The sequence below is a fragment of the Oryza glaberrima genome, chromosome 12, assembly GCF_000147395.1.
Source record: "Oryza glaberrima chromosome 12, OglaRS2, whole genome shotgun sequence".
NCBI classification, from domain to species: Eukaryota; Viridiplantae; Streptophyta; class Magnoliopsida; order Poales; family Poaceae; genus Oryza; species Oryza glaberrima.
This window is the reverse complement of record NC_068337.1, coordinates 13,255,200-13,327,288: the sequence shown is the minus strand read 5'-3', so window position 1 is coordinate 13,327,288 and position 72,089 is coordinate 13,255,200. Positions and strand designations below refer to the sequence as shown.

Sequence of the window (72,089 nt, the reverse complement as noted above, 5' to 3'; positions counted from 1 at the left end):
TTTTGAGCCTAATTAGTCCATGATTAGCCATAATTGCTACATTAACCCACATGTGCTAATGACGGATTAATTAGGATCAAAAGATTCGTCTCGCGGTTTCCAGGCGAGTTATAAAATTAGTTTTTTCATTCGTGTCCAAAACCCCTTCCGACATCCGGTCAAACATTCGATGTGACACCTAAATATTTTCTTTTCGCGAAATAAACATGCCCTCGTAGAGCTTTGATTGTATTAACAGCTACAGTAGCTAGCTTTAGCGTTTACTACTCTGACATGCACATGCATGCATGACTTCTTGGCACTAGCAGCTAGAATTGAACAAAGGCAGTGAAACAACAATATTATGTCTGCACCGGTGCAGCGCAACCAATCCGCGGGATCGCGTCGGTCCTCTTGATTGTCATGCGGCAACACCCCTTGGTGCGTCACCCCGCGCGGGACCGTTGCGGTCGTGCGTCTTCGCGTCGCGCCCCCCCCCCCCCCCCCCTACCACATTCCTAATCCGCGGGAAGTATATTAATATAACCTCAAATAATGATATCTCGTAATCTAGAAACCACGTCTAAACTACCAGATACTACTCTAATATCATCGTCATGACATAGAGTAATTGCATAAGCAAACACTATACCAGCACCCAAGCATCTCCCAGATAATCTAGTCGTATATTCAGTATAACAAGAACATAATGTAAAGTTGGTACTCATATACTTGTAAAGTATTTCAATACCATAAATGTATATCGAAGAGTATTCTAATAAAAGTACAAAGCTTATAAAAGAGGAAAGGAAAGCTATTAGAGCCATACCCGAACTCTTCCGACGGCTTCCGGACTCCTGGTTCCTATTCTATTTCGATTCCACCAGCTAGATACTACTAAACTAAACTTGAGAGGAATGAGAGAGAACTTGCTTGAGGTGTGTGTGTGAAGTGAGAAGAGGAGCTCCTTTTATAGGCAGGTAATGACAGTTGTGACAGTTGGAATGGTCGGTAATACCCTCCAACCGCCATTGGGGGTCAATCCTAGCCGTCCATCCAAACCCTGCACCCATCGGTGCCACGGGAGGTTCGACCCAACCTCCTGGTTCGGCCGAACCAGGGGCCGGCCCAACCTGGCCCATATTCGGCAGGTGGCCTCCTCTGTTGTTCTTCTCCGTAGACTTTGAATTTTGGCCCATTGTGTTGTGTCAATTCTGAGTTCTTGGCCCATTCATACATAAGTCTATCTCTCGACATCGTCCGATTGATTTATCGTTGAAGTTGATGTCGATTCTCCTTCATTTTATTGTCATTGTCTGCAAAAGGTTAGTATACCTAATACTAGTGGAATATTATTGCACTAACATATTTATGCATTACAAGCATCACTAGTTCTCCTCTATTTTGGTAATATTAACGGTCGAAACTGATCGATAATGACTGTCAACATATACGTACATTTTTTTAAGTACGTACGTACTATCACCCCTTCTTCCCTCAATTTCTTCTTATTTTTGCACACATTTATTCTCCTATTATCATACTTTATTAGATTAAAAAACATTTGTGCTGAACAATTCAGCAACTATAACATCTAAATCATACCACAAATTTTTAATCCACCATTGACAATAAAGTTTAACTGGCCTACTTACCGATAAAATTATGGTCCACGCTCATCTTAAGAGCACGACTATATCATGGGACCCATGAATAAGGCATTAGAGAAAACTCTTTAGCGGCAATAGTCGGCTTCACCCGATCGTCAGAGGAGCATTCATATATATAAGTTCAATTGTTTCACCGTATTAATTGGTAGAAGCGGTATTTTTAAATATTTATATATAAATTTAAACATCTATGAGATATGGGCATTTGGGTATGATGTGGAGATTAACTTTTTGTGGTATTAATGATTTATTTGGTTTAGTTTTGGATAGAGCTGCAATTCCATCTATAAAAAAGACAATGAAAATAAGTTGTGGCGAATGCTGAATTTATATATAACCGGGATAAAAGTGATTCTTATTTGGTATGGTAGCCATTTTGATCATTTAGTACATGTCAATGGTCTATTTCTTATAGTGAATATGGTGAGATAATACTTCTTTTAGTATTGTTTTTATAGACAACAAATAAATTGCACGCGCATCTGCGCGGGCTTCCGTCCTAGTTATTATATACTAAAAGTCCATTAAACATCCTACAAACTCTCCTAAGCTGCCACGTGGCATCCTACAAACGCGCTCTAAGTCGCCACATAGCACTATAATTTAGAGAATTCTCTAGCCATTGGTTTCGTTAAATTAGTGGACCCATTATTTACTACCATTAGATTTATCAAAGAAAATTTCCTAACCCCAAACCGGGTCCACCGACATGTACGTATTACTGTATGTATACGTACATTTTTTTAAGAATAGTAGGTACGTACGTACTTCCACCCCCTTCTTCCCTTATTTTCTTCTTATTGTTACACACATTTATTCTCCTATTATCATATTTTATTAGAAAAAAAACTTTTGTGCTGAACAATTCAACAACTATAACATCTAAATCATACCACAAATTATTTTTATGCACCATTTACAATAAAGTTTAACTAGCCTATTTACCAATAAAATTATGGTCAACGCTCATCTTGAGAAGCACGACTATATCACGGGACCCATGAATAAGGCATTAGAGAAAACTCCTTAGCTTCACCCGATTGTCAGAGGAGCATTCATTCATATATAAGTTTAATTGTTTCAGCCTATTAGTTGGTAGAAGCGGTATTTTTAAATATTTATATATAAATTTAGACATCTGTGAGTTATGGGCAATTGGATATGATGTGGAGATTAACTTTTTGTGCTATTAATGATGTATTTGGTTTAGTTTTGGATAGAGCTGCAATTCCATCTATGAAAAAGACAATGAAAATAAGTTATGGCGAATGCTGAATTTATATATAACCGGGATAAAGTGATTCTTGATTTAGAATGATAGCCATTTTAATCATTTAGTATTTATCAATGGGCTATTTCTTATAGTGAATATGGTGAGATAATGCTTCTTTTAGTATTGTTTTTATATACAATAAATAAATTGTCCACGCAGATGCGCGGGCTTCTGTCCTAGTTTAGAAGAAAGGGCGCAATATGTAATAAGACAGCTCCGGGTGCATCCCATGCCTACCATAGCAGTAACACTCTCCATCGACTCTTGTTGATCTCTCTTCCTCAAGCTTGTGCTTCATGGTCTTATCTTATATATGAGACCAAACAGGAGATGATCATATCATGATATCTGAAAATTGAGTGCTCTGTTCAGTACAGCTGACTTCAATGCTTAACAAAATTGTAGTACGAGTAATCTGCATTGGCTGAACCACAGAGATCTGGACAAGATTGTGAAAGATGACCTACTACGAACAGATCACCAATTTCATAGAGCTAAGAACCAGCAGCTAAATAAACTGCATCACGCGTCTCAGCAAAAACAGTAGTAATATGCCCAAGTGACTAGTAATATGCCCGTACTAACGCTACGGTTATATTCTGTAATGAAAATCAAGATATACTAAGGCAATATGAAAAAGAATTATTATACTGTTGCTAATTTGATACCAACGAGAAAACTCAAATTGCAACTTTTTTTTCATGTTTGAAAACAATCTAATTCCTTATGCGCTTAGGAATACAAACTAAACATATTGCGTAGAAGTAATACAAACCAAACTTCATATTACAAGCAAAAGCATTTTTATTATTTTATAAACTATATTAATCATAGAAGACAAATTTGAGCTGGATAGAAAGTTACAATTATACAGAGTTTATTTTCTAAAGACTTACAAGTCATTGTCTAACCCTGTCTGGACCAGCCTTCATGTCTTCATAAAGCATGTTAGAGAGTACAAGAGCAATTTTCCCCACTCTGGATCATAAAAATTGAAATTTGTCCTTTATAGTTTGGACTTGTTAGTCTGTTTGACCATATGAATTAGTTTATAGAACATGCTGTAAATTTAAACTTCAGATGTATGGGCTATACAGATATTCCAACAAATACCATATATCCTGAATTTTTTCAAGTGCAATCCTATAAACCAAATATTCAGAGAATTGTTTGTCTATCAAAAATTTGCTACTCTATTTATCTAAAAATTCTGTGTCAAAAACCAGCACCACCAGATCACCATCGCCCATAAAAAACACCACGTTCATCATCAGTCTCTCAGCTACGCCCCCGGTCTCGAGGACCCACACCAACCCGTACGTGCGCTCATCTGCACATACAAGTACGAATATCCAAATGCGAATCTAGCTCATACAAGTACCTCCCAGATTTAGTACCAAGAAGCTCAAATAGTTCTATGGCATCCTCAATGCATACTTTAATACAGGTCAAAGAAGATAATGAGATAGTCAGACCTTCTTCCCATGGTCATTAGTTTTGCACCTTCCACTTATCTCCACCAATGCTATTGGCAAGGGAAAATCCTAAAAGGCCGGAGCATAACATTATTAAATTTAACATTCATAGGGGAAAAGGACAAGAGATTTTACAAGCATAACTGTTTGCAAACACCTTAACAAAGATTGGTTAATTACTGAAACCATTTGCAATGAAAGAGCATGTCAGAAAGAAAAACCACGGGTTAAAAAAAGAATTAGCATAACTTAAGATTGACGCACCACACACATTACTGTCCACCACCCACCCATAGATGAACTCCATGAAACTGCTACTGTGCTACAAATTCCTAAGAAACCAACAAACCAATCCATCTTACCGACAGCGAACAGGATCATAACCATCTCACCCAACAGCGAATAAGATCATCTCACCAAAAAAAATAGCTAGATTTTCAATCGATCAATCAAGCTAGGGCCCATAGTTTTCGATCCAACCCATTCAGTTGCATTTCATCTACACTATCCTCGCTCACACAAGAAAAAATAAACCCGAGTCAATCTCGGGCATTGCATCCTTGTATGCTGATGCTCCTCAAGCTAGCTAGGCGAGGTGGGACTAAACTTGCAACTGCTGCTGCTGCTCGGCACTGCTCAGTCGCCATGGGCTAGGCCCAAGGACAGCGGAGCTGCTGCTGCATGCACGGTAGCTAGCTTGCTTAGTTGGCTCAAGGAACAAAGTGGCCCATCTTCTGTTATGTCATCTCTTTTTTTTTATTATTTTTCTGAGTGAAATATAAAATATATTTCTTCAAATTGGAGGAGGATGCGTACCCTTGAGCTTGACTTTTGGGGGAGATTGTCTGAGAAGAAGGCATATCACGGGCTGTCAGTGAGAAACAAGAGACTTGAAACAGGAAATTCAGTCCACAGGAATTAAGAGCTTGAAATGACACACATTTTCCTCTGTATATACGTGAGACAATTATGCAAATATAGTCCTAGATCAATGCAACAAACTCTAATCACTTTGTCAACTACAGTACAACACTAACTACCTCGTCCTGATGAAGGCATGAAGTAGATCAGAAGAGAATATGAATTTATTCAGATATTAAACATCTGATTTTTTTTTCATAAGTTCGCTAATTAACTGAAAAAGTGTTAGTTTAGGCAATACATCGATAAGTGCTTGCACATTACTAATGCACGATATGTACATATTCAGGTGTCATGAATAAAAATGTAAACCACATTTGACATTTTAAAGGAAAAAAATAACACTGCACAAATCTAACATTTTTTGAAGGAAGTTATCACTGCACAATTCCAGCATTGAGGTAAATTCTCATTCTGTATATAACCTTCGGTACACATCATAGAATAATGTATACAACTAAAAGTAAAAGAAGCTCTGAATATTGGCATCATGATTCAGATAATTAAATGTCTTCTTTTAACTTGGATGTCAATTCGGATAGTGTTCTCTTAAAAGAGCACACAACATGTCTATCAATTTAATTGGTTTCCTGGGCTATGTTGCTGACCACACAATGAAGTCAAAAAAAAAAGCATTTTATGAGTTCGATCAGAATTCATTTGTTGCAGCATTCCAACGCTGCTAATTTAAGCGCTTTCTCTGAATTTTCAGATATAAACATCCGAATCATGAGAGAAGTAAACAATTTCACAATGCATATCATAATCAAGTTAAACCATTTGCATTATATAAAAAGATGCAGATGCTAATGAAGTTGATTAAACCATGAAATCGTCATTGATAGTTTAGTAGTGGGATATGCATACACACATAAGAAACATGAAAGTTGCATTATTAATCACATCCACTGATATAACGATTTTGCATTTCTACAGTAAAATGCAAAATCGCGATGGTTACCTAATTACCTTGTTAGCCGGTGGGCTCGATGACCTGCGATGGCGTGGAGTCCTAGGGGTGGCGCGACTGAGAGTGGACGACAAGGATCGATGACTACCTGACTTGCGACGCGGTGGGGTGGAATCCGGTGGCGGCGCGCGAGGGATCGACGAACTGATGGCGGCACGGTGGAGAGGGCGCCGGTGGCAGCGCGCAAGGGATCGAAGCCGACATGACTGGCGGTGCTGTGGAGAGGGCGCCGGTTGCGGCGCAAGAGGGTTTCGGTGGTGAGCGGATTGGAGGAGGCGAGGCGAAGGCGATGACCCCAGTGGCGAGTTGAGATGATGGCTGTGCTCCGGGAGAGAGGGAGCGCCAGATTGTGCGTGAGGAAACAGATGGGAAGCAGCGATTTGGATCGAGGGGCGCGATTTGGGGGCGTGAATGACGCGAGACTAGGGTGAGGTGACGAAGCGGTGTGACCGTGTGAGGAGATGGTGGGAGCGATTTGGGATGTTGGATTTGAGCGAGAGAATCCTGACCGTTCAATGAGGAATGAGGATGTAAACATCAGTTGGTGAATTATAGGGTAGAAGATCAGATCCACTCGAGAAAGCAAAATGTAGAAACTGGTTGCTAGCATCAAACGATCATGTGTTGCGCCTATGTCAAACATGTCCACTGCGGTATGAAACATGCTAAGCATGTTAAATATGTGATCAGAATTTTGGGCCCACAATATATTCGGATTAGTTTCCTAGTAGGAATCCTATTAGGTGTCTTTCTATTATCCCCTATATATACTCTTGTAAGCCGTACGGGAAGGGGTCATGTTCCCATTGTGATTCCCCTACGTTTGTAATCATCTCCTCTATAGTGATCATTGCCGGTTGGCGCCCGTGGTTTTTCCCGCAAGGGTTTTCCACGTAAAATTCGTGTCTCTGTTGTGCATCTATTTTCGTAACAAGTGGTATCAGAGCATTGGAGATCGATCTACTGTAGTCCCGGCTACCGGCGATTTTTCCCGATCGAAGAAATCGATCTAATCGGCGGTACGCGTCGTCGTGTTCGTCGTTCCGTCGAAATTCTGTTCGGCGAAATCCAATCCAAAGCGGAGTCGACGTCGTCCTTCCTGCCGCGCGCGCGTCAGAGGAGCAGCGCAGCAGAAGCCATTGGCAGCAAGCAGCCGAGCGGCACAGGAAAATCCATCCATCACAAAGCGCACGCATACCGAGGGAAATTAGGGCAGCAGCCGCCTGTTGGCCCTGTTCACATGAAGTCCAAACTCACGTTGAATTTCTACGCGCACACAGCCAATCTACCAGGAGATTTATAGTACTTCGCTTGGTGCACACAGGAGGTGTACCATAGTTCGTGTTTTTTGCTAGTTTACCCTAATTTCTTACTAGCAAATTTCAGGATTAATTCCCATGGCGAGTTTGAAGTATGATCTACCGCTCCTGGACCGAGACACAAGATTCTCACTTTGGCAAGTGAAGATGCGAGCCGTTCTTGCACAACAAGACCTCGATGATGCGCTTTCTGGATTTGATAAGAGGACACAGGATTGGTTTGTTGATGAGAAGAAAAGGGATCGTAAGGCTATGTCATATATTCATCTTCATCTATCTAACAATATTTTGCAGGAGGTGCTTAAGGAGGAGACAGCCGCTGGGCTGTGGTTGAAGCTGGAACAGATATGCATGACTAAGGATCTGGCCAGTAAGATGCACCTAAAGCAAAAGTTATTTTTCACAAGTTGCAAGATGATGAGTCCGTGATGGACCATCTCTCCGCTTTCAAGGAAATTGTTGCTGACCTTGAGTCTATGGAGCTAAAGTATGATGAAGAGGATTTAGGCCTTATTCTATTGTGTTCATTGCCTAGCTCATATGCAAACTTCAGGGATACTATTCTTTATAGTCGTGATACTCTAACTTTGAAAGAAGTTTATGATGCTTTGCATGCCAAAGAATAGATGAAGAAGATGGTACCCTCTGAAGGTTCAAATTCACAAGCAGAAGGCTTGGTTGTTCAGGGTAGGCAACAGGAGAAGAACACAGACAACAAATCAAGAGATAAAAGCTCAAGTAGCTACCGTGGGAGATCAAAGTCCAGAGGCAGGTATAAGTCATGCACATACTGCAAGAGAGATAGACATAATATATCTGAGTGTTGGAAGCTACAGGACAAAGACAAGAGAACCGGAAAATATGTACCAAAAGGTAAGAAAGAAGAGGGAGGTAAAGCCGCAGTTGTTACTGATGAGAAGTCTGATGCAGAATTGCTTGTTGCTTATGTTGGTTGTGCACAAACTAGTGACCAGTGGATTCTTGATACTGCATGCACCTATCACATGTGCCCGAATAGGGATTGGTTTGCCACTTATGAAGTTGTTCAAGGTGGTACTGTTTTGATGGGTGATGATACACCATGCGAGGTTGCAGGTATTGGAACAGTTCAGATCAAGATGTTTGATGGCTGTATCAGAGCATTGTCAGATGTGCGGCATATTCTAAATTTGAAGAGAAGTCTCATCTCTTTATGTACTCTTGATCGCAAAGGGTACAAATATTCCGGTGGAGACGGAATTTTGAAGGTAACTAAAGGCTCTCTTGTTGTGATGAAAGCTGATATTAAATCTGCCAACCTGTACCATCTGCGAGGTACAACTATATTAGGTAATGTTGCAGCAGTTTTTGATTCATTATCTAATTCCGATGCTACTAATCTTTGGCATATGCGTCTTGGGCATATGAGTGAAATTGGTTTGGCAGAATTGAGCAAGCGAGGATTGCTAGATGGACAAAGCATCGGGAAGCTCAAATTTTGTGAGCATTGCATCTTTGGCAAGCATAAGAGGGTGAAGTTCAACACATCTACACATACTATTTAAGGTATTCTTGATTATGTGCATTCTGATTTATGGGGGCCTCCTCGTAAGACATCTTTTGGAGGTGCTTGTTACATGATGACTATTGTTGATGATTATTCGTGAAAAGTTTGGCCTTATTTCTTGAAGCACAAATATTAAGCTTTTAATGTGTTTAAAGAGTGGAAAACTATGGTTGAAAGACAAACTGAAAGGAAGGTGAAAATCCTTCGTACTGACAATGGGATGGAGTTCTGTTCTAAGATATTTAAATCATATTGCAAGTCTGAAGGCATTGTGCGTCACTACACCGTTCCTCACACACCTCAACAAAACGGTGTAGCTGAGCGTATGAACAGGACAATTATATCAAAGGCCCGTTGTATGTTGTCTAATGCAGGTTTGCCTAAACAGTTTTGGGCGGAAGCTGTTTCCGCTGCTTGTTATCTTATCAATCGATCACCTAGTTATGCCATTGATAAGAAGACTCCAATTGAGGTATGGTCTGGTTCCCCAGCAAATTATTCAGACTTAAGAGTATTTGGTTGTACTGCTTATACTCATGTTGATAATGGTAAATTGGAGCCTAGAGCTATTAAGTGCATTTTTCTTGGTTATCCGTCTGGTGTGAAAGGCTATAAGTTATGGTGTCCTGAAACCAAAAAGGTTGTGATTAGTAGAAATGTTGTCTTCCATGAATCAGTTATATTACATGACAAACCTTTTACTAATGTTCCTGTTGAGAGTCAGGAGAAAGCAAATGTGCAGGTAGAGCACTTGATCAGTTCAGGGCATGCACCAGAAAAAGAAGATGTTGCTATTAACCAAGATGCACCTGTTATTGAAGATTCAGATTCTTCTATTGTTCATCAGTCTCCAAAACGTTCTATTGCAAAAGATAAGCCCAAAAGAAATATTAAACCTCCTCGAAGATATATTGAAGAAGCGAACATAGTTGCTTATGCTTTGAGTGTGGCAGAAGAAATTGAAGGTAATGCAGAACCTTCTACATATTCTGAGGCTATTGTTTCTGATGATTGCAATAGATGGATAACTGCTATGCATGATGAGATGGAGTCACTTGAAAAGAATCATACTTGGGAATTGGTGAAGTTGCCAAAGGAGAAGAAACCTATCCGTTGCAAGTGGATCTTCAAAAGAAAGGAAGGTATGTCTCCAAGTGATGAGGCAAGGTACAAAACAAGGTTAGTTGCTAAAGGTTATAGCCAGATTCCAGGTATTTATTTCAATGATGTCTTTTCCCCTGTTGTGAAGCATAGTTCAATTTGCACTTTACTTAGTATTGTTGCAATGCATGATTATGAACTAGATCAAATGGATGTTAAGACTGCATTTTTACATGGGGAGTTAGAAGAGGACATTTATATGGAGCAACCTGAAGGTTTTGTTGTTCCTGGAAAAGAGAACCTAGTCTGTAGGTTGAAGAAATCTCTTTATGGGTTGAAGCAGTCACCTAGACATTGGTATAAGAGATTTGACTCTTTCATGCTTTCTCAGAAGTTTAGAAGATCCAATTATGATAGCTGTGTTTATCTTAAAGTTGTTGATGGTTCAGCTATATATTTGCTTCTTTATGTCGATGATATGTTGATTGCTGCAAAAGATAAATCAGAGATAGTAAAGTTGAAGGCACAATTGAGTAGTGAATTTGAGATGAAGGATTTGGGTGCAGCGAAGAAAATTCTCGGTATGGAAATTACTAGAGAAAGACATTCTGGCAAGTTATATCTTAGTCAGAAAGGTTATATTGAAAAAGTTCTTCGTCGTTTCAATATGCATGATGCAAAACCAGTGAGTAATCCTTTAGCTGCACATTTCAGATTATCTTCAGATTTATGTCCACAGTCAGATTATGATATTGAGTACATGTCTAGAGTTCCATATTCAAGTGCAGTTGGTTCACTTATGTATGCCATGGTATGTTCTCGTCCTGACTTATCACATGCATTGAGTGTTGTCAGTAGATACATGGCTAATCCTAGCAAAGAGCATTGGAAAGCTGTTCAATGGATTTTCAGATACCTACGTGGTACATCTAGTGCTTGTTTGTAGTTTGGGAGATCTAGAGATGGACTTGTTGGTTATGTGGATTCAGATTTTGCTGGAGATTTGGATAGGAGAAGATCGCTCACAGGTTATATTTTCACTATTGGAGGATGTGCTGTTAGTTGGAAGGCAAGTTTGCAAGCAACGGTTGCCTTATCTACTACTGAAGCAGATTATATGGCTATTTCTGAAGCTTGTAAAGAAGCTATTTGGCTTAGAGGTTTGTACACTGAGCTTTGTGGAGTTACGTCTTGCATTAATATATTTTGTGATAGTCAAAGTGCAATATGCCTTACAAAGGATCAGATGTTCCATGAGAGAACAAAGCACATTGATGTGAGATATCACTTTATTCGAGGTGTGATTGCTGAAGGTGATGTCAAGGTATGCAAGATAAGTACTCATGATAACCCAGCTGATATGATGACAAAGCCAGTTCCTGCTACTAAGTTTGAGCTTTGCTCAAGCTTGGTTGGTGTTACAGTATAGTCCTAGAGACTATTTGGCGCGCAGTGATTTTACCTACATGAGGTATTTTTGGTGATTCATGTTTTTATGCTACAAGAGGAAATTCGTCTCAAGGTGGAGGAAAGACCACTGGTGGAGAAATGGTCTTTCCTCCCGGTTTGTAACCCCCTGTACTCCCAGTTTTGCAACCGGGAGTATGAATCTTTAGTCCCTGGTGAAATAACCGGGACAAAAAAAATCAATTTTTAGTCCCGGTTGGTGTTACTAATCGAGACTAAAAATGCTAGAGCCAGAACCGGCGGTTAGCAGTTTTTTAATTGTATTTTTTCAAATTGATTTCACTAATCATTACATCCCCTAATAGAGAAATCTCCAAATCATCTCCAAATCACAGATCAAATTCATCATAAATTCTAAAAAAAATTACATCACAAATTTTGAAAAACCATCTCGAAAAAATTAGAATGATAGTATTAAGTAAATTAAAGCAATATGAATTCATCCGATTATAAATTAATAAAGATAAAAGAATACTGAACCTCCACAAAGAACTCTACTAAGGCCTGGTTTAGTTCCCAAAAAATTTTGTTTTGGGGTGTCACATCAGATATACGGATACACATTTGAAGTATTAAACGTTGTCTAATAACAAAACAAATTATAGATTCCGCCAGGAAACTGCGAGACGAATTTATTAATCCTAATTAATTCATCATTAGCTAATGTTTACAGTATTACCAAATTGTCAAATCATGGCACAATTAGGCTTAAAAGATTTGTCTCGCAATTTACACGCAAACTGTGTAATTGGTTTTTTTCCCCACATTTAATCACATAACAAATTCTCAAAAACAATCATCACAAATCCTCAAAAAAAAGAAAATCAATTCCGAGGGCCGCCGCGCGCGCCTCCCCAGCCCGGCCAGCCGGCCGCCGCTGCCGCCGACCTCGACCAGCCGCCGACCTCGACCAGCCGCCGCTAACCCAGAGAGGCCGTGGTAGGAGGAGGAGGCGGGGAGGGGGAGGAGAGGGGAAGTGGGAGGAAGGGGAGAGGAGAGGGGGATCGGACAGAGGAGGCTGGAGAGTGGAGATGGTTTTTAATGAGAGAGGAAGTGCAGATGGTTTTTATCGGTCTTATCGATTAGACCGAGAGAGAGGACTCGACGTGCGCTCGGGAGGATTTTTGGTCCCGGTTGGTATAAAGAACCGGAACTGAAGATCTAAGATAATTGGGGCCTAACTCGAACCAATAACTTCTTTGAACCGGGACTAAAAATGATCTTTAGTCCCAATTGATAACATCAAGTGGGACTAAAGATCAAAAAGTTTTTAACCGGGACTAAAAATAATCTTTAGTCTCGGTTTCTATTCGAACTAGGACTATTATGGTTTTTGGGCGACCGACCAAAGATGGTTTCTCTAGTAGTGTACAATAAATCCTAGAAATTCTAAAGAAATTACATCATACACCTAACCATCGATTATTTTAACTTAAACATGGTGTACCTATTATTTTCTACTGGTATCTTAACAATATAAAAATGGAAAAGACCCACTTCCCAACCCTTCACACGTCATGTATGTGTTCAAGTGACGTCTCCATACGTACATTATCTCTGCTTCTCTCCCTTCAAATCCTCTCTTATTTTTAGTTTGTTTCAATTGTTGTTTTATTTATAACTAAATAAATAATTCAAGTACCATGTTATCCATATTTTTATTATAAATTTAAATACATCATTTGAACATTGGCACCTATGTTTTGCATGGAAACCAAATACGAATGAGACATTTCTAAAAGGTTGACTATATGCATTATGTTATATTAAATCAGTCTACTTGAAAAAATTTGATTAAACGTCCCATATTGCACTTGTAAGTAACCACGTATTATGTCTCAAAAAATAGAAAACGATCCAACTTAACACGATGGATTTCATTATATTCATCAATTAGATCTATTTTTGAATGAACCATAAGTACACATGTCATCTATTTTTAGAAAAAAAACATAAGACAACACGTGTCATGTCTTACAAGTTATAAAAACAATAAAAGAAATGCTGAGAAAAAAGAAACATCTCTCATCGGTTTTCACTAAAATCCTTCCACCTCCTCCTCCGTCTCACATGTAGACAGTGCCGTCCCATTCCTTATTTTTGTAGCTACTAAACTAGACGAGAAACAACCAATTTTGAAACAACTACAATTTTTTTATAAGCTATACGTGTCTGATTTATATCTAATTATTCTCTATTTATAATTAAACTAACAATGTAATATTTATATATGCATAGATTTTGCTGTATAAGAATTATATCATTTGGGCATAGTCCACCCATGCACTTTGCACCACATCGAAATACCTTAAAATTTTGACAATAAATATTATGTCATTATGAAAAATTCTACAAACATGCATAGATAAATTAAATAAATAGTACCAGAATAAAATTCTCATATTTAATTTGCCAAAAGAAAAAGAAATAACTCAACAACAACATAGAGTCGCACCATGCTATGTTTTGAAACATGTATAGCTAAATTAAACGTACACTTTGTAAAAAAAATAACAAACTGAAATATGAATAGTCTGAGCCACTGCATAAAACATTGAGTTCCTTTAATTAGAGAAAATAGTCCAATTACTTAAATTTTTTCTAAATGTGCTCAAATAATCTAAATATATAAAATGAAAGTTCAGATTAATATTTCATCATTATAAGTTCTCAAACATAGTCTACGATGCATGCCCATGCGAACGCACGGGCTACCTTCCTAGTATACTTAAAAGTCGACGAAACACCCTATAAACGCTCCTATGCTGCCACGTGGTCTCCTATAAACACTCCTAAATCACCACGTGACACTCTAATAATTTAGAACCAGCACCCACTAGTATAAAAAGCCCAATTAGCGCCGGTTGGCAACTGGCAATAGGTGTCGGTTTCCCGGCCGACACCAATTGGTCAACACTAATACATGGTACCGGCACCCATAGGTTAAATTGAGCTGGCACCTTTTAAGTCTGCACGAGCCAAAAAATACTCTGGCTCGAATCGAGCCGAATCCAGAAACCCTCCCCACATCCCGTGATCCCCTCCACATCGTCAGATCGAGAACAATATCCCCACATCCAAAATCAAAATCACGTCAATAACAACAATTCCTTCTCGGTACACATCAATATCCCCACATCCAAAATCAAAATCACGTCAATAACAACAATTCATTCTCGGTACACATATGAACAAGAGAACATGAGACAAATTAAACGAGAGAACATGAACGAGATAAAAAAAACACACCAACCCTAGATCAGCACTCGAACCGACCCTAGCGCCGTCGCCCACAGGAGCCGGCCGCGGGAGCCCGCTGCCGGCCACCGGATCTGGTGGAGGGGAGGGTGTGGCCGCGGGAGCCTGCCGCCTCCCCTCCACCAGGCACAGACCACGCCGGCCAGAGCCGGCCATGGGAGGCTAGATCCGGCCAAAGAAGCACCGGATCCACCGCCTCTCCACGCGCCTCCCGTGCGGACACCGCCCATCGGGGGAGCAGAGGGGGATGGGGACGCCGCCCGTCGTTGAAGTGGAAGGGGGAGGGGGAGGGGAGGGCGTGGAGGATAATGTGAAGGAGGAGGGGGCCGGAGGGGAGGCGGAGGAGAGGAGCCCACCGCCACTCTACCTCCCACACTGGCTGCGGGAGCCCGCCGCCACCCTACTTGCGCCACTGGCTGCGGGAGCCCGCTCGCCACCACCCTGCCTCCGCCACTGGCTGCGGGAGCCCGCCCGCCACCACCCTACCTACGCCGGGCAGCCGCTGCGAGAGAGAGGGGGAGAGAGACGCGATATGATGCGCGAGGGAGAGAAGGGGAGGGAGTAGATAAGGACACGGTGGGTGTGGTGCGCCGTGCATGCACGGATGGTTTCGGCTTGTCGGCTTGGCTCAAAGCTATAGGTGCTGGTTTTTAAAAACAACCAGTTCCTATAATATATTATAGGTGTCCGTTCTTTAATTAACCGATACAGAACCGACACCTATAATATATTATAGGTGCCAGTTCTTTTAAAAACCTGGCACTTATATTATAGGTGCTGGCTCTAGCATGGTTAAAGGTGCTGGTTCTATATTTCCCCCAGTTGGGAAAAGTTCTATAGGTGCCAGTTTTAAATGAACCGGCACCAATAAGCCGGTCCCTATGAGGATTTTTATAGTAGTGACCTATAGTTGTTCAAAGATGTCGATTCTCTATTGTTTATCCCGCTGAAGGTAGGAAAATATCAATAGGTGCTGGTTTTAAATAAAATGGCACCTATAAGCCAGTCCCTATGACGGTTTTTCCAATCACTAGTACAGATCCTTTCATCTGTGACGGCCCATAACAAGACTAGAATTTGCGGGCCGTCACAAGGAAGTAATCTCAATTGGGCCGAAGTTTCGCCCGATTGAGATATGGCCGCACAACCATGGTATATCGGCATAAAACTAAAGCCCGTCACGGATGACACTTATCTGTGACGGGCTATAGTTGAGGCCCGATTGAGATGAGGGTTCCATATCTCAATCGGGCCCTAAAAGAAGCCCGTCACAGATGAGGGTCATCTATGACGGGCTCCAACTAGAGGCCCGATTGAGATAAGTTTAATGCCCGTCACAGATGACACTCTTTTTTTACGGGCTTTTATTAAGGCCCGATAGAGATTACTTGTATGCCCGTCACGGTTGATTGTTTTAGGGCCGTTACAGATATTTGTTGCACAGTATAAATACCCCCCACCACCTAGTGTAATTGTATCCCACTGTTCACTATTTTGGTGGGAGGCTGTAGGGGGCGATTTTTTGTCCTTTTTCCAAGGAAAACAGAAATTAAATTCCCAAAAGTGATCAAAATGGATCAATCAAGTAAGTAATATTATTCATTAATTGAGCAATTTCATCATGTCTTACTTTTGCTATACTGATCTTACAATATGTGCCTCTAATTTGTTTTTTTTTATTTTTGTAGCACTTGATCGAAGTTGGATGTATGCGAAAAATTTGAAGCGTCATTCTACGGAGTACAGAAAGAGTGTAATAAATTTTATGAACGCCGCGGAGGAGGATCGGAAAAGAAGAAAAAGTAATTATATGTGTTGTCCATGTGCAGATTGCAAGAATGAGAATATGTTTGATAGCGGAGAGGACGTACACGGTCATCTGATACAACGAGGATTCATGGAGGGCTATACATGTTGGGTGAAGCATGGAGAGTAAGAATCAGGAAGTGGAGCAGCAGCAGACAGAAGTGGTGCGCATAATCAGGAAGATGAAGATGAGCATGACATGTTTATACCTTCTCCATTGGGCGGTGAAATGGTTGATGTGGATCACGATTTGCTACAAGACATGTTACGTGATGTTGAGGACCCAGCCCAGAATGAGAGAGATGGAATGAAGTTCAGCAGGTTGGTAAGTGATTCCGAGACGCCTCTGTACGCTGGATGCAAAGCAAAACACACTAAGTTGTCAATTACCTTGGACCTAATGAAGCTGAAGGCAAGTAGTGGATAGACAGACAAGAGTTTCACAGATCTTTTAGGAATTTTGAAGGCTATGCTTCCAATTGAGAACACATTGCCCGAGACGACATACGAAGCAAAGCAGGTTATGTGTCCACTGGGGTTAGAGGTCCGTAGAATTCACGCTTGTCCCAACGACTGCATATTGTACCACAAGCAATATGCGGACTTGGATGCTTGTCCTGTCTGCAAGGCTTCTCGATACAAGTGAAAAAAAAGTGCTGACGAAGGAAATAAGTCAAAGAGGGGTGGTCCAGCAAAGGTTGTGTGGTATCTACCTATCATTGATCGTTTCAAGAGAATATTTGCCAACCCGAACGAAGCGAAGTTAGTACGTTGGCACGCCACAGAGAGAAGGAATGACAGTATGCTTAGACACCCAGCGGATTCGATTGAATGGAGGAATATCGATCGAAAACACAAAGACTTTGCTGCCGACCCTAGAAACATGAGGATATGTCTGTGTACGGATGGCATGAATCCGTTCGGTGACATGAGTAGTACTCACAGCACTTGGCTAGTTCTTATTGCGAACTATAACCTCCCGCCATGGTTATGCTTTAAACGGAAATATATTATGTTGTGCTTGTTAATCCAAGGTCCAAGGCAACCCGGCAATGATATCGATGTATTCCTGGAGCCTGTTATCGACGATCTGGAGATTCTTTGGAAAGAAGGTGTGGAAACTTGGGATGCATATGGTCAGGAGAACTTCAAGCTAAGAGTTCTATTGTTCTGCACCATTAGTGACTACCCTGCACTCGGTAATCTTTCCAGATAAACTATAAAAGGAAAGAAGGCATGCTCCGATTGCAAGGAACATACACGAAGCCGGTGGCTGAAGAAATCACGAAAGATGGTATACATGGGTCACCGGAGGTGGCTCCCGCTACGTCACGCATTTAGAAGAAAGAAGAAAATTTTTAATGGTAAGAGAGAACTTCAGCCTGCTTCTAAAGATTTGTCCGGAGATGAGGTCCACAATATGGTCAAGGACATAAGCAATGAGTTTGGGAAGAAAAGAAAACATAGCAAGACAAAGGAGAAGGGTATGTGGAAGAAAAAATCCATATTTTGGCGGCTACCTTACTGGAAAGATCTTGATGTCCGTCATTGCATTGATCTCATGCATGTAGAAAAGAATGTGTGTGAGAGTTTGGTTGGCCTGATGTTGAATATTCCCGGGAAGACAAAGGACGGGTTGAACGCGCGCCTTAATCTACAGGACATGAATATTCGCAGTGAACTCCAGCCCATACGAGATGCAGAGACAGGTAAAGTGTACCTCCCTCCAGCCTGCCACACATTGTCGAAGGATGAGAAGATCGCAATGTTATCATGCTTGAAGGATATAAAAGTTCCATCGGGCTATTTAGCGAGGATAAGTAAGTATGTTAAATTGGATGATCTAAAACTTGTTGGAATGAAGTCTCAAGATTGCTACGTGCTAATCACACAAATCTTGCCAGTTGCTATCAGAGGCATTCTACCACCGAAAGTGCGTCACACGATCCAACGTCTGTGCGCCTTCTTCAATGCAATTGGACAGAAGGTTATAGATCCAGAAGATCTAGATGGGCTGCAGACCGATATTGTAAATACCCTCAGTCACCTGGAGATGTTTTTCCCACTGTCTTTCTTTGATATAATGGTTCATCTCCCTGTTCATCTGGTGAAGCAAACAAAACTATGTGGCCCAGCTTTCCTAAGGGAAATGTGGCCGTTTGAAAGGTACATGTAACATCTTCAAATTTTAAACTAAAATTTGACTGCATCATGCTGGCTTTTGATTAAATTTGTTTGGTTCAAAAATCTATTTGATTTTTATTTAAAATTTGGTTCAAGTATTAGAGCCCTACCAATTTACTCTAACTTATTCCCTTTATTCTAAACCTTAGTGAATTTGAGCAAATTCTCTCAAATTTCAAACTATAGATCATTTCCTTAGCTTATCCTAATATTAGTGGAAATTTGCTATACTCTAAACCCTAGTGAAACCTTTCCAAACTCCTAGTTTGAATTCAAATCTTTTCTAGGGAAATATTCAAAAATTCTGATTTTTACTGTTCATTGCACACAAGTTGCTCGATGAAATGCTTAGCCCAACTAGAGCAGCCCACCTTCAACTCAATCTTGCACAAAGTCTAGGTTAGGCCTAGGGGACCACATCCCACTCAAAACCGTGGCTTTCTTTGCCTCTTCCTCCCCTTCACGCGCACCGCCCAGGCATCCGACTTTGCCGCGCGCCGTGTCGCCGCGCGTCGGCCTCGGGGCCGCTTGCGTGTGCCCGACCACCTTGGCGTGCCGTCGCCCATCCGACGCCCTCAGCCCACCACCGCCGCACCAATCTTGACGACGACAAAGCCAGGACGACGATCGCCGCAAGGAATCGCTGCTCGACGCCGTGCGCTCCCGTCCAAGCCGTCACCGAGTGCGATTTCGCTTCTACCCGGGGTGAATCGCGCCAATTCTTGCCGCACGGTTGAATTGAAGAAAGACGGTGGTTTCCCCTCTCACAATTCAAACCATTCACCCCCAAGCCGACCGTTTTCACCCTTGCCGCCACCGCACGTCGCGCTCGGATTGGCGCTAACACGTCGCCAGCCGATTCCAACCGCGGTCAAGTTAATCCTTCGCCGGTCGCCACTCAAAACGATCTTGCCCGCCCTCTCTCAGCCTCTGCCACCTTTGCCTCATCCAAAACCCGAGCTCATCCATGGCGATGACGGTGCCCGAGCTCATCCGCTCCTCCTAGCCCTATAAATAGGACCCCAATCCCTTCCTTGTCCATCATCGATTATCAACAACCATAGCCCCACAACCCCGAAGCTCTGCTTCACCAATCCATCTCATCAACCACCATCGCCCGTCGGACGAACACGTTGTGCGCGATCGACTCCACCCCTCTCTATCCATCCTCCGGCCTAAATAACCCTTAGAACACCTATATCCTACCATGTTCTAGCATAATAAGCCCTAACCAAAGCCCTGCGTCGAGTTTTTTTACCTCGCCGCACCAAGCCGAGCATCGCCGCCCCCGCGCTGCTCTGTTCTTCGCCGCTGTGAAGTTTTTCCGGCCGCAATCCGTCGTTTCAACCGATCTCGGTGAGTTCTTCCGTTTCAACCATCTACATACTACCTAGATTCCATTTTAGCAATCCTTTGCACTAACAATGCCAGCCTCTGAGCTGCCGACGTGAGCACGGCCGCCGCCTATGGAGGCGCTCGTCGGCAACTATGTTCCGCGCCTTGCCAAAGGTTGGCAAGCTGCCGGAATCCCTCTAGATACCTCGTAGATGCTCTAGAACCCCTCCCCTAGCCATGTCTAACCCTTATCACCTTGATCGCCATCTCGGCCTAACCGTGCCACCGCCGCCCTAGCCGCTAGGCCGTCCACGCATCAAATTAACTCCTCCACCGCCGCTCGTCGTCGCCGGAGATCCCTAGCTCCCAACCCTCCTCGGCCGCAACCACTTTCTCCCTCTAGCGCCGCCGCAATCCTAAACCCTAACGCCATTTCACTTTTATTCAATTTTCAAACTTTAGAAGCTCATATATTTTAAAATATAGATCCAATTTCAATGAAACTTGGACCAATATTCTTCTAAAATCATTCTCTATCTTTTGGACCCCTTTTTGCTATTTTTGCATTTTATTTTATTTTCTCTATTTTTCTTATTTTTGGATTTTATTTAAACTCCTTTTTGAATTTGAATTTTATATGTCTAACCCTAGGTCTTGAGGATTCCTCTGACACTCTAGATAATATCAATCAATCTCAGGACATCAAGCAAGGCAAGTTACCATATACCTATTGATCATTTAAGCCTATACTTTACAAATTATTTATTTATAGCCTTCTATTCAACATTCTATTTTTTTATGCATAAATTAATCATAGAAACCCATATATTTAGTATTGCTTATTTTGCTTACAATCTGGTTAAAATACCCTATACTTAGATTGGGACAATACGTAAGATTCGGATGAGAGGATCAACTTTGTTGTTCACCATATTCCCATTTGAAATCATGTAATATTTACAATTGTTGTTTAGATTTGTCATATTGTCAAAATCAATTTCAAGATGTTGGAAACAAAGTTATATAGACAAATGACCAAAATAAAAGTTGTAGATCCTGATGAGAGAATCAACTTTGTTTTTGACCATATTCCCATTTGAAATCATTTAGTATTTACAAATGCTGTTTAGATTTGTCATATTGTCAAAATCAATTTCAAGCTGTTGGAAACAAAGTTATATAGACAAATGACCAAAATAAAAGTTGTAGATCTTGATAACCTATACAATTTTGTTGTTGACCATATTTTGATTTGAAATCATATACTATCTGAAAATGTATTATGACTAATAAAATGATGTATTATACAGCAGCTATATATTTTGTACTCACAAATATAAAGACTTATCTGGAAAAATAGAAAAATAGTCATCGGTGACGGGCCTTAGTTCAAGCCCGATAGAGATTAATCTACCTCTATCGGGCATTATCTTAGGGCCCGTGACAAATGAGTCATCCGTGACGGGACTGAATGTCATCTCAATTGGGCATTAGTATGGAGCCCGTCACCGATGAGTCATCTGTGACGGGCCCTACGGCAAAGCCCGATTGAGATGATTCATCACTCTACTATATCTAGGGTTTCTCAGATTGGATCGAATATTTTTCTAAGTCCCACTATAGTTTCCCGCCTCCTTAGAACCCTAGCGCCGCCGCCAACTCCTCCTTCGCCGCTGTCGTCCTCCCTCGCCGCCACCGCCATCGAGACCACCACCGCCGCCACCGAGCCCGCCGCCACCGCCGCCGAGCCCGCCACCTCCACCGAGCCTGCCGCCTCCACCGAGCCCTCCGCCGCCGCCACCGAGCCTCTACACCGACCGGCGTCGGCCTTCCTCGTCGTCGCCGCCTGCCGCTTCATCGACGCGAACAGTTGCCCGCACCGAGGCCGGCGACATCCTTCCTCATTGTCGTCGCCTACTCCTCACCGACGCCCAACGCTGCCTGCCCGACGCCGACCTGCCCGACCGGCGTCTACACCGACCGGTGCCGCCGCCGTGAACTCCTCCTTCACCAAGCCCGCCGCCGCCGCCACCGAGCCCGCCGCCGCCTCCACCGACCGGTGACGCCCTCCACCGAGCCCGGCGTCGCCACCACTGAGCCCCCCTCCCGGCCGACCTCAGGTGAGTCCTCCATTGCGCCTCCCTCTGCTACCTGCATGTGGATAATGATGAAATGTGGATGTTGGGATGAAATGTGGATGTTGGGATGAATTTAGTGATAGATGATTTTAGTGATTGATGACATGATGATGAATAGATGGAATATGGTGCATTAATGAATTTAGTGATAGATGGTTTTAGTGATAGATGATTTTAGGGATTGATGATATGCGGTGAACAAATGATTTTTTTGATTGATGACATGATGATGAATAGATGGAATGTGGTGCATTAATCAATTTAGTGATAGATGCATGATATGTGGATGAATAGATGGTATGAGGTGAATTTATGATTTTAGGATTTAATGATATGTTTAATTTATTTATATGTGACATTCAATTCATTCTATCATTGTGATATGCGCAATTTAGTTTATTTATATGTTTCATTTATTTTTATAAGTGACATTCAATTCATTGTAATAGATTGTAGCACTCAATTGTGTATTTTTGTTATTTTTAAAAAAAATAGACGATGTCTCAGCAAGGCGAACCAATGTCGACGACAACTAGTGGGTCCTCAAGGGCACGTACTCTTAGGACAGGGAATAAAATCCCTAAGGAACGGTTCCGCATAACAGCGGTGGACGCCGTAGGGTTGCCGACATCTCCAAGGAAAATATTGAGCCGATTTAGGTCTATCTGCGGGGTCATAGGGAGGCAGAAATTCAGTATTCTGCAAGATGACATCAAGCTTGTGCCGGCCGCAGAGAAGGACATTACTTGGCTAACGTTCAAGGAGAGCTTTGATTATCCTGCGGAGCATGAGGACCGTCTTAGGCGGGCTGCTTTCAAGGTTATGGGCAATGCTTGGAAGAACTTCAAGACTAAGCTAGTCGGCGAGTTCGTCTACAGCCCAGCGAATCCAGATCCAAGAGAGAAATTACCTTAGATCACGACACAGGTCTGGGAGGAATTCCATTCGAAGAAGTCGACCCCTGAGTCCAGAACTAGAAGCGAGGCATATCGCTTGCTCCAGACCAGGAACCAGCATCCGCACCGGCTTGGCACCGCTGGATATGCCGGTAAGGAAGAGGAATGGTAACGTGAGGATGAAGAAGCGGAGGAATCGTGCACACCGCTCGTGTTTGGCGATATCCCACACCCACAGGCTAGGAACTGGGCCAGGGCCAGGTACCAGAAGAATGATGATGGCACAATCTTCATGCCAAATACAGAAGATCAACGAGTATACGAAGCTATAGTAAGTGTCTAGTCAAACTAGATGTTCGCATTGTTTCCTATCGTGCAGTTTCTTTAACCCCACTAAATTGTAATGCAGAAGGAGTTGGTTGCCGAGCAACAAGCCTCACAAGAGGCCTGCTCTCAAAGACGCGAGGACGACCTCCTCACGAAAGTGTTGGGCAACAAGGAACACCGTGGACGGACACGGGGCGTTGGGTCTTCTGTTTCCTGGAAGTATGGATTTCCAGACTACGCGTGGCAGTACAAGAAGCGGACTTCCAACAAGGCGGAGAAAGATGCACGCCTTGAAGCCAAAATCCGGGCGTCGATAAGAGCTGAGCTGACATCTGAATTCGATGAAAATCTCGAGTCAATGAGGGCCAAGATTAGGCAAGAGATCCGAGAAGAGCAACAGAACCCCCAGGCCGCCGCTGCTGCTGCGCACGAAGAGTTAGGAAGTCCCACCCAAAAACGCAGCAGTTGCGCATCAACTAAGTTGGTGGAAAATCCAACATCAGTCGACAGCGCCATCGACCACATAACGGTAACCATGAACTTACTCAATACATGAAAGACTTAACGAATCCATATGATATATAATATTCTAAAAAATTGATTAATCTATCGCAGGAACCAACGAGCTGCACCCTCACAGTTAGGGTGATGCCGACCTTCATGGTTCCAGCAGCCGAGGGACTTGCGTACAAGCCAACCCCAGAGACAAGAGTGCATGGAGCGCAACTCAGGGCCGACTATGCAAAAGTTCAAGTCGACTCGGTGAAGCCCGATACGAGCTGTTCCCTCTGAAGTATCCACCGAACGACGAGGTCCTCTCACTAGGAAATGCCCGTGGTACCTTCATCCAATGGCCCATGGACCTCATTGAGATCAGGGTTACAACGAGGCCAACCACTGCACCAGGCGTGATGTGACCATGGCTACCACAGATGCAACCATTGCTCACATCATGGATGAACAAGACGATATCAAGGTCAAGGCCTCCAAGTGCTGGAATCCGATTCGGCCACCTGCTACACTACTGATTTCAAACGGCCACCGAATCTACATACGACCTCCGTTTTCGGCTCGTGAGTACTTGATGGAAAGCTCTCGGAGCACTCTTTCCAACGGATCCAGCCTCTTCTCCGAATTCCATCTCGTGTGGCCGGAATCATAGGAACAAGGTGCTGCGTCACCTATAATGGGCCTATGGGCTTGTAACTTCATTTGGGACCCCAGCCCAGGTGGGGCCCATGTGGGGTGCGCCCCAAGCTGGTGGAGCACGACCCTAGGACCCTCTTGGTCGTCCTCCCACCTCCTTAAATAGCTAGGTACCACTTAAGGGTTTCTTGGGTTTTGATAGATTAAAGTTTAGCCATTGCTACTTGCTTGCAGCGCGCGTGTCGGCTAGACCGTCCGTCTGCTTGTTCTTCGGAACCCCAACTTATTATTTGTATTAAATTCCTATTTGCAATTTCAGATTGCTTTTATCTTGTTCTTGCTTGTTTCTTCGATTTGCTTGCAGGAATAGGGTTGATCTGCACCGGCAAGATCAACAACCCACGGAGAGGTGTATCGATCGCTAAGGCGCAACACAACGTCTCGTACGGTTGTAGTCGGATCGTCAACGTTTCTCCCAAATCGTAGTTATCACAACTCACCGAAAGATCGGGCCAACAACAGCCTTGAGTGTCGAGAGGAACTCAGGGTTCATCAGGTGGTATCAGAGCTTTCGTTGCACAGTGAGTTTTTATCTTTCTATAACCAGAAAATAGCCATACAAAAAAATTCATATCATTTACCTAGCCATATTGAGCCATTGCATTGTTCTTTTCAGTTTTTGCTTTGTTGAATTTTGTGTTGCATCGTCTCATAGTGTTGCTGGTCTTAGCGTCTAGTTCGTTTAGAGTTTCGAGTTCTGGCCACGTTTTATACCAGAGTCGTCATCGCCTCTGTGTCTCTGTTATCGTCGGAACCTACGAAAACGGAATCGGCTCGCTGCCACGGTTCTATTTTTGTAATTTTCATAAGTTTCTGTCGGTTAGTTTTTGAAGTTGTGGAGCTGTATTTGGGTTTCAGTTGAGTGGTTGCGTACTGTCCCGTGTTCTTTTTTCTGTTGCGCGCGAGGAGGAAGAAACACGCGAGGAAGGAGAAAGGCGTGAGGAAGGAGAAAGAAAGGATAACAGATCGGTTTTTGGAGGAAGTTTTGCAGATTAGATCAGTCGGTTGGTTTGTTTCCTTCTCGGTTGGTTTGCTTCCATCTATAGCCAAGTCTGTTTCCTCCAAGTCCCCACCCCCACGTGATTCCCGTATTACCATCCCACTTCGCTGGAGTCCGACTCCCTGTCTCTCTTTTCTCGGTTTAGATCCATACCGTGTCTTCCCACATAGCTAGGTGAGAATTTTTGAAGTGTCAGATTGGAGATCCGTTTGCAAAAAAGGAACCTTCGGGACGAGTACATTCCATTTTTGTATAATTTTAATTTTGAGTTTGGACTTTTACATTTGAGTCCCTGTAAATTTTATATTTACGTTTGAGTCCCTGTAACTTCGCATTTTGGTCCTTGGTCAGTTCTGGTCAGAAAAAAAATCGAAAAAAAAGATTAAAAAAAAGAAAAAAAGGCAGAAAGGTGCTTAAAAAAAAGAACAGAGAAAAGCGCACCGAAAAAAAGTGTGAAAAAAAAAGAAAAAAAAAGAAGTGACAAGGAAAAAAAATCAGTTTATTCTTGATCTTGGTTTTGTATATCAGAGTGATGCTTGAGTTGATTCTAATGTTATCTTGTGGCATCGTTTGTGTCTAGGCTCGCGTCTCTAGTACGTTCTAGCCTAGGACCAGCACGGTGCTTGATTTTGAACAATTATTCAACTTTGCATTCTCTGATTTGAGAATTTGCTATTCCTTTGCTACATATTTAAGCCTACCCAGAGCTCCACAGATTTGATTGCAGCCGTACAGCAAGTATTCACCAAGGCATCGATACATCCAACCTCCATTGGGGTGCTTGGTTGAGTCGGTGTATGTCACCATTCCGCTTGCATTGGTAAGATCTTGTAAGAGCTTGGTTAAAAGCTTGAGTGTGTGTGATTTTTGAGCTGCCACTACCTAGTAGTTAATAGGAACGCGCATATTTTTGTGTATGTTTCTTGTTTTCTACTAACAATGGCAGGGATATGCAAGATAATTGGGGATAGCTGTGCTCAACATCGACATCTTCGTCGAGACATGAGGAGGGATCAACATGACCATTATGAGGTAAGTGATGATGTTCTAGGTAAGATCAAATCTGCACTGCCTTATTTCGAGGGAAACTATGATCCTCGTGTTTACATTAATTGGGAGCTAGTGGTTGATAGTGAATTTCAAAAGCATGTCTTGTCTGAGAAACAAAAGGTTATGTGTGCCTCTAGTGTTTTAATTAAACATGCTTCTAATGATTGGAAACATCTTTGTAGGCATAACAAAATACCACAATCTTGAAAAGACCTGAAACGATATTTCATAGATGTTTATGTTCCCATGTATTATGCTGACATTTTGTTCAACAAACTGCAATGTTTAAAACAAGATACCAGAACTGTTACTTCATACTATCATGATATGCAAGCTTGTTTATTACGTTGTGGTTTAGATGAATGCGAAGAAGCTAAAGAATTGAGGTTTTTACGTGGGCTTAACAAAGAAATTCAGAACATGCTTGATTGTCAAAGATATACATCTCTTTCTCATTTGTTACAACTTGCTTGCAATGCTGAAAGTAAAATGGAGGAGGACATGAAGAAGCAACATGCTATGTTTTTGTCTTCTATTACTAACCATTTGCAGGAAGTGCATAATCATGAAAAGGTGGAGAGAGACATGAAAGAGCCGCCAGTCCCATTGATCACATTCAAAGTCGAGGCACCTCCATCATCTGAAGAGGGCATCAAAGGTAAACTTAATGGTGCTAAAATTAATAAAGGTGAGTGTGTTGTTAATGAATTGAATTTGTCCACATTTCATGCCATAGTAGAGCAACCATTAGTGGAACCAACTGCTGAGATTCCTTTGTCACAAGTTGATTTGTTTGCTGTTCCTTGTGATAAAGAAGAGTTGTGTGATAATGCTTCACTTATATCCATGCCACAACTAGTGAATAAACATGCTATTACTACTGTTAATTATTACTGTGCTGATTTTAAGCATGTTGTTCACATTGCTAATGAAGTAGAGGAGCATGAATTGAGATCTTCTTTAAATACTTTGGGCTATGTTCACTTTGATGATTCTTGTGAGCTCGATAATTTCAAAGAGAAATTATTTGCTAAGTCTGATTTGCCATGTCCAACCAATGCTATATTTCACATCTTTGGCGAATATAATGATCTTGGAATATGTTTTGTGCATAGAGTTTATGTATGTTCGGATTTAGAACTTCCTGTACATGTGGATAAAACATGCAAGTTAGAGAGAAATGTTATTGCTAACCAAATTGCCTCTAGTTTCCCTTGTTTTGATTGGAAGAAACAGGTTGTTGTAAATGGACTACACGATGAACACCATATGGAAAAACCGAGGACGGTTTTCCGTGAAGAAGGGGAGGATGATGTGACGATGGCTACCACGGATGCAACCATTGCTCACTTCATGGATGAACAAGACGATATCAAGGTCAAGGCCTCCAAGTGCTGGAATCCGATTCGGCCAGCTGCTACACTGCTGATTTCAAACGGCCACCGAATCTACATACGACCTCCGTTTTCGGCTCGTGAGTACTTGATGGAAAGCTCTCGGAGCCCTCTTTCCAACGGATCCAGCCTCTTATCCGAATTCCATCTCGTGTGGCCGGAATCACAGGAACAAGGTGCTGCGTCACCTATAATGGGCCTATGGGCTTGTAACTTCATTTGGGACCCCGGCCCAGGTGGGGCCCATGTGGGGTGCACCCCAAGCTGGTGGAGCACGACCCTAGGACCCTCTTGGTCATCCTCCCACCTCCTTAAATAGCTAGGTACCACTTAAGGGTTTCTCGGGTTTTGATAGATTAAAGTTTAGCTATTGCTACTTGCTTGCAGCGCGCGTGTCGGCTAGACCATCCGTCTGCTTGTTCTTCGGAACTCCAACTTATCATTTGTATTAAATTCCTATTTGCAATATCAGATTGCTTTTATCTTGTTCTTGCTTGTTGCTTCGATTTGCTTGCAGGAATAGGGTTGATCTGCACCGGCAAGATCAACAACCCACGGAGAGGTGTATCGATCGCTAAGGCGCAACACAACGTCTCGTATGGTTGTAGTCGGATCGTCAACGTTTCTCCCAAATCGTAGTTATCACAACTCACCGAAAGATCGGGCCAACAACAGCCTTGAGTGTCGAGAGGAACTCATGGTTCATCAAGGCGGTCGTCCACCAATGAGACCCACCTCTGCTCCTTCAGCCCCTCCTGCTCAAGATCGTCATGCACAATCTTACAATGTGCAGTTGCAGTACGACACGGATTTTGGGGAGGACCAAACAGAGGCCGACAGCAAGGCGATTCATGAACCCCCACCGATGAAGAAGAGCAGGAAGGCCCGATTGAGGTCTGTAGTCATCTGTGACGGGCTCTAGTTTAGGCCCGATTGAGGTCATCAGTCATCTGTGACGGGCTATAGTTTAGGCCCGATTGAGATGAGTATCATATGTGACAGGCTCTAGTTTAGGCCCGATAAAGGTTAGTAGTCATCTGTGATGGGCGCTAGTTGTGGCCCGATAGAGATAGGTCATCTGTGACGGGCTATAGTTTGACTGGTCGTCTGGGTCAAAGCTATCGGTGACAGGCTTTACTTAGGGCTCGATTAAGATATATTCATTCGTGACGGCCGTTTGCCCGATTGAGATAACTCTTCACATCAGTGACTTCTAGCCTGTGACGGACGCTGTGCCCGATTGAGATGGGGCTTACCGCCCGATTGAGATGAGGGTATCCCTTCTAGTGAATAATCTCACTATCGCACATCACATCTCCACACCACCACCACCATATGTAGTGCTTGCGTTTGATCTATCGATGGCTTTACGAACTGATCGCCTCATCAAACCACCCTCTACCTAATGTAACCTGAAGAAGCATGCAAGATGCAGAAGCGGGTTTGCTAGCATCAAATGGTCAAGAGTTCGTACCATCAAATGTACTAGTCAACTGGTTCTTCGTGATAGTAGAACAGTTCCTGGTGCAATAGCAAGCCATTAGGGCGAACAATCTCCATGTAATCTTTTTCATGTCTTCCTCAATCTGCACTACGTGCTACTTGATCATGTCCTTTATATTTTATATGTTGAGCAATCAGGAGACATCTAAATCAAGAGCTGGAAGTGGGTGTTCTGTGTAAGAAAACCCTCTTGAAGTAAAATATCCTTTAGCTTACCTTAGAATTGGATCGCTACCATCGATGGAAGCTGTTTGGTTGGTTAAGCTATGGGCTTATAAACCGAGAAAATAAGCCGAATAGTAAATTTCACAAAATCTATTATGTTTCATGTTGCACGAAACACATTTGTTTAAGCACATACCACATAACCACAGATATCATGGTCCTAAAATTTCACTAGACCAGACCGTTAACCAAATTGACATACTATATATCCAAATTTTAAAACAGCATGATCTGCCGTCATTGGAAGGCTCCATGCCAGTCCCTTGGTGTCCTTGAAAGCATCCAAATCCGAGCGCTACCAATAAGCATGGAAGACCAAACCGCGCCCCAAAATCAGAGCAGCATCGCATGAAAAAATCGGAGCCTTCACACAGCAGAACAAATGAATCCGAGAAGTAGACCGCGCTGGCGAGAACGACCACCACCATGGAGCCGTCGATGGAGCTGGGAGGGAGGAGGACATCATGGATAAGCCCCTTCATCACGTCAGACACGACGGAGTCGACCCGCTCCCGCGCTCCTACTTGGCCTGGTTGTTGAAGTCAGCAGGCGCAACGACGGCGGCGTGGCGCTACACAGAGGAATCCATCTACTTTGGCACGAGTAAGCTCCCGGAAGTGTAAAATCAAAGGTGTTTTTGATTATTATTTTGTGATGAACAATTGGGTATCGGAGATTATTGGTTTTGTTATTTGGAATTTATTCACGAAGTGGTTTTGGAGATGATTGGATTTACAGGTGATCGCAGGATTCTATCATTTTATGTGACCGGTCAGACTGGGCTGTGTATGCCGGTCAGACCGGCGGTATGTGCGCGGTCGGACCGGCCAGCCCGCGGTCTGACCGGCCGACGCTGTGTCGGTTTCGGGTTGTTTGTTTGGATATCCGTGATTATTTCATGATTATGACTTCTAGATGGATACTATACGTATGAAATATGGTTGTTTGCTACTAATGAGTCAAGTTGGAGATAGCTTGGTCTTGGAATATGGTTTCTTTGTTTATTTCATATGTAGGTGACTCGATGTCTCGGGAGAGTATTTGCGGTGATGGACCGGGAGTCGGCTTGGGGATAAAACGACGTCCGTGGTGGTCAGAGATTATGCGGGATACTAAGGCTAGAGTTGATGCACGTGGTTGATGGAGATTCCATATGGCATACGATGGAGGTATTGTGTGCGTACGGGATGTGGAGTCGAATTTGGAAGGAGTCCAAATTTGGTACGATTGGTTATGTAAAGTTTATTTATTGTACTAGAGGGTTTCCTAAGGTGTTTAGGACTCTTAGTATGAGTTTGGTTCGTGGCTTTAGGCTAGCTATCTCATGTATAAATAGAGGGGGAGCGTGAGGCTTCCCGGTATCGCTTTAGAGAGCAATTGAGTTGAGTTTTGAGTTAGGGTTTCGAGTTTAGTCGAATATTTTGTAAGGAGTGCTGTTGGTGCACTTTGTAAACACAATGAGAATCAATAAAGTCGTCATCCACTTTTAGAGTTCATCGATTTGTGTTTCACCGGGTTTCGGCGGTCTAACCGGCGATCTACCGTCGGTTAGACCGGTAGCAAGCGGCGGTCGGACCGGCGGCATACGGGCGGTCGGACCGACGGCATCCGAGCGGTCAGATCGGCAAGATAACTTCGGTCAGACCGATCTCCGTCGACTTCGAGGGTAACTTTTATTTCCGCTAAAAGTTTTCGGTTTTTGGGTATACCAACCATTTACCCCCCCTCTGGTTGGCTTAGTTCTTGTGATTCGATCCTACAAGTGGTATGAGAGCCTTGTTTTCTTCTTTGGTTTTTTATCGATCTAGAGTTTTTGCCATGGCTACTCCTGCTAGGTTTTCAACTAAGCCTCATGCTTTCGATGGAACGGATTTTTCTCATTGGTGTAGTAGGATGCAATCTTACATTATGGCTGAAGATTATAATATTTGGAGAAAAGTTTCTTATCATTATGTGATTCCTGAAGCTATTAATACTGCTGCTGAAAAAACTGCTTTTGAACAAAATTGAAAAGCTCGCAACATTCTTTTGAGTGGTATTTATCATTCGGATTATGATCGTGTTGCGCACTTTCGAACTGCTCATGAGATTTGGAATGCTTTGAGTAATTTTTATTAAGGAACAAATAACATTAAAGAACTTCATCGTGATATTTTCAAAAAGGAGTACATTAAATTTGAGATGAAACCTGGAGAAGCTTTGGATGACTATCTTTCTAGGTTTAATAAAATTTTGATTGATCTTAGATCTGTTGATTCTTCTTATGATGCTAATTATCCACAATCTGAGATTTCTCGTCACTTTTTGAATGGTCTTGATATGTCTATTTGGGAGATGAAAGTTACATCTATTTAGGAGTCTGTTAACATGTCTACTTTGACTTTGGATTCGCTTTACACAAAATTGAAAACACATGAGATGAATGTTCTTTCTCGAAAAGTTGATTCTAAGTCGAGTGCTTTGGTTTCTTTTTCTTCTTCTTTGGATGTTGATGCTTCTTCATCTAAGCCTTCTTTTCTTGCTATTTTTAATGCCACATCCGATGATCAACTCGAACAGATCGAGGTGGAGGATTTGGCTTTGGTTGCTAACAGAATTGCTCGAGCTATGAATAATGCCAGCAACAGGAAAAGAGGTGGTCCAAATCATTGCTTTGAATGTGGTTCAATTGATCATCTTCGTTCGCATTGTCCTAAGCTTGGGAGAGGCAAAAGAGAAGACAAAGATGGTGAGAAGACCAACAACAACAAGCCGAAGGGTTCATTCCAAGGGAGGAAGCTGGAGAATCTCAGGAAGGCTTTTCAACAAGTTTGCGCCGCCTTCGAGCCACTAAGTGATGTAGATGGTGAAAGTGGAGATGATGATAAGGGAAAGAACATCTCCGATGTTTGCTTCATGGCGCGTGGTGAATCTGACACAGAGTATGAAGATAATGAGGTAAGTGTTTTTGAGGAAACTATTAATATCTTGAGTGAAAAAAATAAGAAGTGTGAGAAGATGTATAGAAAACAGAAATTTATCATTGAATCTTTTAAATCTGAAATTGCTAGATTAAAATCTCTTCTTCCTAATGATGATAATTGCAAAAATTGTGAGGTTTTAATGAATGAGATTTCAAAAATTAGAGATGTTAATGCTGCACATGATTTGAAAAATAGATCTTCTCTTGCTTATAGTTTTGTTTTCCACACACGTACTTTAGATGAGTTGTTTTTAACTAAAAAGTTGTTGCAAAAATATCAAATTGCTTTACATGCTAGTTTGATGTTTAACATGATTTCTGCTAAAAAGTTAAAACAACCTCATGATGTTTTGGATTGCTCAACATGTAATTTGAATAAGTTGAAATTGAAAGATGCTTTAGGTCGTGTTGAGTACATGGAAGATGTTGTGAAAAACAATGAAGTGCTTTCTTGCCCCAAGTGTCGTAAAAGCAAAGGTGTCATGGTAGATTGTGAAAATTGTGCTAATTTGGAAAAAGAGGTGTCTTATTTGAAAAATTCTTTGCTAAGATTTTCTGATGGTAAAAAGAACCTCAACATGATTTTGGATCAATCAAAGGTTAGCACACATAATCGTGGTTTAGGTTTTAACCCTTGTGCTCATAATTCTAGACATCCTCCTGTTGTGTTAGGTGTTGGTGCTAGAAGTGGTGAGATTTTGGTTAAACCTGATACTAACAAAACTGTGTTTAAATCTGCTGGTATCATGTCTACCTTGAGTGCATCTTCTTCAAAATCCAATGTTGTGCATGCAAAATCTCCTGTTGTTGCTTGTGTTGCTAAATCTTCTAATGCTACCAATGTGTCTAATCATCGTGAAAAATATACTTGTTCTTTTTGTGGAAAAGATGGACATATTGTTGGTTTTTGTTTCAGATTAGCTCATAAACAGAAAAAGGAGAGAGAGATTGCTTTTGCAAAATCAAAGTGGCAAAAATCTGGTTTTCCCTCGAGGAAACCGGTCAGACCGCAGTGGGTCCCGCGGTCAGACCGGCTACTGAGCATCGGTTAGACCGGGCATCGGTCAGACCAGCGGTACAGCGGCAGTCAGACTGGCCCCCGGTCAGACCGGCCACTGTACCTCGGTCAGACGGCCTCGGAGGAATTTTTCTGAAAATTCTAAAATTGATTTTGCACGTGGATATATGCGTATTGGATCTTCTGGTTGTGTGTCTCAGTACTGGATTCCTAAATTTTTATTATCATCTAACCCCAGTACTGAGCCTTCGACTTCTGCTTGTGTGTAGGCTTTGGTGGCAAGGAAGGAGAACATGTGAATCGTGGATTCCGGTTGTTCGTGGCACATGGCCGGTGATAAAAATTGGTTCTCCTCACTCAAGAAGGCATCTAAGACTGAATCGATTATCTTTGGTGATGCTTCTACAAGTGTCGTTCTCGCTACAGGTTTGGTTAAGGTAAATGAGAAATTTGAATTGAAGAATGTAGCTTTGGTTGAGGACTTAAAGTACAATTTGCTTTCGGTTTCACAAATTGTTGATGAAAATTTTGAGGTTCACTTTAAGAAAACTGGAAGTAAAGTTTTTGATTCTTGTGGTGACACTACGTCAGGATAGGCATTTAGTAACATGATTTTGTGTTACTATATCCCTAAAAAGGTGTTACAATGGTCTATTGGAACACATCGGTAAACTGTTACTATAGACTATGTTACTATAGTTTAGTTTGTTGTAACACATTGGACCGTTCTTGTAGAAAAGAAAAGGTGTTACATTAGTGCTATAGCAACACGTATTTATGTGTTACCATACATCATAGTAACACCATTTTTCTAGTTGTACCAACACTGTTTGTAATTTGTTTTTTCACTTGTAGCAACATATTCTGTAACACCTTTTTTACATATTGCAACATAATTACAAAAGAACTGTAGTGCACTTTGTAATATTAATACATTTATTAAGAAAATGGTGTAATAAAGTAAATGCACATACACACAATAGGACAAATAATCATAAACGAAGTGATGTAACCATGATATATTACTTTGCAATAAGAAAGTTTTGATGAGCACTCTAATTACATCATCCCAATTGAAAACAAACAAATTCAGAGTCATGTCCTTTGAAAAGGTAAATACATATTTCGAGCAACAAACTACTAGCAAAAAAATATAGAATATATCTAATCTTATGTAATCTTCATCAGCTCCATATCTTGTTAATTCCATCTTGATGTGATCCTAAAACATGAGAATTTTAACCATTGATCTTTTGAACCTACATAACAAATTTATATATTAGCATTTGGATTGCAAATATAGTATTCATCATATATATATTACATGAAGGTATTATGAGCATACACAAAATGAAGGCCAAGCAATCGACATTCCTTCATAATGGGCATCACCAATTGTCTTGCAGTGCTTTAGTGGCCTTACGAGCTCTTCATCTTCCTTAAGTGGATGATTGACAACCACTTTAGTGAACTCATTACCAATCTCAACACCATCCACTTTGTCTCTTGGGTTACTACTCAAATAAGTAGCATATGCCACAGTTTCTTTGTTAGGATATTTTGCAGTCACCAAGATTATTGTGGTACCAACCTACAATAGAAATAATGTATTCATTAAGAAATATACAATAATTAATTGTTAAACAATAATTTAGTAGTACCATCTTTGTATGTTTTTACTACCTTCATTGAAGAAGAATGCACCCTATTTTGGGCCATGTGATGTGCAGTCTTCTTCTGAGTGTCCTGTTTTTCTGTAGTCTTTGCAAATTTCTCTAAATTTCGGTGCTTCTTTTTATTCATCTATGTTGAGACATAAGAAATTTTGCTACATTACAAAGAGGTCAGAACATATTACATTATAACATAACTTTTGTACTTTGAACCCAACTCTGCACATTAATCTTATAATTAGGAAAAATGGAAGGACATGACATATAATAGTATTTAGAGCATGTAAATGGTATATACAAACCAATAGCACAAATGAACAAGACCAACTTTATTAAGATATGACAAATTGCTTTTAATATCCTTTCATGTTTATCATTCGGTTGCCAACACTAAATGGCATAGATGAAGGGTCCAAAGCTAAACTTGAGCACTAGAAGCTACTACTTAATTTTCAGTTGATTAATGTCTATAAAAATATAGCGGTACTCCTTGAAAAGATTATGTTTATGTTTCACACAAATGATGCATTCACAGATGTAGCATTGCCTAACTAGGAGTTCTCCCAACAACGTGTTTATATTTCACTCTAATATCATAGTGAGATGGATAAAACACATTGAGAAACAAGTACAATTTTAATAGGCATTCAAGAACTACCTCCCGCCGAAGATCATGAGCAAGGTGTGGCTGTGATGATGAATCATCTTGACATGGTGATCCTATGTTGTTATCAGCCTCCTGGTGCTGGTTCCATGATATATAATCCATGTAAAACCATATATAAATTGCATTGCACCATATGAATGAAAACAAAAAATCCTAACCTTTTTGCCACAAAGATCCAGAATATTGTCATGGTGCATATTTTGCTGTTCCTCACATCTTCTTTTGTTCTATAGTGGAATGGACAATAAAAATTTACTATACATGCCAGTATGTGTATTGAGTGTTCAAATAAAATTTATCAATTAGAAACGACAAAATACCATTGATATATTTCTTTGATTACTCATTGAGTCGTCTTGATCAGGTCTACTGCATCGAACCCTCTGTATGTGCACATATTTAAATATTGTTGCACAAAATATGGTGAGAAACATAGAATGCATTACTTTGACATTACCTTTCTATTAGTCCGTACTACTCCCTCTTCAATACCATCATCAAAAGTTCTCTGAGATATTGCCTACAACAATGAAATCAGGAAGGGGTAAGATTTTAGTGTGAATCACATAAATTTTTTATTTTACAAGCATCTACAAAAATGAAATCAGAAGTAGCTAAAAATTCAATGTTAAGGACAAAGGTATTTATAACGTTTACCATAGTTGGTTCACTATTCCCATTACTTGTTCCTTTGTTTTCCAACTCCTCAATACGCTGACCCAGTGTTTTGACTAATTTTTTTAATTCCCCCACTTCCCCTCTAACATGTGTCTCTTCATCCGATGATGAGTCATTCACTGTAGTGATGTTTATGTTCTTGAGATGATGTGATGTACGACCATAAACCTGCTTAGGAACAGGAAGTAATCCCATTCCGTGCACTTGGCCAAGTTTTTCTTTGCCCAATACTTTATTTAGCGCATTACCTTCCCATGCAACTCTTCCTTGGTCATTTTGTGCCAACTCTAGTTGTTCATCGATGAGGTTCTCCAATGTGACCTGCAAGTGAAAAAATATATGCCCACTGTACAAGGTAGATAACATACATATTAGATATTTATGGAAGGATTATGTGTATATGGCATACCACGTGTTGATTTTTATCTTTATCCTTTTTTTTGTGAGTTGCTAAGTAAACCATTGCTCTATGTGGCTGCTTCTTATTTGGATCATCTTGTCTCTGAAAATGAAAGGTAATGTAAGAAAGTAAAGTGAACATGTATAGATGAATTTTGAACAAAACAAATTGGCTCACCAAGTCCTCAGACCAACGAGCATAACTCTTTGTCCCTGCTGAGTGAGGGTTCTGTAACATTGAACGACTTCTTTTGTTCTTTGCATTGAGGGCCTATTATAGAAGCAATGTAGTCTCATTGAGTTCACACTTCCAATGTTGTTTACGGTAGGAACAACAGTACAATATATGTCAATGAGACAATAGTACAGATTGTGGAGCAGATTTTTTACCTTTCCTTTTTTTGACTTCCAATATTTGATAAGTGGAATCCATTGGTCTTTTTCTACATCGTCTGGACAAAGCTTATATAGAGCAGAACGCTTCTTCTTTGGGTTAAAATATTTATCTTTTAGTGCAGCCTTGTATCGCCTCCAATCTCTTCCAATTGATTTCAGTATCCATTGAACGCATGATGGAGGGTACAGGAACTTTGTCTGAAATACATAGGAATAATGAGAGTAGAAGTATTTTAATTTGCATGATTGCGTCAATGGTTAGGCAAGGGATAACAGCAAGTAAGAAAACTCAGCATTGAATATCTGTAAAATACATATAAACATTGAATCGAAAACATTCAGTTGCCATGGATATGAACAGATGCATCAATCTGAGAGTAGGCAAAAAGTAATGACTAGTAATACAAACAGAGCATTATACTTATGCTATTTTAGCGTTTGAGGTACCTGGACAAATTGTAATATTGTTAAATCTCCTTCATCTGCTTTGATCTTTCTCCAGGTCATCTTATCTAATGGACAGTAAGCTCCATTTCTTGCTAATGTGCCCAAAAACTGTCCTAGCAATCCACCTTCATCCCCGATAGGTTGCCCTAATCTGTTGCATTTTACAACTATACGTTTCCCAGGTGGAAGATCCCAAACATATCGCAAGGTTGTCCCCTTCCGCTTCTTCACCTCTTCATCTTGTACTACAAAATTAATTGACATAAGGCTCACTAACTTTAGGTTAACCATATATATGCAATCACAAACTATTTGGGATTCAGGTAGTTAAAGTTTTACCAGGCATGTTGAGGGGCTCATCATCTTGCTGCTCAACATGAATCACCTCGTCTTCATATGGTAGAGGAGGCTCGACTTGTGGCAATGATTGTCCGCTGCTACTTCCCTCTCCATTTCCATGGTGACAGCTGCTATGTACTATGTTCAACCGTTTCTTTCTAGCCATTTTGCCTGCAAAATTGGCTTACTGTATTTCAAGAGCACGAATTAATCTATGTGTAAGTATGCTTGACTATACGGGAATATTGTACCAACTACAACTATCTCTGCACAAGGAGTAAAAGATTAGAAGACTATACAATTATAAGTGTAGTATATGCATGACAAAAAAAATAATGGATGTAGCACTTTCAGCTAGAGAAGAATCCAGAAAAGAACCAAACAAATAAATATTCCTTTTTCTCAGCACCTTCCATTTCCACAGTACTGGAAAGCAAATAAATCATCAATTGCTCTTAAATGTTAAAGCTAAAGCAGAGTGTAATATGGCAGCTACAAGAGAAAAGCTACAGGTTGACCGCCTCTACATGAAAATCATATGCTTTGCAGAAATTGGAAAACTACATCTATTGAAAACTTATGAATTGTTCAAAGAGATAACTATAAATTATAAATGGCTTAATATGATATAACTGGATGCATATAATTGAGCTTAAATGCGGTAAGTACTACTAAACTTTCAGTTAAGACAGGGGCACTATATTCATTATAGACAAGAACACACATATGACCTGCTTGTTTGGGTTTGGAAGTACAGCCAGAGATACGAGCATAACAAATTTTCAGTTCCACATGGTAGAGGTGGAGATAAAAGTGAGAATGAATGCAGTAACCTAAAATTGACTATTTCACACAAGAATCTTCCCCTGCTTCTGTACTTTGCATAAACTTTGATTATTAGTCGGAGCATACATTTTGATTCGGTACTTAGCATTATCAAGATATCTAAACAGGAATATTTTGCACACAACTAATTACATAGATCTGGCAACATAAATCCAATTAACTCATTTCACAATAATGTAGTCAATGTCACTGAACATATGTCATTAACCTGTTCAGATTGTCTAGCAGATGTTACCACAGTTTATCAAATAACTGCATGTTTGATTAGAACTTCAATAATCATCAGTGGGAACTAATTTTGTTTCTTGTACAGAAATAAACATGGAATTTAGATGGTGGTACCGGTGCTTTTCATCAAACACATGGTGTATATAGCTCTAACAGAGAGCAAGCCATCCAGTTTTATTTAACCCTAGTTGATCTAACTCTCAGAAATAAGCATCAGGAATTTTAGAGAGAAGGTACACAAACCGTAGAGAGGAATCCTTTGGTTGAAATGTCGATTCCTGTGACCTGCCCTCACCAAGCACAGGCGAAAAGGATGGGGTGGTTTGGATCTTCAAGTCTGCAGATTCCACAACTCAAGAAATAGGGGAGAGAGTCTAGAGAGATGGCCAGATGAGGGGGAGAGCCATGGCCGGAGGCCCTGCGCGGCTGAGCAGTTGAGAATGCGATCTTGGAGGAGGCGATGGAGGAGTGCTCTGGTGAGAGATAGTGGGGAGCAGAAGACTGAATAACTGATTCCAGGTTGAATGGGGATTATATAGGGAGCTTATTCGTTGAGAGAGATGTGGAGAGAGATTAGCAGGTTTGTTACTCTAATGTTGTGGTACTACTTGGAGGGAAAATTGAGTTTGGCGGGAAGTATTTGGAGGCAAACTACGCATGAAAAAACTCAAGGAATTTCCTTATTGAAAAAAAAAGATACATCTCAATTTTTTTACAAAATTGGTTAATTACTACATTAGTAATTTTGTACCTTACTGATAAAAATTAAGGAAATTCCTTATGTGATTAACGTGATCCCCTAATGACTGTGTCCCTCTGCTAGCTCTCCCTTCATTTTTATTCAGCAGAATAATATTATTTTAAAAGGGTATCTATATCATATAATATGAAACTAATGTTTCTTTTTTTTCCTATTCTTTTTACCCGATTGTTTTTTTTTCATATCATATAATACAAAACTAAGGGGAGCCATGCATTGTACGGACAAATATGCTTTTAGTTTATCACATTTCTAAATAACACCGAGCCTCTAATTAGTAGGTACGGTCCAACGTTTATTATTGGTCAAACTTGATTTATAGGGTCCGATGCTAGGAGAATTTGTAGTGTTAACGTGTTGAGTGCGGCTTTCTAAAGACAGAACTAACAGCGACGCGTCGCTCTCGGGCTCTCTACTGTTGGTGTTGCCGGCGGCTGGCTTTCTAAAGACAAAGACTAATGGTGATGCGTTGTTCTCGGGCTCTCAGCTGTTGGTGTTGCCGTCACAGCCGCCGGGGAGGGCAGCGGCATAGATCTCCTTGTGGAGCTTCACGCACAACATCCCTTACAAATAGACGAATTTTAATGCTCATGTCCTAAAATATAAGTAATTTTATACTCCGACACAGTCTTCGAGATGCATGCTATTTTCACATTATATTTATAAAAATAAAATATTTTAAATAAAAAAGTTACATATTAAGATAGTTTGATTAATGATAAATCTAGTAACCTCAATTTTACATGATTATATTTTTATTTTTTTTATATTAATAGTCAAAGTTAAAAATGGTTGACTTTACATTAGGCTAAAAATGTTTATATTTTGGGATGGAGGGAGTAGTATTTATCTAAAAAGACACATTTGCAATGGCACAGATAAAATAGTGTACACGTGTTCTAGCACTTAAAAATGTGTACACGTGTTCTAGCATTCAGAAGAGTTAGCTTGCATCTCACCTATCTCCCATTCCTACAAAAATAATCATCTATTTCACTCGTTCCTACAAAAGAAAATCTCTCGTTCCTAAAAAATGGCAATCATTTATTTCTCTCGTTCCTAAAAAAAAGAATTGCATCTTATCTGTTTCTCTCATTCCTAAAAAGAAAAGAATTGCATCTAATCTATTTATATCATTCCTGAAAAACATGAAAAAAAAAGAAGTTCCCAGGCTCATCAATTGAGTCTAGAAAGATCTTTTTGCACGTTTCTTTCTCAATTTCCTGGGTTCACTTCTCCTTATCCGGAAGCAGTTGTGATACCGATTGAGAAATACGCTCATCTCCTACGTGTAGACCTGTGCGCTCCCTTCCAATCTTCATCCAATCTAGTCTCGTTCCCCAGCACTCCGTCGTTGACAGGAGCCACCAAAACAGGCCCGAGCCCCTGCAGCGCCGGCCACCGGTCGCCTCCACGCCGGTTCAGACGTGCCCTAGCCGCCCCGGTGGCCTGTCCCTAGGAATCCAGGTCCAGTTCCGACTCGCGCGGCGTGGCTAGCATCCTCCGCGCGTCCCCGTTACATGTCCCTTGTGCGTGCCACACATCAGCAACAGCGACCTCACCATCACATTTTCACTTGGTGTTGGTGGATCTGTGCTTGGTGATCAAGACGGTCAAGACCCTAAGGCAGTCAAGTGCATATGACGGCAGGTTAGCAAATTGTTAAGCACTAAGTTTTTCTATGCACACCAAGTGTTTGTCATTTTTCTTGTACGCAGATGGCATCTTAAAACTTTACCCTGCATCTTATTGTTTCAATTTTTAATCTAGCTCACAGAAACTCTTATATTAACCATATAATTTAATCTGTACAACCAAAAATATTGGCTCATAGTGCAGTTTAATTCCTCAATTGTCATGTAAAGTCCTTAATTCTTTATTCTGATTGCTTTTGTCAATCCCATCTGCAGCAATGTCTGATCCACTCATGTACTGCTTTGCTATTTTTCTGATCTAGCCAGTAGATAAGATGGTCGTTTTCGTTTGGTTCAATTAAGAAAGCATCAGGGCTGCATCGACGCTGTATCTACTGGATCCTAATCCTAAGCTTCCAGGTACAGTTAACCTCACCTACACATGTTCGGTAGATAAATTTCTTTTGGCTTGAAGGCATAATTATAGAATCAAAAATATATAGTGGTTGTTGTCAAATTAGGAACACTCATGTATTAACTATATTTCTTATTTTAACACAGAAAATTGATGGATTTGAATAATATTAAGAAGTTATTGCTTTTCCCTAGACCAAGTGATGAGTACCTTGCTGGAATAGATGGTTTTCTTCAGTTTGCATATAGGGAAAAGAGTCTTGAAGATAATATCCGATGTCCATGTAAGGAGTGTGTCAACAAGTGGTTATTAACACGGGATGAAGTGTATGATCATTTAGTATGTCATGGAATGTTACTTGGGTATAGTCCTTGGGGTTGTCATGGTGAAACCACATCATTCATCTCTGCGAACAGTAGGGGAACAGAGTCACAAAGTAGAGGAATGGATGGTAACATGTGCCAACTAGTGCAAGATGCTTTTGGGAACACAAACAATGACCCTCCAGTGAATGAATATGATGTACAAAATTCTTTAAACAGTGGGCCAGACCATGAAACAAAAGCATTCTATGACTTGCTCCGAGATGCTCATGACCCTTTGTGGGAAGGGTGTGAACTTACAAGGCTGTCATTTCTAGTTCTCTTGTTTCACATAAAATCAGTTAACAAGTGGAGTAATAAATCATTAAATGATTTGCTAGCAATCTTGCAACAAGCAATTCCAAATGGTAAGAATTTACCTGGAACATTTGCTGAAGCTAAGAAGATAATAGGAAAGCTTGGACTTAATTATGTCAAAATTCATGTTTGTCCAAATAACTGCCAGCTTTATGGGAAAGCTAAGGCAAACGATGACTTTTGTTCAAAATGTGGTACTTCAAGGTGGAAAAACAAAGAAGATAAAACTACTTTAACAAAGAAGGAAAGGAGAAGGGTAACCCCAAGGAAAGTGTTAAGGTACTTCCCAATTAAGCCAAGGCTTAAGAGGTTATTTATGCACAAGGAAACAGCTATAGCATTAAGATGGCATGATGAGGGTCGTACAAAGGATGGTGTGTTGCGTCATCCAGCTGACTCAGAGGCTTGGAAGTCCATTGACTCTAGGAATCCCCAGTTTGCATCGGATTCTCGAAACATCAGGTTTGCAATGGCTAGTGATGGATTTAATCCTTTTGGGACATTGAGTTCAACTTATAGTTGTTGGCCAGTTGTCTTAATTCCATATAACCTTCCTCCATGGTTATGCATGAAAGCATCTTCTATTATGCTTGCACTAATAATTCCTGGTCCATCTTACCCTGGAAAGGATTTTCATTTATTTATGGAACCAGTTTATGAAGAGTTATTTGATTTATTTGAGGTTGGAACTCCTACATATGATGCATCTCAAAATGAGATGTTTCAGCTTCGTGCTATAGTACTGTTCACTATTAGTGACTATCCTGAGATTGGGATCTTTGCGGGATATAGTGTCAATGGTGTATTTGCTTGTATTACGTGTCGTGAAGAAACGTGCTCTAAACGTTTGAAACATGGACACAAGTATTGTTTCATGGGACATCGTCGATTTCTTCCTCTGGACCATGAATTACAATATAATGAAAATTCTTTTGATGGAACTGAAGAACATAGAGTAGAACCTCTTGCTTATTCTGAAACATCAGTTTTACAAAAGATAGAGAAAATTAATGATTTTGAGAAGTCAAAAACATGGAAATGCCGTAGTGGCTTATTTTCGTTGCCTTACTGGGACTTGAATGTACTCCATCATAATCTTGATGTAATGCATATTGAGAAGAATGTTTGTGATAACATATATGGGACATTGTTAGGACTGGAAGGCAAATCAAAGGATAATTTACAAGCACGCTTGGACCTACAAGAAATGAATATAAGGCCAGATTTGCATCCCATAAGAAAAGCTAATAATAAGTATTATTTGCCTCCTGCTTCCTATACAATGTCTAAACGGGAGAAACAACAATTTTGCAAAGTTCTCCATGATATTAAGGTTCCAGATGGATATGCAGGAAACATCTCAAAATGTATAAATGTTAGTCAAGGGAAAATTTCAGGTCTTAAAAGTCATGACTGTCATATTCTAATGCAAGAACTTCTCCCAGTTGCTTTGCGGGGTGTGCTTCCTGACAATGTCACTTCTGTCTTATTTGATCTATGTGGATATTTTAGAGAACAGAGTTCAAAAGTCCTGTACATTGATGTGCTTGACAAGTTAGAGGAACAAATTAAAATGACATTATGTCGTTTGGAGATGATATTTCCACCAGGTTTTTTTACCATTATGGTGCACTTGGTTGTTCATTTAGCCACTGAAGCAAAATTAGGAGGTCCTGTGTGTTACCGATGTATGTATTTTGTGGAAAGGTACATTTCTCTCACAAATATAATTTCATTTGTTATCTAGTATAGAATTTTTAACATTTTTAATCTTTCTCTTTATTTATGTAGGTATTTGAGTGTATTAAAGTCATATGTGCGTAATAAGGCACATCCTGAAGGATGTATTGCAGAAGCATATTTGGCAGATGAGTGTATGGCATTTTGTTCAAGATATCTTGAAGGTTTTGAGACAAAGCATAACCAGCCTACACGAAATGATGATAATGATGAGTCAGTTGCATGTTCAGATGATGAATGCACACCATATCTTTTTCCTCATGTTGGAAAACCACTTGGCAAGCCGAGAAGTTATGTTATTAGGGGCTTGACTAAAATGCAAGCACATAGATATGTGCTCTTCAACTGTCCAGATGTCAACCCATACCTTCGGTATTAGCTCAAGATCATACACTTCATCACTAATCATTTTCTTCAAACCATACTTCATGACACTTTTTCCTTTTACAGAACTCATGCTGATGAGATTAGAAGAACATATCGGCAAGGCCGCATCATCCCAAAGATTATCGAGCGTATCCAAAATGAAAAATTCCATGAATGGTTCAGAGCTCATGTAAGTTTCGTTTTATTATCATTTAGATCAACAAATAAAATCATGACTAAGTAATCCTATGTACACAGATAATGGATCTAGAGAGGGAAAATGGCATATGCAGTGTCAAGAATGATCATAGATGGCTGGCTCGTGGTCCGATTGGTCCAGCAAAAAGATATCGTGCTTTCAATACCCGTGGCTTCCGGTTTAGGCCTAAACATTTGGATGGAGTGACACAGAATAGCGGAGTTGTCCTAAGTGCAAAAACATCCAGTTATACTAAATCAAGTGACACAAATCCAATATTGGGTGATCTAACATACTATGGTAGAGTCATCGATATTATTGAGCTAAATTACTCTGGACAATTTTCAGTAGTACTGTTTAAATGTGAATGGGTTGATGTTGTTTCTGGAAAAGGAGTTAAAAAAGATAAGTATGGTTACACACTAGTTAACTTCTCACATCTCATACATACTGGAGAAAAAGTTGAGCATGAGCCTTTTATTTTCCCCAATCAAGCAGATCAAGTTTATTATGTTGATGATCCAATGAATCCTGGGTGGTCTGTGGTAAGGAAGAACAAACCTAGAGATATATATGACATTGGTGAGGATGAATGGGCAGGTGACATAGAAATTGAGCCATTCCATGTTTCACACCTTGGTGGAATGTCCAGTAATGCAAACAATTACAAGCAATGGGTTAGAACAGATGTTGAAGGAACAACAGTAGATGTTGATAATAATGCTTTGAATAATGAAGGATAACAGAGGAAAATAGTTACTCTTTCATGATTTATTTCATTACTTCAAGGTATATGCAATTACCTGATCTAAAACCTTTTGATGGATTTATTTTTGTTAGCAAAGGTGCTTCCAGTTTTAGAACTATCGAAAGCTCTATCCAACTGAATGCATCTAAATCCAACAATATTTATGGTCTTTTAATTTAACTTTTCTGCCTTTTTGGTGTACGGTACAACTATTAGGTCCACTGGTTAAGTATGATCTTACATTATGTTCTTGTGAGAAATATGATTACAAGCGTAGTGGATGAATAATTTGTGGTTACCTTGGCTATTCTTTCTATTAAAAGATAGCAATAATCGTTGTGTTTATATTTATTTCTGATTGATTAAAACCTGTTCATGCATGTTCATGTCCATTCTTTGCTCTATATTGTTTAGTTTCAGGTCCATTATTTTGATGCAGACGCAGTTACATTGGCAAGGTATCAGTCTTTCTAGATTCTATTGATCAGCTCGCTATCTCCATGTCTTCTTTAACAACAAAAGAAATGTCATGTCTTTTGTGGACCCCCGTTTTTATAACAGGAATCATTCGTGTAAACAGTACCATTTCCCTGGATCAAGTAGTCTGGTACACACGAGTTCATAGCTGAATTACCAAAAGCACATACACGAGAGTCTGGTGCTAATTATTACATCATAAGCCCGTAGGCATTGTCTTAAATCATCGGACCGAGCGGTCCGGAATACATCCAAAAGCAGAAATAGATAAGGCAGCGGAATTCAGGCAGCGGCATGCCATTGCCACAGGCAACGACCGTACTAAGACCTACTGAGCGTCATCGTCTTCATCTCCCGCCTGGTAGTAGGCATAGGGATCCTCCGAAGTTTCATCTCCCACTTCTGATTAATTTTATATTTGCAAGGGTGAGTACCAACCGTACTCAGCAAGTCATCACAGCAAGAATGCACATGATAGGGGTATTCAAAGGATGGCTATGGTTCCTTTGCGCAAAGCCAGTTTTGTGATTCTTTTCACAAGCCTAAGACCTAGCACAGACTGATCAAATTTTAGTACCAGTGTTCATATTAAACAATGACGGTTCTGTCCACCATCCACTGTGATCCCAAGGATAGCTTCCCGCCATTGAGTCGTCATGGTTTTCTGAGGACGTCCACATTCCCACCTCTCAGGAAGTGGCTCCATCAGCATAAAAATCATCATGCAATATCCCATCCCTCACAAGTTAAAGAATTTAGAGTCTAGCCAAGTGTAATACATGTCCCGGTGCTCAATAACCGCGAGCACGGCTATTCGAATAGATTTGGTTTACTCACACTGCAGTGGATGTACACTTTACCCGCACTCCGCGACTGCCCAACACATGAGCCTCGTCCCAACACATGAGCCTCGTCCCAACACATGAGACGCATCACGGCAAAGCTTTTCGATAACCTCGCATTGGCAGTACCCGCTCCATGAACTTTAGCCCTCATGCACTCTAGGCGTCATACGTTTCTAGTAGTGAGAGGAGTTCTGGCGCTCCCGGGAAGGGAAAAACACACACATTCCTATGTTGCTTCTTTTCGTTGAACCCAGTCCATCATGATTGTTCTCTTATGGGTATCCTCATGTAGTATTGCCAAGCCAGCCTCTGACCATCCGGAACGGGCATCCGCCATCCACCTGGCCATCCGAACTGGGCATCCGCCAGCAGACTGCTTGCCGCATCACACACCTAAAAGAAGACCACTACGCATGGATACTGCCTCCGCTCAGCTATCTACTCCGCTAGGTCTATACCCATTTGAGAAGTGCGGTTGTACGGGGGTCGTTTCATGCTTAACTTCATGGCTCGGTCCTTAATTGACCAGGGACGGCACTAGCCTTCTTCCGGATACCACCCAAATCCTCCATCCGCCCCAGTCGAAAACATTTGTTTAGTTTCATTTTCCTTTCATAAATCATGTCATCAATATCATGGCAATGTGGCGCTCATGTCTCCACATGCCGTATCTCAATTACCTTCCCAAAGGTAATTGCCCAAGCATATAGCATTTGATAAACATGAGTATGCATAAATCTAAAGTAGCATTTCTAAGCGTTTGTCATAGTTGACTAGGGACTCATATGTAAACATGGTTACAAAGGCATAAGGGGTAAACAATAATCAAGGCATGGCATAATCACAAGTAGGATGTTCATCATTGCATGCAATTTATTTGTAAACAAAATAATTTCGCGATTGGGATCAACATGTTCAAAGAATAGTGATGACTTGCCTTGCTCAAAGTCTTGAGGGTCTTGGCCTTCACTTGGATCCGCAACTCCCTCGGGCTCTATAGCTACGTGCGAAAATTGATTTGAATTCGGTTAGAATTCAAATAAAAATCCAAATAAATCCAAATGGAAGTCGAACGCGAAAATCGATTCTTTTATATTAACTTTACTATTCACGAACTAGGGCACACCCAATTTCGATTTATATATCCTAAACTATTTTGCGGGTATAAATATTTTGTTATCATAAGTTTTTTTTTTTAGTTTAATCTACCCGAGCATTATGTCCATATAATAGGTTAGAAATTTCTATCGCGAGCTAAATGTCGGACGGAATCCTAAAATTATCTTATAATATTATACGTTTTAATTTAGTCCATGACTAACGATTAAATATAATATACGTCTAAAAATTCTTAGCGATTAAATCCGAATTTCTACCGTGAATAGATTACTTATAGAGATTATCCAAAAGTGATCCATAATAGTCTATAAAAATTCATCTATTTGCTTAGTTATTAATTACATCTAAATTACTACCGCGAATTGATTTCTTATAGGAATTTCCAAGAATAATCCATATTTTATATTAAATTTCACAATCCTACGACTATAACTAATCTATAACTAAATTCTAATTATTTTAGATTTTCTAAACTTCCCTAATCTCCCTCTAATTTCCTATTTATTTCCTTTTCTTTTTCTCCCTTTTCTTTTTTTTTCTTTTTCTTTCCTTTCCTTTTCTTTTCTTTTTCTCTTCTTCTCTCTTTTCCTTCCTTCTTCCTCCTCCCGGCTCCTCCCTGCCTCTCTCTCTCGGCTCCCTCTCTCCCTACCCGAGCGGCGACGGCGGTGGACGCGAAGGGGGGGGAAAGGCGGCTCACCGGCAGCGGCGGCGACGATGACGACGGCGGCGGCGACGCGGACGACGGCGGCGCGGGCGGCGCGGTGGCTCAAAGCGGTGGCGCGGCGGCCTAATGCGGCGGCGCGGCGGCGTGGCGACGGCGGCGTGTGGAGGAGGGGAAGAGGGAGAGGAGGAGGGAATGGAGTGGGGGAGAATGGAGAGGGAGGGGGGTATTTGTAGAGAGGGGAGGAGGAGAGGGGAGGGCGGCGGCTTATGGCGACGCGACGGGCGGCGTGCGGCGCGGCAGGCGGCGATGGCGACAGGCGGGCGGTGCGGCGCGGGACGCGAGGCGGCGATGCGACGGGCGAGCGGCGCGGCAGGGCACGGGGCGCGAGGCGACGACGCGACGGCCGAGCGACGCGTGGGCGCGGGGCGCAAGGCGGCGATGGCGATGCGCGGGTGGTGCGGCGTGGGACGGCGACGGCGAAAGGACGATGGCGCGGCGACGGGACGAGCGCACGGCGCGGCGACGGGATGGGCGCGCGGCGTCAGGCGGGCGCGCGGCGCGGGGCGCGAGGCGGCGGTACGGGGCTCGAGACGGCGGCACGAGTGCGAGGCCGACGGCGACGCGGCGGTGAAGATGGCGATGGCGGCGCGGCGGGCGAGCGGGGCGCGGGCGAGTGGCGCGCGGGCGGGCGGCGCGTGCGGCAGGGGAAGGGGCGGGGCTAGGGGAACCATGTCGAGCACCTAGAGGCTAATGAACAGTGTAGTTTCCTATTTTCCCGATTTTAGCCCATTTTCTATTTAAATTTGATTCCATAATTCCTAATTTTTGTATATAGGAAGTTTAATCAATATTTATGTTATTTTAACTAATGAATCCACCCTAGATTAATATTACTCATATTTTATTTTTATATAATTTATTTGAGTTTTAATTAGGGTTAATTCTTATCCCATCGTATTTAAATTTAATTGATCCAAATATGGTCGCGATAATATTTTATTTATTTCTATCCACACCTAATCTTTATTTTAATTTATATTTATTTTACCAATTTGTTTTTAAGGTTTATTCCTAATTAATTATTCTTTACTCATGATTAATAATCTTCGAGATCAAATCCAGATAAAATAGGCGAATAAGATCGGCATGATGCAATTAATTTAAAAAAGTTTTTGAAAATCCGTATTTTTTTTTAGAGTTTTGATTTTGTCGGTCGAATTTTCAGGGTGTTACATCTTTGCTGATGAACTTGGTTTCTTTTCCTACATGGCCAGGTTACTGTTTCTTTCGGCAAGCGAAAGTGAACAAGCAGCTATCACTAAGCAACATATGGCAGTTCTAGTCCAAGCAAACATGAGTTTAGGCCAGTCTTCAGTAGTCAATAATAATTCCCAGTGTAGTCTATCTGTATAGATTATTTTAAATTTGTTCGTGTGAGCTTTTCCTTTTCTACTGCTATATTGATTAGTCCTGTAATCATGTCTGGGTTATGTGATCTCTCTAGCATCTTGTTTTTTACCATATTACTGAAATGATTATTCTTTCATATTGCCGAAATGATTATTCTTCCATTTTTTTTAAGTTCATGATGTAAGACAAAAAGATTCCGTGCAAATACCTCAGCTACATTGTAGCAATTTTGTGATTAAATATTTTTATACACATGTCATGAATCAGAGTCACTCGCTAAATTAAAAAATAAATCCAAGGAGTTATGAACCAAGCCCACAGCCTCATCTATAAATTCTGCATGCTTTCTCACTGTGCTTGTGGTACTTTTATAACTTGAGTCCAGCCATCCTTTTTTTATATATAAAATGGGCATTGGTCAACCCAATGAATGCTTGGTTCATTGATCAAACCACAATTCCTGAAAATAAAATGTACGCATGTGTGTATAAAATTAAATTTCTTAAATTTTGATTAATGCAAAAAAAAACAAGTACAATAATTTACAACTAATGACACAAATGTTTGCTTGCCCAGTTGGCTAGTCTGGTGCGATTCTTGTGTATTTACACAGGAGGTTAGGAGTTCAACTCCTCTGTTAGGCAACATTATTTCTTTTAGAAAGCAACCCAAGTACTTTTTATGCGATTAGATAATGTTACATCACTATGTTAAATAAACCCACGACACCAATATATTATCCAACCCTAGTACTTTTTATGTGATTAGATAATGTTACATCACTATGTTAAATAAACCTATAATAAACCAAGGCACCAATATATTATCCAAAACTAAATCTGTTTTAATTACATAGCGCAACACAGAGTTACTATAGGTGGTAGTAACAACGAATTGGTGTTACTATATGTATACCAACTGTAACATATTGGAAATGCGTTACAACGTTTTTTGCAACACATAAGGTTTTGTTGCTATAGCATTCCCCAGTAATACATCTCCGAATGTGTTACAAAATAGTGTTACAGAATGTCAGTTCTGACGTAGTGTGATTCAGTGTTGAATATTTCTCGCTATGGAAGAGTGTTTAAAGCTGATTTTGAAAATCTGGTTTCACCTGTGATAACATGTTTGGTTGCTAAGTTTGATAAAGATGTGATGTTTTGGCATCGTAGACTTGGACATGTTGGTTTTGATCATCTCACTAGGTTAAGTGGTTTAGATCTTGTTCGTGGTTTGCCTAAACTTAAGAAAGATCTTGATTTGGTTTGTACACCGTGTCGTCATGCTAAGATGGTTGCTTCTTCACATGCTCCTATTGTTTCTGTGATGACGGATGCACCGGGACAGCTATTACACATGGACACTGTTGGCCTAGCTAGAGTGCAATCTGTTGGAGGAAAGTGGTATGTGTTGGTTATTGTTGACGATTTTTCTCGATATTCTTGGGTTTTCTTTATGGCAACTAAGGACGAAGCTTTTCAACACTTTCGTGGTTTGTTTCTTCGATTGGATCTTGAATTTCCTAGTTCTTTGAAAAGAATTCGAAGTAATAATGGTGGTGAGTTTAAAAATGCTTCTTTTGAACCATTTTGCAACGAAAGAGGTCTTGAACATGAATTTTCTTCTCCTCGTGTTCTGCAACAAAACGGTGTTGTTGAAAGGAAAAACCGTGTTTTGGTTGAGATGGCTAGAACGATGTTGGATGAATATAAGACTCCTAGAAAATTTTGGGCTGAGGCAATTAATACTGCTTGTTATATTTCAAATCGGGTTTTCTTGAGATCTAAACTTGGAAAAACTTCTTATGAACTTTTATTTTGACATCAACCCAAAGTTTCACATTTGCGTGTTTTTGTTGCAAGTGCTTTATCTTGAAATCTAGAAATTTGGATAAGTTTGAGGCACGTTCTACCGATAGATTTTTTCTTAGTTACCCCGCACATACTCGTGGCTATCGTGTACTTATTTTGGAGACTAACAAACTCGTTGAGACTTGCGAAGTTTCTTTTGATGAGGCTAGTCCAGGTACTAGACCCGATATTGCAGGTACACTGTCACAGGTTCAGGGGCAGGATGGTTGTATTTTTGAAGACGAGAGCGACGATAACGACGACGACGAGGTCAGCTCGGCCGGTCAAACCGGGCGCCAGGCCAGTCAGACTGGCCCATGAGGAGCGGTCAGACCGGCCAGGGTCGTCGGGTTCGGGTACTGTTGATGCTGATCGAGATGATCCTCTGGAAATTACTACTTCGACCAGTACTGATACAGAACGTGGATCAACTTCAGAAGTCGCTGCTCCTTTGCACATTCAACGACGACATCCGCCGGAACAAATTATTGGTTATATAGGTGAGCGGACTACAAGGTCTAAGGTAACAGCTCATGATGTTTGTGCAAATTCTGCTTTTGTTGCTTCTTTTGAACCCAAAGATGTGTCACATGCACTAACTGATGAATCGTGGATTAACGCCATGCATGAAGAACTTGAAAATTTTGAGAGAAACAAAGTTTGGACTTTAGTTGAACCACCTTCTGGACATAATATTATTGGAACCAAGTGGGTTTTCAAAAATAAACAAAATGAGGATGGTTTGATTATGAGAAATAAAGCTGGACTTGTTGCTCAAGGTTTTACTCAAGTTGAGGGTTTGGATTTTGATGAAACTTTTGCTCCTGTTGCTATAATTGAGGCAATTAGACTTTTGTTGGCTTTTGCTGCTTCAAAAGGTTTTAAATTGTATCAAATGGATGTGAAAAGTGCTTTTCTAAATGGTTTTATATAGGAGGAAGTTTATGTCAAACAACCACCAGGTTTTGAAAATCCTGATTTCCCCAACCATGTTTTTAAACTGTCTAAAGCTTTTTATGGTTTTAAACAAGCTCCTAGAGCATGGTATGATAGGCTTAAGAACTTTTTGCTTGCGAAAGGTTTTTCAATGGGAAAGGTTAACAAAACGCTTTTTGTTCTTAAGCATGGTGATAATCAACTTTTTGTTCAGATTTATGTGGATGATATCATCTTTTGTTGTTCGACTCACGCTTTGGTTGTAGATTTTGCTGAGACTATGTGCAGTGATTTTGAGATGAGCATGATGGGTGAGTTATCGTACTTTTTGGGATTGCAAATTAAACAAACACCTCAAGGTACTTTTGTGCATCAAACGAAGTATACGGAGGATCTTTTAAGATGGTTTAAGATGGAGAATTGCAAGCCAATTTCAACACCAATTGGTTCTACAGTTGTGTTAGATCCTGATGAAGATGGTGAAGCTGTTGATTAAAAGGAAAATAGAAGTATGATTGGATCTTTGTTGTATCTAACTGCTTCTAGGCCAGACATACAGTTCGCTGTGTGTTTGTGTGCGCGCTTTCAAGCTTCTTCTCGTGCTTCACATTGTCAAGCGGTCAAGCGCATAATGAGGTATTTGAATCATACACTTGAGTTTGGAATTTGGTATTCTACTTCATCTTCTATATGCTTAAGTGGATATTCCGATGCTGATTCTGGGGGTTGTAGAATTGATAGGAAAAGTACTAGTGGAACATGTCATTTTCTTGGTACATCATTGATTGCATGGTTTTCTAGGAAACAATCTAGTGTTGCTCAATCAACTGCTGAATCTGAATATGTTGCTGCTACTAGTTGTTTTTCACATATTCTTTGGCTTTTATCTACTTTGAAAAATTATGGTCTTACTTTTGAGAAAGTACCTCTCTTTTGTGATAATACTAGTGCTATTAACATTGCTAAGAATCATGTTCAATACTAACACACAAAGCACATTGATATTCGTTTTCACTTTTTGAGGGATCATGTTGAGAAGGGAGATGTTGAATTGCTGTTTTTGGACACAAAGTTGCAAATTGCTGATATTTTCACTAAACCTTTGGATTCTAATCGCTTTGCTTTTCTTCGTGGTGAATTGGGAATAATCCATCCTTTTGGCATGGTTTGAGGAGGAGTTTGTACCTCATAGTTTTATCAAGCAATAATATGACAATGAGAAAAATTCAGAAAAGAGAGCTTCGTTTATGCATATGGTATTTTCTTGTGCATGCTAGCAATATTTTGAAGGTTTATTTGTCTCTAGCATAGCTTGTATGTATTCTAGTCTTTTCATGAGATTTAGATTTTGCTTTTAAGGGAGATGATGCATGACACTTAAATTCTATACTTGAATTAAGCAAATATGAAATGTTGATGCTAGCATATGGTTTGATTTCTAAATGCTCTATATATATGCTTTATTGAATTGTTATTCCTCAAATAGCTTTTATTGCTCATTGTGAAAAAGAGAATAAAAATATGAAAAAAAAATGAATACTGAATCCTTGGAAACAGTCTTGACGACAAGGACGTATTCGATGTGAGCAAAATAATGGGTGCCGAATCCCTGGAAACAGTCTTGACGACAGGGACGCACCCGGAATAAAAGAGAAACATATGAGAAAAAAGGCTCAAGAAAAGGAAAGGTTGAAAAAAATTCTCTTGGTTATTTTGTGCTAAAGGTTATTTGAGAAAGAGTGATAAAAGCAATAGGTATATGTGTTTAGTGTTTATTCTTCAACCTATGTGCTTGTTAAGATGTTGCATTATAAATCGTATGAAATCATGAATTTTGATTGTTGATTTAAGCTTAATTGTAAAATCTTTGGTTCGTGGTTATACTTTAATACATGCTTGTTATATTATAGATGGGTTTATCTTCTTTTTATTGCAACACATGACTTGATATGCTATATGTATGCTAAGCTCTTGTACATTAATGAACATAATTCCTATGTTTGATGAAATCATTGTCAAAAGGGGGAGAAGAGATGAGTTTTGAGAAGCAAGGTGAATATTTTTGAGAAGAGATGAGTTATTGAGAAGAGCATGTTTTTGGTTCATGAGGGAATTTCTTTGTTTTAAAAAGGGGGATGTTTTCTTTTGGATTTTCGAGCACGATGTGTACATTTGTATGAAGTGTGCTTTTTACCACTTTTGTTTTTATTTTTTTTTCCAAACACCAAAACATTTTTTATGGGTTTGCCAATGTGTTTTTGATTATTATTTTGTGATGAACAATTGGGCATCGGAGATTATTGGTTTTGTTATTTGGAATTTATTCATGAAGTGGTTTTGGAGATGATTGGATTTACAGGTGATCGCAGGATTCTATCATTTTATATGACCGGTCAGACCGAGCTGTGTATGCCGGTCAGACCGGTGGTATGCGCGCGATCGGACTGGCCAGCCCGCGGTCTGACCGGGCGACGCTGTGTCGGTTTCGGTTTCGAGTTGTTTTTTTGGATATCTGTGGGGACACCCAATTTAGGTTTGGTGCCACAAAAATCCACTCGTGATCATCCAGGATTTCGATCACGCACAGATTGATATACAGAACAGCTTTCGATTATTTACACAGGTTTGTTCATACAAGCTAATTATACAACTGTTAAAGGGTGAAAATATCCAAACTAAAATATCCTTATTTGAAATACATGAAAATCCAAAGTACTAAACTCCTAAACTTCTTCAACTACTAGAACTACAATTTATAAATTCCAAAGAACTTCAAAGTACTCCACAGGAAAAAGCTCGAGTGTTGACTAGCCTAGAAAAACTCGTCGTTGTCGTAGATCTCGCTTCCTTCTGATCTCCTTGTTAGCACGTTTCCTCTATATGTCAAATTATGCAAGGGTGAGTACTTATGTACTCAGCAAGACATATTATAAATAAGAGTAAATTTCAGAAAACTGCAACTTTAGTGACAAAACTATCAGTTTGCTGCAACATTAGCGACATGTTTCAGTTTGCTGCAACAATAGCGTGGAAAATTATCACAAAACTGCAACTTTTACGTTATATGCTGCTACAGTACATATATGTGACAACTGTAGCAGCATATAACGTAAAAGTTGCAGCAAATTGAAACATGTCGCTAAAGTTGCAGCAAACTAATACATTTGTCACTAAAGTTGCAGTTTTCTGAAATTTACTCTATATATAATTAAAGGTGAATAGATATGAATAAATAAACAATAATAAAGTAAAGGAATAATAAAAACCATAAATCATCTTTATCCTCAACATTTTAATTTTAAAACTACTTATACTTCAGAAGTAGGAATCACCCTGATGACACAACTCCAGAACCGGGAGTACGACACATTCGAATGATTTAATTCACCCCTATAGAGACTGTCCAACTTTACCCACACGATGCCCACAGCTAGCTAGGCTGAGAACAACAGAGCCGTTCGAAGGTCCCACTTACTACTAGTTACTGCACAGTGGGGTTTTGGTTCATCATAGTGGTCGAACTCTTGCCAGGCCTAAGACAAGGTATCTATATCGTCACACTTTCATGAATCCCACTGTTGTGAAACACTGCCCCCTAACTCCTTACGCATGTTCACCCCAACCGCTCATAGAGCCACCCAACAGTCTTTCATATAGTGGGACAATGTATTAGGCTAAGTCCAATTACTTGGTCATGTGGATGGACGCAACTATGTCATTTCCCATGGTATAAGGGGATAATTATAATCCGGTTAAACCACCCAAAACTTTCCAAACTCCCCACACCAACAAACTTCATCATGTATAACATTCAAAATACCCATTTTAACCGGATTCCTAAGTTTGTAAAGATGTTTGAATAATAAACCACATAAAATGATGTTCATTATATCTTTCGATAATCTCATATAACAATGCTTAAAAGCATTAAATATCATTTTAAGCCACCACAATGTTATTCATATGATTAACTTATGCATAAAGTAAATATGGGGGTTGATTATTTCATGTGGTAAAAATTTTAATTGTGTCTTGCCTTGTGCCTTAAGATTTCCCGCGGCTTCAGCGTAGCCATCTGGGTCCACGTCAGCTCCTTGGATGCCGATAGAACTTGCTGTACGGTCTAACATACGAATACGAAAAAGATAGCAAATAAAGCCTATAAGCAAATTGCTACAAAGAAACGATAAAAACCAAGAAGTAAATAAAAGTAGAGCGAGGCGAGAGGAGAAAAGAATGGGTATAAAATAAACTTAATTTTAATTTGAAGGATAAAAGAGAGATGATGGTTTCTATAGGTTGGAAATTGATTAAAATCGAAGAAAGGATAATTTTGGATAGGTGGGGTTTATTTGGTGGATTGGTTTCTAGTCGGTGCTAGGGTAGGGTAGCACGACGGCTAAATATTTGGAGTGGTTAGCCGATGCTAAGGATGGGTAGCATAACGGCTAAATATTTGGCTCGTCTAGTCGATGCTACAGTTAAGCAGCACAACGACTACGGAGTTAAGAAAATTTGTGTTGGTTTGCAAGATGGAGAGTGTTACTCTATTGCCGTGAGTGGTAGTAGAGCGGCTAGGATCGCACAAAGCCCAAAGCTAGTGTACGGCGTGTTGTGGAAGTCGAGGGAATAGTAAGGCTCTGACCACTATACGCGTCGAGGCATGGGGTGTGAAGAGCAACACTTCGACCTTAGGATTAGGTTATGCCGGGTTTTACGACGAACGGTTTGACGTCGGGGTCTGAGACTACGCAAACGTCTCCATGGAAGGCGTAAAGTTCCCACGGTGGCTTTTTGGTGGCTAAAGGATGGTTTAAAAATAAAAAAGAAGTATTTAAATAAATCAAAGGAATTTGAATTCAAAAAGGGTTTTTAAATAGATAGAATTTAAAATGGTATTTAAATAAATAAAGAAAAGATATTTAAAGGAATAATAAATATATAATCTAATTTGAAAAGGCTTTTTAAGTAAAACAAGAAATTTAAGATTAAAGGGATTTAAGATAAATCAAGTAGGTTTAAATTAAAAATGTTTTTAAATAAAATTTTAAAATAGGAAATTTGGTATCAAAATAAAGGGTTTGAAAATAGATGAATTTAGGTCAAAGAATTTTTCTAATTGGATCAATGGTTGGAGAGATATGGATGCTCAAAGATTGGAACTGGATAAAAGAAAATGGAATTACTTTATAAAAGGTGGGGCCCGCTTGTCATATGTTTCTTCTACCTCTTCTTTTCTTCTGTCTGGCAGCCGAGAGGAAATAGAGGGGAGGGTGAGCGAGGTGCCGGCTCTCCGGTGGCCGGGAGGTAGGAACGCCGGTGGGAGATGGTGTTCCCGAGCAACGCGCACCCGGGGAAAGTGGTGGAAGGCGGAGGGAGAGAGGGAGATGGCCGGAACGGCGGTAGCAAGATCTCAGACCGGCCGATAAGAGAACATGGTGGTGGCGGTTTATCTCAAGGTGGAGGGAGTGGGGAAAGGGAAAAGTGGAATCACCTCGACGAGGCGGAGTTGGTAGCGCGAGGGTTTGGCTTGCGAAGCTCCGGTGAGGGAGATCGGCCGGTGGTACTAATGGCCGGACATGGGAGAGAAAGAGAGAAAGAGAGCTTGAGGAGCTCGGTTTGTGTGAGGAGGAAGAGGGGACCTCGTCATCCTTTTATAGGCGGCGAGAGGCGGTGGCGTAAGGCGGTTGCGGAGGAGGAAGATAAGGAGAACCTGGCGACGGCGGTGTGGAGAAGTGGAGCACGGCGCCAGCTCTATTCGTTGATTCGGCGGTTCGATTCGGCGGCTGACGTCGGCGGCGTGATGTTGCAGCTGACGTTGGTGACGGATCCTTCGCGTCGAAGGCAAGACGACGGCGGCGGCGCAAAACGGCGGGCGGCATCGGGAAGTGGCGAGACAGCGGCGACGGCAGCGCCCTGTGCGTGCGCCAAGTGCACCCACAGGAGGAGGGAGCGGCTCGGCCATGGGCCGATTTGGGCCGGCTCGACTCGGCTCGGCTGACAGCCCAAGAGGGGGGAAGGAGACATGTAGACTTGTGCTGATTGGGTTAATTGAAGGGAATTCGGCCCAAAATGAATAGGGGTTTTAGGAATTTTGTGTGGAGGGATTTGAAATGGAATTTCAAAGGAGATGAAAACTAAAGGAAAATTTGAATGGAGGGTTTTAATAGATTTAAAAGAGAAATATTTGGGGGTCTTTTGAATAAGGGTTTTAAAGCAAAAGGAGTTTGAAATATTTTTAAAATAAAATCAAAGATATTTATTTTAAGATATAAATTTTGAAAAGGATAAAAATAAAGATTCTCCAATTTTATAGAATTCAATAAGAACCAAATATAAAAGTTGTCACAAAAGATTTTCTTTAATATTTAAAAATGTAAGATTGAAATAATCAAATGGGAGGAAATGGAACACAAATAATTGATCTTCTAACTTTGGATAAATTTTGGGATGACGTCAAAAATAGATGGAGGTAAATAACTAGGATTTTAGCCTCCAAAATATGGAGTATGGATTCTCGATGAAATATTTGTGGCTAAAGGAAGTTGGACTTTGAATAGAAGGGATTGGAAATAAGTTTCTTAGCACAAGAGCAATCACTCAATTATTTGTGATAGTATAGTTCTTGTGCCGAGGAGGAAATCAAGCCATAGGAATCAAACAGGCGGCTCGATCAAAATAGGAACTTGACCCTAGAATATTTTGGATCGATGTAGAGGAAATAGAGGTTTTTGGGGATAGGTTTAGATAGAGGTGTGATCCAAAATAAATTCCAACAAAAAGGGAATTATACTGGTTAATGGGATAAAAATGGTTAATGGGATATAACAGAGAGTTGGGTCAATCGGGGAAGTATTGGCCCAAGCTAAATAATAAACTTTGAAATCTCGAATGGATAATTTAGATAAATGATATTTCAAAGGGGAAATATTTGTGGAAGATAAAACTAGATTTGGTGGTAGTGTGGTAAACTCTAAATAAAAAGGTATTACTCTAGAGAGATTGATATTTCATGTGCTCTAGAGATGGTTGAGCGGGAATTGAAAGGGTATTTGTTGGAGGTGTTCGGGAATAGATTCAAAGGAAATATAATTTAGAGCCAAAGTTAGATATTACAGAAAATAAATGGAAATGTTTTATAGAATTTAAAAGGGAGCGATTAACTTTGCAAATAAAGTTTAAGTCCAAAATCAAAGGAAAGATTAGAAGCAAGATCACTCCAATGCAAGAATCGAGAAGAGCATGACTTAAAACATTTCGCAAAAAAATTCCCCTGAAATTTTGGGTCCGTTACAATATCCGTGATTATTTCATGATTATGACTTCTAGATGGATACTATACGTATGTAATACGGTTGTTTGCTACTAATGAGTCAAGTTGGAGATAGCTTGGTCTCGGAATATGGTTTCTTTGTTTATTTCATGTGTAGGTGACTCGATGTCTCGGGAGAGTATTCGCGGTGATGGACCAGGAGTCGGCTTGGGGATAAAATGACGTCCGTGGTGGTCAGAGATTATGCGGGATACTAAGGCTAGAGTTGATGCACGTGGTTGATGGAGATTCCATATGGCATACGATGGAGGTATTGTGTGCGTATGGGATGCGGAGTCGAATTTGGAAGGAGTCCAAATTTGGTACGATTGGTTATGTAAAGTTTATTTATTGTACTAGAGGGTTTCCTAAGGTGTTTAGGACTCTTAGTATGAGTTTAGTTCGTGGCTTTAGGCTAGCTATCTCATGTATAAATAGAGGGGGAGCGTGAGGCTTCCCGGTATCGTTTTAGAGAGCAATTGAGTTGAGTTTTGAGTTAGGGTTTCGAGTTTAGTCGAATATTTTGTAAGGAGTGCTGTTGGTGTACTTTGTAAACACAGAGAGAATCACTAAAGTCATCATCCACTTTTAGAGTTCTTCGATTTGTATTTCACCGGGTTTCGGCGGTCTAACCGGCAGCAAGCGGCGATAAGACCGGCGATATACGAGCGGTCAGACCGACGGCATCCGAGCGGTCAGACCGGCAAGACAACTTCGGTCAGACCGATCTCCGTCGACTTTGAGGGTAACTTTTATTTCCACTAAAAGTTTTTGGTTTTTGGGTATACCAACCATTCACCCCCCTCTGGTTAGTTTAGTTCTTATGATTCGATCCTACAGGAAGCAGTCCACGCAGATGCCGCAGGGCGAAGGACAACAGCAGACCCCTGTGATCAGCTAGTTGCGTTGCCGCCGAGCGATGACGTCCCGATGAAGTCTATAGGAGCTCGCGGCTGCATCTTGCCTCGTGTGCTGGTGTCCAAGGGCCGCTAGTTTGGAAGATCAGCAGCGAGATTGTGAGATGTTGCGCCCCTGGGCGGCCAACCACCCTCATGAGAGGCAGTCACGACACCTTCTCGTCCACGTCGCTGCCGCCCTCCGCCGTCAACAGAGGAGCCACGCCGACCGTTTCCTGACTAGAGAACAGCTCACCGGCGTCGTCGAGCGATTCGACATGGTGAAGGCGAGCACGTCACCGCTTTCCTCGCCTTTCACGGCTTCTTCCCTGGATCTAGATGGAACAGGATTTGGGGGAGAAGATGACAGGAAACTCGGCGGCAATGCCGTGGTTCAAATCTTAGAAAGTTTCAGTGCCACCCACAAGGTTTCACGAATAGTTTTTCTAATACGGCAAATTTACAATGCCATTAATTGAATTTAGTGTTTTATGTATTGTTAGGCATTTACATATTTTCAAAATAAGGAGTATTGTGATATGCTACATATATTTACACAAACGTTAAATTTTCAGATAATGATCCCTTGAGAACATAGCTAGATGTGGTTACTTGTGCCTAGGGACGAAACTGGTTCGGATAGTTTCCGTCCGTCCGGACCAATTTTCGGATACGGCAAAATTCGGTCGGAACTATCCGGAAATTCTCGGATTCAGAAACGAATACAGATTTTTTTCTCGGATACGAAAACGAATACAGTAAGGGTGATATCCGACGGAAACGGAAAATGGTCGGAAACTATCCAGAAATTTTTCCCGGATATCCGGAGTCCTTCATCAACCATTCATCAGAATCAGCCCAAAGAGCCAACCCAGCCCAACTACGTGTGTACTGTACTACTGTGTTATGCAAATCCTAGCTAGCTAGCAACAGGCAACAGGCAGCCGAGCCAGCCGACTACTCCCATTCCCCGATTTCCCCCGACCCCAACGCATCCCGGCCGGCGGCCGCCGCCGCCGCCTCACCCCTTCGCCGCCGCATCCTCACCCCTTCGCCGCCGCCTCCGCCACCTCACCTCTTTGCCGCCGCCGCCGCCGCCTCACCCCTTCGCCACAGCCGCCGCCTCTTCGTCGGCGTCGTCGCGTCGGCCAACAGCCGCCTCCTCTTCGCTGGCGTCGTCGCATCGCCGTATCACCGCCACTGCCGGTCTGCCGCATCATCGTCTCGCCGTAGGCCCGTAAGCAGGTTCGTCGGAGTGCATTTCATTTGGAAAGCTAGTTGTGCTCCTCATTCACTGAGCCAGTGAGCCCTATATCAGAGTTTGAGACATCGAGTTGTGCTGTTGTGGTGCTCCTTATTCATTTGTTTTTTTTTTTTTGCATGTGTGGTAGATCTGTGAATCTGTGATGAATTCCTCTCATGCAAGTAGCAGCAGCTTCAGCTTGTGCAGTGCGAGTGTAGCAGCTTTGCCAACAAACCTATCACCATCTGAGCCGACACAAGTAGCTGATGCCAACCCACAACCACAAGTGTCTGATGCAGGTGCCATTGCAGCAAGTTTGTGGATGTTTCTCGTGATGGTATTATTAATTGTTGATCTTTGCAAATGTAACATGCTCTATTAGAAAAAACAAGAAGTTATATTTCTTCGTTGATTTGTGAAGGTCAGTTTGAGGGGGTTTTATGTTCCGATTAATATTCGTTACCGTATTCGTTTCGATTCGTATTCGCTCCGTATCTGTATTCGATAATATTCGATTCCGTTTTCGTATCCGGGTTTCCGATTCCGATTTCGATTCCGAGAAAAAATATGAAAACGAATATGATAAAGGTAGTTTTCGACCGTATCCGATCCGTTTTCATCCCTACTTGTGCCTTCTGATTTGAGACATGATCAGCAAAGAATTTGGTATGAAGCTGGTTATCGGTAATAGGACTGCACCCAAGCCTACAATAGGCAAGACACTAGAGTAATCAATCTCCATCGACTCTTCTTCATCGCTCCCCCTCGGCCTATAATACTTGGTGTTGTCTTTTATAAGTATGGCAAGAAGGGCAGGATCCTTTCTGAAAATTGAGCGCTTTCTCCAGTAGTTCTGTACAGCTGAGTTGAACGCTTAACAAACTGCTAATGCTGTTATTATTCTCTATTAGCTAGGTAGTACTGAAGCAAAAAGAGAATTGAGACCAAATTAATGTGCTGATGTTTCTGTTTGTGACAGTTTTATTTTGTCAGTAGAGATGCTAGGTACCAGTTTATCAGATAGAAGAGGCTACCTAGACGATCTCCAACAGTAATCTTATTAATTATCACACATCGTTGCTGGCACAGGCCGTGCTGTGTGGCTGCGTTGCCTAGCTTGCAAGCGTATGTGTTCGTGGAGAGCGTCACAGTGTCATCGGCGAGAGGTTTCGAGGATGACGGCGACTGCTGGAATTTTGCGAAGGAAACCCAACCCTGCCTTCTCCGTTTCAGTCAAAGTGTCTTGCTCTGCTCCGCCGTGCTCGTGCGAATGATCACAAAGTAACCTTATTCAGCCACCGCCTCACCCAAATCAGTTGTTCCAAGTTTACAATGTTCATGTCCCCCTAGGCAAGACAACTGAGTAGACTGGAGATGGGTTTCTCGACGTTGAGATGACCAGATCCACTCGAGAAGCAAGTACCAAACAACCCTGGAAAACTTTGCAAGGTGTGGAGAAACCGGTTGCTAACATCAAATGGTTCAGGCTTGAACACCAAACATGTCCATTGATGTACTCTGAGTCTGTAACTTGCTTGAGACTGGAACTGCAGATTGGTCAGTCAACAGCTTACCGCTGGCTTATGGGAGCAAAAATACCCTTTATCCTCTGTTGTTGCTCCCAATAGAGATATTTCAGACCATACTCCTTTGCTCCTAAATACAAAATCTTCCTCTTTTAGTAACGCTCAACATAATTTTAAGTTTGAACTTGGTTGGTTGTTACGTGATGGATTTGTTGATATGGTAAAAGAAGTTTGGTCTGGGGTTGATGAGGGCAATACTCCTATGGAGCGTTGGCAAGCGAAAATTCGCCGCCTAAGACAGCATCTTAGGGGATGGGCTAAACATACCAGTGGTTTATACAAAAAAGAGAAAAAGCATATTTTAGATAAGTTGGAGGCGCTGGATAAAAAGGCAGAGACTGTTCTCCTGTCTCAAGAGGAAGTTGATATTAGATGGTTTTTCAGGAGTAGGTTATCTATCATTCTAAGGGAAGAAGAAATTAAATGGTATCAGCGGGCTAAAACTAAGGATATTTTAGAGGGTGACTCTAATACAAAGTATTTTCATTTAGTGGCAAATGGAAAACATAGGAAAACTAGAATTTATCAACTACAGGAGGGTGATCATTTAATAAGTGGTGATGCCAATTTAAAGTCGCATATTATCACTTATTATAAAGGTCTTTTTGGCCCACCTGATGAGTCTGACCTTCAGTTTGATGAGAATTATGTTGCTGACATTCCTCAAGTTTCATATTTAGAGAATGAAGCCTTAACTAAGGAATTTTCTGAAAATGAGGTTAAGGATGCTATTTTCCAAATGGAACATAACAAAGCTCCGGGCCCAGATGGATTTCCTGCTGAGTTTTACCAAGTTTTCTAGAATGTCATTAAATTTAACCTTTTAGAGCTATTTAAGGACTTTCATTCTAGAAGTTTGCCTTTATATTCGCTTAACTTTGGTACTATCATTCTTTTGCCTAAGTGTGCTGAGGCTTTAAAGATTCAACAGTATAGACCTATATGCCTACTTAATGTCAGCTTTAAGATTTTTACCAAAGTTGCTACAAATAGAATAATGGATGTCGCTCAAAAGGTAATTAGTCCTACTCAAACTGCATTTATTCCTGGGAGAAATATTATGGAAGGGGTGGTTATTTTACATGAGACTTTACATGAATTACATCGCAAAGATAAAAGTGGTGTAATTTTTAAGATTGATTTTGAGAAAGCTTATGATAAAGTTAAATAGCCTTTTGTACAACAAACTTTGAGAATGAAAGGCTTTTCTCCTAGATGGTGTGAATGGATAGCTTCTTTTGTTCAAGGTGGTCATGTTGGTATAAAAGTTAACGATCAAATTGGTAATTGTTTTCAAACTTACAAAGGACTTAGGCAAGGGGATCCTTTATCCCCTATTCTTTTTAATATAGTAGCTGACATGCTTACTCTATTGATTAAGAGGGCTAAAGAGGTGGGACTCTTGAATGGGGTTATTCCTCTTCTTGTTGATGATGGTGTGTCTATCTTGCAATACGCAGATGATACTATTATCTTTTTGGAGCATGACTTGCAACAGGCAAAGAATTTGAAACTGATTTTATCGGTATTTGAAAAGTTATCTGGCCTAAAAATAAATTTTCACAAGAGTGAATTATTTTGCTTTGGTTAGGCAAAAGAATGTTATGAACACTATTCTGATATTTTTGGTTGTAAGTTAGGTACCTTTCCTTTTAAATACCTTGGAATTCCGATGCATTTTAGGAAGCTTTCTAATAAAGATTGGAAACTTATTGAAGAGAGAATTGAGAAAAAGCTTAGTAGTTGGAAAGGCAAGCATTTATCTATTGGTGGTAGACTAGTGTTGATTAATTCTATTCTTTCAAGTTTAGCCATGTTTATGATATCTTTTTTTGAGGTGCCGAAAGGGGTTCTTTGTAAAATTGATTATTATAGATCGCGGTTTTTTTGGCAAGGGGATGACCATAAGAAAAAATACAGGCTCACTAGGTGGGATGTTGTTTGTCAACCCAAGGACCAGGGTGGTCTTGGGATTCATAATTTGGAAATACAAAATAAATGTCTTTTAAGTAAATGGTTGTTTAAGTTAATTAATGAGGATGGGGTTTGGCATGATTTATTGAAGAGGAAATATCTTTATAATAAATCTATAACCCAAGTTGACAGGAAACAAGGTGATTTCTATTTTTGGTCTGGTCTTATGAATGTCAAAAGTACTTTCTTAAATATGGGTTCTTGGATTGTCAATAATGGGGAACAAATCAGATTTTGGGAAGATAGATGGATTGGTAACTTGGCTTTTAAGGATAAATATCCATCTTTGTACGCAATTGTTCGGAGGAAAACATCTTCTATTGCTACTGTTATGGGATATGTTCCGCTTAATGTTTCTTTCAGGAGAGCTTTAGTTGGTCAGAATCTTGTTTGTTGGCATCAGTTGTGTGCCTCTATAGTACATATTCAGTTGAATGATTTGTCTGATAGTTTTAGATGGAATTTCCATCAGAATGGCTTGTTCTCGGTGAGGTCTATGTACCTAGCTTTAATTAATAATGGCTATATCGAGAGAAACAAGTGTATTTGGAAGCTTAAGTTGGCACTTAAGATTAAAATTTTCATGTGGTACCTGCTTAAAGGGGTTGTGTTAACTAAGGATAATTTGGCAAGGCGTAACTGGAATGGCAGCTTGAGGTGTTCTTTTTGTTTGAAGAATGAGTCTATTCAGCATCTCTTTATGGATTGTCATTTTGCGAAATTTCTATGGAGAGCAGTTCAGTTCTCTTTTGGTTTTAATATTCCAGTTAGCATATCTCATATTTTTAATGGGTGGCTTCTGGGAGTTGATAAGAAAATGAGTAAACTGATACTTGTTGGAGCTTCTGCCATTTGTTGGGCAATATGGCTGAGTAGGAACGATATGGTTTTTGACAAATCACCATCATTTTTCTATATGCAGGTTATTTTCAAGGCAACTCATTGGCTCCGGTTTTGGGCACAACTACAAAGGTGTGATGAAGATGAAGAGTTTCTGAAGGTTGCATGCCGAAAGTTGGAGACCACGGTTATGCAACTATTTGCCAATTATGATTGGAGATTTACAAATAGACTTTAATAATTGTGATCTCCTTATGTTAGGCTGGTTTCAATAATAGTGATCTTCGGTGTGTTCATTTAGATTTACACTATATTCATGAAAACTACTATGTAATAATTGGCTGTAACTCTTTTGAGTAAAGGCCGGGATATTATATTCCATTATCTAAAAAAAATATGAGATGTCCCAATGCCACCCAGGCCTACCGTACCGTAGCAAGCTAAGCAGTGAGTAGACTGGCTAAACACAATGAGCTCCTGTTGTTCATATCTCTCAACATCAGCCAAGAAAAACAGGTTGCTACTACACTTCATCTGCTCTTTTATAGAGCATAGGAGATCAGATGGTATGATACAGAGGAAATTTATCGTCTAACAAACATTTCAGTCATTCAAGAATTGTATAGCCGAGTTCAATGGGCGCCTTGTTTGATTCTGATGTTTAATGGGATGAATGAACGCATGTACTGAACTTCATACACATTACTGACAGAGCAACAAAAAATTTGAGTAGTAGCTATTCTTTTATCAGTCCATCCCCAAAACACTTCACCTGGTCATGTAACTAAACAACATCATATAACAAAGAAATTGAATAGTTAGTGGAGTAGAGGGAAGCAAATGGAGGAGCAGATGATAAGTAAATTCTATAATGAAACACAAGCTTGGAGCAAAGCATGAGCAAGTGGAATGTATGGCGAATCATTACCGTGACATAGTCCTCGGTTAGCAAGTAGCAGAGTACTTTGACTTTGCTTGAAGTGTTTTTACTTATATTTTTAAGGGGCAATTGCATCCATGCCCTCATTTTGAATGTCAACTGCTGTTTTTCCCCTACTTTTTAGGGTTTGCATTTTTGCCCCCTCTTTTTGAAAACGAACACGCCGTTTGCCCTCACTCTTGACACCCGTTAGATGACACCCATGGCTTTGGGTTAAAAAAATACAAATTGAAACAGAAAAAGGATTTAATTTACTATTGTACCCTTGAGTGAACGGATAAGGACCCAAGCCCATTCCTTCGCCGAGCTCAGTTGTGTTGAGGCGGCGACCAGCAACGGCTTCGGTGTGCTCGGCGACGGTGGCGGTTCCGACATGCGTGGCGAGGGCGGGAACCGCCGCGATGGTGTCGATTCCAGCGTGCGCGGCAGTTCTGTCAGGAAGTGCATGCGGCGATGGCCGCGGCAGCAGTTGAGCGCGAGTCGATGACAGGTCTCCGGTGTGGCGGCGGCTACACTTCCCTCTCCCTTGCGTGGTGAGGTAGGCGGCAGCCGCAGGCTTCCATCTCACTTGCACGGCAATGGCAGGCGATGGTTGCGGAGCTTCCGGCGTGGCGATGGCCTGCGGCGGCCGTGGGGCTTCCGGCGCGGCGAGGCAGACGGCAATGGGGCTTCCGGCACGAGAAGCAGGCAGTATAAAAGTTGGGGCAAAAAAGCAACATCAACTAAGGGTACAAATGTCCTTTTGTTCTAAAACTAACACTGTTAAACTAGACGTTAAAAATGAGGGTAAACAATTGGTTCATATTCAAAAAGAGAGGGAAAAATGCAAACCCTAAAATATAGGGGTAAAACAGTAGTTAGAGTTGAAAGTGAGGGCATGGATGCAATTGTGCCTATTTTGAAATTTCCTCTAATCTATGCTGTACCGTCCTTCTGAGATCAATATAATCGATGAACCGTGACGGGTAGATGTGCATACTGAAGCCTACTAACCTTTCAAATAATCAGCTGAGAATTTTGTAGGAAGATGGTTGTGTGTAATAAGATGGTTCCCGGTTACTTCCAACCCTAGCTACCACAGTGGGAATTGTCTGCAGTACTACTGATGCAGTAGTAGACACTAACATATGGGCCCGGACCCACATATCAACCACTGCTACTACATCAGCAGTACTGTAGAGGATTTGCATCCTAGCTACCACGGAAAGAACCCATTGATGTTCTATCGAATCTTCTTTATCTCCTTCACATCCTGTTCTTCCTGTCTTGTCATATATAAGTAGAGTAAGGAATGCCACGTATATAAGAATTGATTGCGTTGTTCAGTACAGCTGTGTTCTATAGAATCATAAAAAGCTTTTCCCACCTAAAAGATAGCCAATGAAATATGGTGCTCCCCCACTTATTAGGTCTCTTGACCATCCAAAATCAATGTGGGGGACGATTCAACAATCTCTCCATTCACACATTAGTGTCTGTCAACCGTTCCCCGCCCCTTTACTGTACAACAATGGTCTCACGGGTATATAGTCCCTGTAGGCACCAACGGTCCATCAGGTCTTCACACACTGTCTCTCAGGCTAGAGATGTTGAAGTAGTCAAGCTTTGACATCAATGCATATGGTTGGTGAAGATTCTATATGGTATACAATGGAGATATTGTGTGCGTATGAGAGGTGGAGTCAAATTTAGAGTAGTCCAAATTTAGTACAATTGGAGTTTGTAAAGTCCGTTTCTTGTACGTGAAGGTTTCCTAGGGGATTAGGACATCTTGTACAAGGTTGGTTCGTGGATTTAGGATGCCTACCATGGGTATAAAGAGAGAGAGGGTATGGCCTCCCGGTATCGATTTTGAGAGAGTTGCGTTGTGAGAAAAGTTAGAGTTTCATGTTTAGTCGAGATTTCCGTGAGGAGTGTTGTTGTTCCACTTTGTAAACACATAGAGAAGTAATAAAGATTCAATCTAATTTGGGAGATTTTCGATTTATGGAACACCGGTGGTCAGACCGACGGCACCGACACAGTCAGACCAGTGGGAATATGGCGGTCAGATTGGCAGCGGCGAGAGGCAACAACGACATGTTGGGCAGTCAGACCAGAGCGAATTCACCGATCGCTATCTAATTTTTTATTCCTCTGGAAGGTTTGGTTTTTGGGTACTACAACAATTCACGCCCCTCTGATTCGTTTGCTTCATATTGTTCGATCCTACAAGGTGGAGTATGATTCAAGGTGTGGATCATAATAGTGTTCAGGGTCGTAAGAGCATCTCCAGCGGGATCCTCAAATATAGTCCCCAAATATTCTTTTACGGTTGATATCAAAAGTACAGGTCCAGCAGGGTCCCAACTAGAGCCCCCAATATAGGGAAGCCCCTAAATCACCTCTCCAAACCACCAGTCCTGGAGGCTCAACCCCACAGGCCCCATCCTCTTGTTTTTATTGGTGAGGGAAATTCTCGATGGCACGCCATCGTCATCATCCCTCGCGCGTCATTGCCATCCTCCCCCAACTTCCCAGCGAGCAAGCCACCAGGTCATTTTGTTCCGGTCGGTGACCTCCTCGACATCCCTTGGCAAGCAGCTTTGGCGAGATCCCACGGTGTGCCACCTCCAGCCATCACAATCATCAGGTTTTACTCCATCACTCACTGCCACTGACCACCTCGCATCTCCGGCCAACGTTGTCGCCGATCGATCCACGCATTCAATCACGCCCAACTGAGTCTCAGCGCCCTCCCCGAACTAGCTGCTCACCCACTGGTCACAAGGCCTAGCGCTGCCCATCGACAGCTACCTGTCACCGGGCCGCACACATTTTCATTCATTTTCACCCTATTGAAGTGTTGTAACAGAAGCTATAGACCAAATCTCCATCGTGAATTTTGACCAGAAAAGGAGAGACAGTTGAGTATGATATGACAAAACTTTGCCTTTCAGTGAAATATATATTCCAGTAGATTGAGGATGCCACAAGAATGGAGGATGGAGATTTGAGGATCCTCCATTCTCTGCCAACCCCTCGGCTACTGCCACCGCCATCTCCCTACGGCCAAATCTGGGAGAGGGAGGGTATAGCCGGTATACAACCATCCCACCACCGGATCTGCCACCCGTCGCCATCGCCGTCGCTGCTGCGTCCGCTGTCTTCGAGTGCACCTCGAGACTGCAGGAAGCCGCCGTCGCATTGGGGGGGTGGGGGGAGGCAAGGTCGCCACCATCGGATCACAGAGAGGAAGGAGAGGGGAAATCAGGGTGGCCATCAGATCTGAGAGAGTGAGGGGAGGGAGGGCAACGTCACCGTGGCCCTCTGACGATTGGATTTACCACCTGTGGCCCTGTGGCGGCCGAATCCACCACGCCTGCGCCCCTCCTGGCCGAGGATCCACGGCCCACGCCCCTCGTAGTCCACCGTTGTCGCCGCCGTCACCGGTCCACTGTGGTCACTGACGTGAAGAGAAGTCAGAGAGGGGTGAGGTGGGCTACAGGGTTGGGGAGGGAAGACGAGAGGTGAGGGAGAACGTGGGGGCGCAGGGTAGGGGAAGGGAAGAGGAGAGGTGGGGAAGGACAGGGAGAGTCCAAGTGAGAGTGGGAGGAGATAAGATCGTGAAAGTCGGAGAAGATAAGATCGGTGCGAGATTTTAATATAGGGAATTTCATCCCATAGTCAGTGCTCCTTACCACGAGCAAAAACCGATGTTTGTTGCAAGTTACTTAAGTGGGCTGCTAGCAAAAATGATTTTCACTGTTGGTTTGT

At 41.2% G+C, this 72,089-nt stretch overlaps 2 protein-coding genes across 2 annotated transcripts; one reads left to right on the top strand and one right to left on the bottom strand.

Moving 5' to 3' along the window:
* Positions 1–35,356: 35,356 nt before the first annotated feature.
* On the bottom strand, positions 35,357–38,788 carry LOC127756289 (uncharacterized). Its single transcript, XM_052281671.1, has 9 exons — positions 38,623–38,788; positions 38,284–38,528; positions 37,831–38,034; positions 37,619–37,711; positions 37,451–37,543; positions 37,021–37,362; positions 36,821–36,883; positions 35,707–35,826; positions 35,357–35,614 (listed from the first exon to the last, which is right to left on the bottom strand). Exons 1-9 carry the CDS (start codon positions 38,786–38,788, stop codon positions 35,357–35,359), a joined length of 1,584 nt encoding a protein of 527 aa, XP_052137631.1.
* A 4,161-nt stretch (positions 38,789–42,949) lies between these two features.
* LOC127756288 (uncharacterized) lies at positions 42,950–46,233 on the top strand. The gene is made up of 4 exons (XM_052281670.1): positions 42,950–44,739; positions 44,977–45,297; positions 45,376–45,481; positions 45,550–46,233. The coding sequence occupies exons 1-4, from the start codon at positions 42,950–42,952 to the stop codon at positions 46,231–46,233; spliced, it is 2,901 nt and encodes a 966-aa protein (XP_052137630.1).
* The last annotated feature ends 25,856 nt before the right edge of the window (positions 46,234–72,089 follow it).

What these genes read in the sequence shown, in the direction of transcription:
- LOC127756289 (XM_052281671.1), bottom strand. Translation starts at nt 38,788, where the DNA reads ATGGCTAGAAAGAAACGGTTGAACATAGTACATAGCAGCTGTCACCAT. An exon ending in GGAATAGTGAACCAACTATG is followed by an intron (nt 36,884 to 37,020) that starts GTAAACGTTATA and finishes TCATTGTTGTAG; the next exon opens with GCAATATCTCAGAGAACTTT. An exon ending in TGCATTCTTCTTCAATGAAG is followed by an intron (nt 35,615 to 35,706) that starts GTAGTAAAAACA and finishes TTTCTATTGTAG; the next exon opens with GTTGGTACCACAATAATCTT.
- LOC127756288 (XM_052281670.1), top strand. Translation starts at nt 42,950, where the DNA reads ATGGATGGTAACATGTGCCAACTAGTGCAAGATGCTTTTGGGAACACA. An exon ending in GATGTCAACCCATACCTTCG is followed by an intron (nt 45,298 to 45,375) that starts GTATTAGCTCAA and finishes TTCCTTTTACAG; the next exon opens with AACTCATGCTGATGAGATTA. An exon ending in ATGAATGGTTCAGAGCTCAT is followed by an intron (nt 45,482 to 45,549) that starts GTAAGTTTCGTT and finishes CTATGTACACAG; the next exon opens with ATAATGGATCTAGAGAGGGA.